This window comes from Procambarus clarkii, chromosome 51 (genome assembly GCF_040958095.1).
Source record: "Procambarus clarkii isolate CNS0578487 chromosome 51, FALCON_Pclarkii_2.0, whole genome shotgun sequence".
NCBI classification, from domain to species: Eukaryota; Metazoa; Arthropoda; class Malacostraca; order Decapoda; family Cambaridae; genus Procambarus; species Procambarus clarkii.
The window spans coordinates 12,520,571-12,592,659 of NC_091200.1; the positions used below are offsets into that span (position 1 = coordinate 12,520,571).

Genomic DNA, 72,089 nt, shown 5'->3' on the forward strand with positions numbered 1-72,089 from the left:
CTAATAAGGTTAGCAGACTTCTAGATGTTACCACTGCTTGGCTTAGGCTCGGCTACAATTACCTCTGGCAGTTTGCAACATCTGTTGATATAGAATTTGACTAAATGTAAACTCTGTCAGCAGAACTACTCGCATACTTTGCGTTATTAAATAATGGTATATAAAAAAATAGCGGAATTCAGAGATAACACCATCAATGGTGACCAAGAAATGTGAGGGTACTTCATTCATAATGATGTGCTGCCAGGGATCTTAGGCAGGTATACAAAATTTGCTTATTGTAAGTACAGCCTGCACATGACTGTAAAACTGCCGCCCAGTTGGGTGGGTGTGGAGCAAGACTAGTAACTGTGTGACTCACCATAGATGTAAAGTGCCTTGTATAGTGACTGTTGTGAAACCCTTGTTGAATCAATTGTGATATAAAAAGATTATTGATATGTATATGTATTTGTGTAAATGATTGTATATATATGTACATGTGTATGTAACATTAACAATTGTGTAACTAGCTTCCAAAGATTGCCACTTGCGTACCTAAACGAACTATGGGGATCAGTTCCTCAACCCATGAAGGCACTACGGGCTCACCATAGCCCGTGCTACTTGGAACTTTGTTCCAGGTAGCGAATCTTTAACAACAACAACAAATCCTCCACCCATTATGTGCTAACCAAACTTAATCTAACCTAACCTAACCTAACCTAACCTAACCTAACTTTATGACATAAATTCAGCCCATGAAAACCACCAAAGCATTTCACTGAATACAAATTCTAATTATTCTTCAAATAATATTTAACGACGTAAATATGTTTACTTACATTGACAGCTTGAACCATCTAAATTGCTGAATACTATAGGATGGTTCATTATACGCAGCTATGAACAAAGCGTTGGTTATTTCCACCGCGAATTCCCCTGGGGGTCAGGTCACCATGCGGCTCAGCTTCCCATTCTCTTTTGTCGATAAACCACTCTGGATAATTCTTACAACAGCCTAGTTTGTTACACCAGTTAAAAAAAATTGTCAAGAGGAAAGTTTGTTTACTGAACGTAATGACCTTTGAATAGTTATACAGCGTCAAGAATTTTTTGTAGAGGCAAATAATAGTGTAGAAAAGACCAGATTATCAGCCTACTCATGCCACGGACCTGGGTGTAGGCCTCATGCCACGGACCTGGGTGTAGACCACATGCCACGGACCTGGGTGTAGGCCTCATGCCACGGACCTGGGTGTAGGCCTCATGCCACGGACCTGGGTGTAGACCACATGCCACGGACCTGGGTGTAGACCACATGCCACGGACCTGGGTGTAGGCCTCATGCCACGGACCTGGGTGTAGGCCTCATGCCACGGACCTGGGTGTAGACCACATGCCACGGACCTGGGTGTAGGCCTCATGCCACGGACCTGGGTGTAGGCCTCATGCCACGGACCTGGGTGTAGGCCTCATGCCACGGACCTGGGTGTAGGCCTCATGCCACGGACCTGGGTGTAGACCACATGCCACGGACCTGGGTGTAGGCCTCATGCCACGGACCTGGGTGTAGACCACATGCCACGGACCTGGGTGTAGGCCTCATGCCACGGACCTGGGTGTAGGCCTCATGCCACGGACCTGGGTGTAGACCACATGCCACGGACCTGGGTGTAGACCTCATGCCACTGACCTGGGTGTAGGCCTCATGCCACGGACCTGGGTGTAGACCACATGCCACGGACCTGGGTGTAGGCCTTATGCCACGGACCTGGGTGTAGGCCTCATGCCACGGACCTGGGTGTAGGCCTCATGCCACGGACCTGGGTGTAGGCCTCATGCCACGGACCTGGGTGTAGGCCTCATGCCACGGACCTGGGTGTAGGCCTCATGCCACGGACCTGGGTGTAGGCCTCATGCCACGGACCTGGGTGTAGGCCTCATGCCACGGACCTGGGTGTAGGCCTCATGCCACGGACCTGGGTGTAGGCCTCATGCCACGGACCTGGGTGTAGGCCTCATGCCACGGACCTGGGTGTAGACCTCATGCCACGGACCTGGGTGTAGACCTCATGCCACGGACCTGGGTGTAGGCCTCATGCCACGGACCTGGGTGTAGACCTCATGCCACGGACCTGGGTGTAGGCCTCATGCCACGGACCTGGGTGTAGACCACATGCCACGGACCTGGGTGTAGGCCTCATGCCACGGACCTGGGTGTAGGCCTCATGCCACGGACCTGGGTGTAGGCCTCATGCCACGGACCTGGGTGTAGGCCATACCATACAGCATACATACATACATACATACCATACCAGCTGCCACATGAAGCACAGTATACTCATGACATGTGCCACATGAAGCACAGTATACTCATGACATGTGCCACATACATGAAGCACAGTATACTCATGACATGTGCCACATGAAGCACAGTATACTCATGACATGTGCCACATGAAGCACAGTATACTCATGACATGTGCCACATACATGAAGCACCAACAGAAATATGCGGGTCATCGCAATTCTCCGACCTTCATCTCCGTCCCCGTTGTGATACAACTCTCGCCTTCCCCCCCCCCCCCCTTGTACCTGCAGCCGCCAACGGCTCTTGCAGCCACCAACGGCTCTTGCAGCCCCCAATGGCTCTTGTAGCCGCCAACGGCTCTTGCAGCCCCCAATGGCTCTTGCAGCCCCCAACGGCTCTTGTAGCCGCCAACGGCTCTTGTAGCCACCAACGGCTCTTGCAGCCCCCAATGGATCTTGCAGCCCCCAATGGCTCTTGCAGCCCCCAATGGCTCTTGTAGCCGCCAACGGCTCTTGCAGCCCCCAATGGCTCTTGCAGCCCCCAACGGCTCTTGTAGCCGCCAACGGCTCTTGTAGCCACCAACGGCTCTTGCAGCCCCCAATGGCTCTTGCAGCCCCCAACGGCTCTTGTAGTCGCCAACGGCTCTTGCAGCCACCAACGGCTCTTGCAGCCACCATCGGCTCTTGCAGCCCCCAACGGCTCTTGCAGCCCCCAACGGCTCTTGCCGCCGCCAACGGCTCTTATAGCCACCATCGGCTTCAAGAAGAAGGAATATCAATAGCGAAGGATCCCCCTGGGTGGAATCTGTGCCCTGGTGAGCGAGCCTCATAGTAACGAACGAGGCTTCAAGGGATGTCGTAAGGTCGACAGTAACAGGACTTGGGGTATATATGTTCAATGTAATCACCTTGTTGTGCTTGTGCGGGTTGAGCTTCGGCTCTTTGGTCCCGACTCCCATATACACCAAGAAGAAGCGTACTCTTGTTGGTGTGTGTATCCTAAGCCCTGGAGACCTTATGGATTTGTAATCCTGGTTTGAATGCGTAAAAATATGCCTACATTTAAATTCTCATTTCTTATATTATTATTTAAGCTCAAAGTGAATTACAATAATTTGTCCAGAAAATCAATATTTTTTTACAGTTTTGTAGGAATATCTGTTTTAATAAATAAACAGATTTTACGGCACGCAATTTTTTTTACAGGTACGCAATAAATAAACAGGTTTTCTGTTTATTTAATGCGTCACCTGTGCTTGTTTTATAAATAGGTGGTGACGTCATACAAACAAGTATTACCAGAGTTGAACCTGACAACTTTTCCAACACAAGAGCATCATAAAAAACAGGAACGGTACCGTGAGCAACGGTACCAAAATATAAGGACAACCGGCAAATAATATCGAGTATCTATGGTATCTTCATAATTACCAAGAGTAACCGACGCATTCGTATATGTATGAATATGTGTATTGTGACGATAATCTCCTTCAAGAGATTGTGCCTGCTCTTCCCTCCACAATTACGTCGTTGAAATTATATAAAACTACTATGGAAGAAATGTCCAACAACGACAACAACACCAGCAAGGTTTGCCAGAGCGCAAAACGTATGCAGCCAGACACCTGTTCGGACTCAAACCGCCAAACTACCTGTTGATCGCTACCGGCTCCGCTGATTGGTCGCCGGTCTGGCTGCAACTGCACTCGCCCCCACCATACTACTTGATGTCTGGGGTCGCCACGACCTCAGACCTCAGAATATTCTGTGCTTTCGTGGTTACCACTCCTCCCGGCTAGACGTTAGCGTGTACTGAGAGAGGTGGTAGCTTTAAGCCAATATTCCAGCACCTTCCCTTTATTTTGTGTTGCACTTCTTGTTATTTTATCTTAACGTAACTTTTCATTGTGTCATTTAATTATTCTTACTATTTTGATTGATTGATTTTATTATAAGAATTTGTTTGTCCATTTTTTCATGTTTTGATTTATTTAACGTAATTAAAATTTCATTGTTAAAATTTACTTGTGTTTTGTGTGTCTTCTCCTTACCTTACCACAGACGAAGTTCCAGTTTTCTATTTTTTTTTATAACTATGTGACGAGGCCATACCCCTAGCCTTAAACAGCCGAACACCAACGCGTTACCGTCACAAGTTATATGGGGGCCTGTCCTAGGAGCTTCACTCAGGTACTGGTGCCAAGTGGTAATTTATGGTAAGCGTATTTAACTTTGTTAACGTAGCTTTACTATTTTTCATATTCAATTTCATTTTTTATAAGGTGCGGTGTATTGTGCATTACGAGAGTAACATATGGTGAAGGTGAGACAACTTTGGATTACGTGGTGACTGTAGGCCGCAGTCATACTCTTAATTGGTCATCTCTCCCTCCGTGTTATTACTCGTGTTTACCATCTATGTCCCTTGAATATTTCTCATTCTGACAGATCATCATATTGGTACCCTGGTACTGTGGTCTGCCCCGGGTCAAGAGTACCCAATCTTCTGCAATCTGACTGTAGGAGGACAAAGAGGGCCATAGTTCCTCTAGCTCGAACTTTAGTTGCTGAATTGGGACCTCAGCAGCAGTTCTCGTCACCAGTTGACACCTCGCACCCCTACACGTCAGTCAGAGATGATGATACATACAACGGTAGGGAATTAGCTTATTTTTTCAGAGCACAAAAGTTCGCTAATTCTGTAAGTATCATATTAAATTCAGTAGGAAAAACTTGCTTTATGTCCTATAGAGACTTGGCAAGGTATGCCTACATCCTTGGACTACCAATTTTACTTTTGAAGCATTTAACTGTTTCATTTGTTTTCGAAACTCTGTTTCATTTGTTAGTAGGATTTTCTTGCCCTTATCCTCTTACATGAGTACCGGGTACAAGATTTCCTGCGCCCTTTATTTAATTTAATCATTTAACATCTTTTACTTAACTTTAATTGTTAAAGATCACACAGGATAGGTACCAGTTGCCACGTTGTCCTGTTTCTGACATTCACTATTGAATATTCGTGTACCTTTATTTGCTAATTTCACCATGTTTCGTCTCCAAGCTTTCCGTACAAATCCAGCAGGTGAAATAGGGACTTTAAGTCATGCCAAGAAGACTGAATTACAAACTCTTGCACATGAGTATCAACTAGAAGTTCCCTACCAAGCCAACAAAAATGACCTACACAACCTGTTGCTGGATTACTATTTAGAGCAAGGTAAGATAGACTCTGAAACTCATGAAACTTACTATATTGCAGAGAAAACTGATTTGGCAACGCTGAAACTCAAACTAGAGCTGGCCAAGATTGAACGTGAGCAGCAAAGAGAAGCAGCTGCCATACGTAGGGAAGAACAAGAACGAGAAATCACCCTCAGAGAACGTGAAACTGCTTTGAGGAGAGACGAACAAGAACGCGAGGCTGCTTTGAAGAGAGAAGAACACGAACGTGAGGTCGCATTACTCCGTGAACGTGAACGAGTACAGCTTGAAACACTCCAGGAGCGGGAACGCGTACAGCTTGAAACCAAACAACGCGAGTTGGAAATACAACGCGAACATGACAAGCAACAAGCAACTCTGGCTCTAGAGTGTCGTCAACGCGAAATCGCCCTGGAAACTTCACACTTCACTCAACGCCAGCAAGCTACTGCCAATCTTCCCGTCAGTTTTAATATATCACATGCAAGTAAGTTAATGCCATCCTTTGTAGAAGCAGAAGTTGATGTGTTCTTTACCACCTTTGAAACCCTTGCTAATCAACTCGGTTGGCCTGTCGACCAATGGGCCACACTTCTCAGAGTCCATCTTACAGGTAGAGCTGCAGTCACACTCAGTACTTTGGCGTCTGAGAATGACTACCACACTCTGAAACAAGCAGTGTTGGACGCCTACCTCCTCTCTACTGAAAGTTATAGAAGGAAATTCCGTGACCACCTGAAGGCAAGTACCACTACCTTCCTCGAGTTTGCTAACACGAAACGGAGGTATTTCATGAAATGGCTGGAAGCAGCACATGTCTCTACTTTTACAGAACTCGTCAACCTGATGCTAGTTGAAGAATTCTTGAGACGTGTGCCGCCTCCTGTCCGCCTCTACTTAGCAGATAAAGAAGAAACCGACTACCTGAAGTGTGCTAAGTCGGCTGACACTTACAGCCTCATCCACCGGCTGACACCCGAACCATCCTCCGGTAAGAAGTCGTGGTACAGTTACGAGAAGGTGAGCCCCGATCAAGCTGGTTCACAACTGTACTGCAAGTATTGTAGACTCTATGGACATACCATAGACAAGTGTGGTAAGTCTCAATACAAGGGAACCACTGACCAACAAAGACCCAAACCAACTCCTCCTAAGTCCGGTAAGCCTGTGATGAATGTTGGTGTTGATGTTAATGATCTTTCTCTTTTCAGTAACCACCTGTATACTGGAACTGTCTCTGCCAACGGTTCAAATCCGGAGGGACGTTTCAAATTGAAGATCTTGAGGGACACAGCGGCTCTACAATCGATCATCTTGAAGTCGGCTGTGCCCAACATCGTCTACACCGGAGAAACCGTCTTCATCACTGACCTCACTGCTACCACTCCATACCCTCTCGCCAGAGTCCACCTGGATTGTCCCTACGTGAACGGGGAAGTCCAAGTCGCCGTCAGGGAAAAGCCTTTTCCCATGCCTGGAGTGCAACTTCTCCTAGGCAACGACTTGGCAGAAGACCTGCAACCGACCAACCTGATCGTCATGGACAAACCCCAGGTGTGTAACTCTGTGCCAATAAACCCTATTCTAGAGTATGTTCCAGCAGAGGTTCAAGAGAGTGATGAAGTTTCTCCTCCGGTTCTCGTGACCACCCGTGCACAAGCCGCACGTCCACAGCCAGCTGATTCTACTGCTACCGCTGTCCCTCAAGACCCTCAGAAACTACCCCCGCATCTGACCAAGTTGGAGTTCCGTAAGTTGCAGAGGGAAGATCTTACTTTAACACCATTGTTTTTCCAGGCTGAGACTCAACCCGACAGTATTCCTGGGTTCTTCCTAGAGAACGACTTGCTCTACCGCAGATATAGACCCAGTAAACTGAAGGAGGAGGACGATTGGGCCAACATCGAACAACTTGTGATTCCCACCAGCCTGCGGCCCACTATTCTACACCTGGCCCACGGAGCATTCTCCCACTACGGCTTCAACAAGACTTACCATGGGATTCGTCAAGACTATTACTGGCCAGGTATGGTAAATAACGTCAAACAGTACGTAAAACAGTGTCATACATGTCAGATGGCAGGCAAACCGAACGTCTCCATTCCCAGAGCACCACTGATTCCCATACAGGTGCCTGCGGAACCTTTCCACAGACTCATAATAGACTGTGTTGGTCCTTTACCTCGGACCAGTTCAGGTAACGCCTACATCCTAACCATCCTGTGTCCTACCACCAGATTTCCCATAGCAGTTCCAGTGAAGAACATCACGGCTGCTACGGTTATAAAACATCTATTGAAGATCTTCACTCAATACGGATTTCCCAGGGAGATTCAAAGTGACTGTGGTACCAACTTCACCAGTGATCTCTTCAAAAGGACACTGGAGGAGTTCAACATCAAACAGGTATTGTCCAGCCCCTATCATCCTGCTTCACAGGGTTCTCTTGAACGTAGTCATCAGACCATCAAAGCACTCTTGAAAAAGTTTTGTAGTGAAACCTCGAAGGATTGGGATAAGCAGATTGACCTTATAATGTGTATTTTCAGAAGTCTCCCCAATGAGTCCCTAGGAGTATCTCCTTATGAGATGCTCTACGGCCGTAAGTGCCGTACTCCCCTTAAGGCTTTCAAAGACTCTCTCAGAGATGCCACCTTCAGTGAGCATCAGAATGTGCCCCAGTTTCTTCAAAACCTTCAACACATTCTAGAGAGAGTCCACCGCTTTGCCCATGATAATCTATTGAAAGCCCAGGTGAGAATGAAGACTCATTACGACCAGACCAGCAAAGTAAGAAAATTCAAGCCGGGAGACTTCGTCCTTGCCTATTTCCCTATCCCAGGTTCACCTTTACAAAACAGGTTTTCAGGACCCTACTGCGTCAAAGAGTGCAGCAATAATAACAACTACGTAATAGAGACTCCAGATAGGCGGTGGAAGACCCAGCTGTGCCACGTCAACCTCCTGAAGCAATATAATGGTACTCCTCCCACTGTCCTGACTAACTATTCTACTTTCACAGAACCCTACATCCACAGTGAGACCTTCCCGGCTTCTCCTCCCGAAAGCACTGACAAGGAGTCAGCGCTTTCTAATTCCGAAATCCTTAATGATCTTCCCAAATACTTTCAGGATAATCATAGTGCACCTCTCGTCAAGATCTTCAGAGAACATCAAGAGTTGTTCCGAGATGATCCCCAAGAGTGTAATGTTACCCAGCACGACATCCAACTGCTCCCCGACACCCGGCCGATTCGTCAACCCTTCTACCGAATCAGCCCGAGCAAGAAGGAAGTCATGCGTGCTGAGGTGCAATACCTCTTGGATCATGGACTGGCTACACCTTGTGAGTCCCCCTGGGCCTCACCTTGTATCTTGGTGCCCAAACCCCAAGGTAAGGTGCGGTTGTGCACTGACTATCGTAAACTGAACTCTGTCACTGTCAAGGATGCTTACCCCTTGCCAAGGATAGATGACATCCTTGATGCCATTGGTAGTGCCCAGTACTTGTCCCAAGTGGACTTGCTTAAGGGGTACTATCAAGTGTGTCTAACGGAGCGCGCTAAAGAGATCTCTGCCTTCATCACTCCTTTTGGACTTTTCAGATATGAACGCCTTCCTTTCGGACTATGTAATGCCCCGGCCACCTTTCAAAGAGCTGTCAACCGTGTCATCCAGGGCTTGGATAACACATACGCCTACCTGGACGATATCGTCGTAGCCTCCAACTCCTGGAGTGAACATCTGCTCCAGCTGCGACGTCTGTTCTCCAAGCTCCTGACAGCCGGCCTCACCATCAACCTGGGCAAGTCCACTTTCGCGAAAGGTAAAGTGCGTTATCTGGGTCATGTTATTGGGAGTGGCAGCATAGCTCCGTTAGACTCGCACACTCAAGCCATCCAACAGTATCCACAGCCTACCACCAGGAAGCAGCTCCTGCGCTTCCTTGGTCTTGCCTCTTACTACCGTAGGTTTGTGAGGAATTTCAGTACAGTCGCCACACCTCTAATTCTATTAACCAGTCCCAAGCAACGGTATAATTGGACCATACAGCAAACCGTTGCTTTCGAACAACTCAAATTCCTCCTCTGTTCTAACCCCATTCTCGCCTCTCCAGATATCACCAAGCCTTTCGTCCTTCATGTCGACGCCAGTGGTACCGGCGTTGGTGGTGTCCTGATGCAACAACGAGGCGAGGAGGTTCTACCTGTCAGCTACTACAGCTACAAACTGAAACCACACCAGAGGAACTACAGCACTATTGAAAAGGAGCTACTATCCATCGTCCTGAACCTCCAACACTTCGCTCCGTACCTACAAGGCGCCAGGTCTACCACCATCTTCTCAGACCACAACCCTCTCCGCTTCCTACATCAAGCCCAATTCACCAACCAGCGTCTTCTACGGTGGGCTCTGTATTTACAAGACTTCAACCTGGAGATCCGCTATATCAAGGGTTCTGACAACACCATAGCCGATGCCCTCTCCAGAGTTTATGAAGTAGAAGCGACTCCATCCATTACTCCACCACATAACGACGTACTTCTTCCAGAACCGCAGGCTTCGGGGGAGAGTTGTGACGATAATCTCCTTCAAGAGATTGAGCCTGCTCTTCCCTCCACAATTACGTCGTTGAAATTATATAAAACTACTATGGAAGAAATGTCCAACAACGACAACAACACCAGCAAGGTTTGCCAGAGCGCAAAACGTATGCAGCCAGACACCTGTTCGGACTCAAACCGCCAAACTACCTGTTGATCGCTACCGGCTCCGCTGATTGGTCGCCGGTCTGGCTGCAACTGCACTCGCCCCCCCCATACTACTTGATGTCTGGGGTCGCCACGACCTCAGACCTCAGAATATTCTGTGCTTTCGTGGTTACCACTCCTCCCGGCTAGACGTTAGCGTGTACTGAGAGAGGTGGTAGCTTTAAGCCAATATTCCAGCACCTTCCCTTTATTTTGTGTTGCACTTCTTGTTATTTTATCTTAACGTAACTTTTCATTGTGTCATTTAATTATTCTTACTATTTTGATTGATTGATTTTATTATAAGAATTTGTTTGTCCATTTTTTCATGTTTTGATTTATTTAACGTAATTAAAATTTCATTGTTAAAATTTACTTGTGTTTTGTGTCTTCTCCTTACCTTACCACAGACGAAGTTCCAGTTTTCTATTTTTTTTTATAACTATGTGACGAGGCCATACCCCTAGCCTTAAACAGCCGAACACCAACGCGTTACCGTCACAGTATTAAAAACTGTGTAAAATAGCTTCACAAGATTATTATTTACTTAGCTAAATCAACTATGTGATTCAGTTCCTGAACCATTATGTTGTGCCTCTTTAAACCTTTCCAGCGCCGCCCACGGGATGCGTAGGAGGTCCAGCACCGCCCACGGGATGCGTAGGAGGTCCAGCACCGCCCACGGGATGGGTAGGAGGTCCACCACTGCCCACGGGATGGGTAGGAGGTCCAGCACCGCCCACGGGATGGGTATGGGGTCCTCCACCGCCCACGGGATGGGTATTGGGTCCACCACCGCCCTGAGGATGGGTATTGGGTCCACCACCGCCCACGGGATGGGTATTGGGTCCACCACTGCCCACGGGATGGGTAGGAGGTCCAGCACCGCCCACAGGATGGGTATGGGGTCCTCCACCGCCCACGGGATGGGTATTGGGTCCACCACCGCCCTGAGGATGGGTATTGGGTCCACCACCGCCCACGGGATGGGTATTGGGTCCACCACCGCCCACGGGATGGGTATTGGGTCCACCACCGCCCACGGGATGGGTATTGGGTCCACCACCGCCCACGGGATGGGTATTGGGTCCACCACCGCCCACGGGATGGGTATTGGGTCCACCACCGCCCACGGGATGGGTATTGGGTCCACCACCGCCCACGGGATGAGTATGGGGTCCACCACCGCCCACGGGATGGGTATTGGGTCCACCACCGCCCACGAGATGGGTATTGGGTCCACCACCGCCCACGGGATGGGTATTGGGTCCACCACCGCCCACGGGATGGGTATTGGGTGCACCACCGCCCACGGGATGGGTATTGGGTCCACCACCGCCCACGGGATGGGTATTGGGTCCACCACCGCCCACGGGATGGGTATTGGGTCCACCACCGCCCACGGGATGGGTATTGGGTCCACCACCGCCCACGGGATGGGTATTGGGTCCACCACCGCCCACGGGATGAGTATGGGGTCCACCACCGCCCACGGGATGGGTATTGGGTCCACCACCGCCCACGGGATGGGTATTGGGTCCACCACCGCCCACGGGATGAGTATGGGGTCCACCACCGCCCTCAGGATGGGTAAGGAATACATAATAATGACTAAGCTAACACACTTATACTGGGCGAGTGAAAACTCTCCTTCCTAAAATATTGTAGAGACCCCTTGAGTGCGACCATCCCATGACATCCCCCTTGAGATCCCCCTTGAGTGCCAGCATCTCATGGAGAAATGAACCTAAAGTGACAGCATCCAGAAGTCTCTCATTCCCCTGAGAGGAGTGAACCCCTTGTGAACCCATCGTCCGAGGGTGAGAGGGTAATGCCAGCGGGTTGAGTCATGGCTAAATAATGCTGCTCCTGGAGCCCAAGAGCATCATCTTGTAATGATTCATCTGGTGTTCACGCTCGCTGCAACAACTCTGCAACTTGCAAGAGATGTCATGTCGATGGAGAGCGTCTAAATTGTATTGGTAATTGTCTTTGTGCTTGTCTGAGCTCACAGGTGTGTGTGTGTGTGTACTCACCTAGTTGTGCTTGCGGGGGTTGAGCTTTGGCTCTTTGGTTCCGCCTCTCAACCGTCAATCAACTGGTGTACAGATTCCTAAGCCTACTGGGCTCTGTCATATCTACATTTGAAACTGTGTATGGAGTCAGCCTCCACCACATCACTGCCTAATGCATTCCACCTGTTAACTACTCTGACACTGAAAAAGTTCTTTCTAACGTCCCTGTGGCTCATGTGGGTACTCAGTTTCCACCTGTGTCCCCGTGTTGTGTGTGTGTGTGCATACGCCGCCATCCATCTTCACTTTCTTCCTTCGCTTATTACTCCTCCTTCCCTTTGCATCCACATAATTTATCGGATTTTGTTTTTCTTCTTCGTTCTCTTTGTATTTGTTTATCACTCGTACTTCCTCTTATTATCCGTCTACACTCTTTCCTCTTCCACTCTTCCGTCCGTCCGTCCCAATAACGGTTTCCCTCGTTTATCCTTCTTCCTACTCGTTATCTTCTCTCTTCTTCCGTTTTACTTTCCATTCTCCCTCTCCTCTCTTCTAACCTCCCCCCCTTCCTTCCCATCACCCCCTACCCCCTCCCCCTCCCATCACTGCCGGTTCTACCCCCACAACCACCCATTATAGCACTGAGGGACACCTTGCCATGCCCAGACTCTGCCTATATAATACTCGAGAGTGCTGACGCCATAAACCATGAGGAACTCTATCAAAACTGCGAGTCAGCTGACTGCAGGCTGAGCCTCATGTCCACACCTGTCAGAAATCCTTCTCAAACGACCCATTTAGGGTAACAGGGGGTTAGCCAAGACTGTGTTGTTCATCAGGTGTGGGAGGCAGTGGGTGAGACCCACTGAGGCGCCGCAGACCAGAGTACTCTGCCAGTGTTGAGGACACGGAGCTTCAGGGAAGGGGACACCCCGTTTATGCCGGGCATGCGCAGGGACACCTACTGTGCCTGACTCACCGTAACTGGCTCACCGTACCTGACTAACACCCCTCCTCCTCCCCCACTATTCCTGACACCACGTGCTTCCCTCACAATGCTGCACACGCCGGACCGCTCGTGTCATAATACTGGTGATGGCCGCCACGTCCTTGGTGGTAGTGATTCAGGGAGGAGACCAGAGGCTCCGGTGACTGGTCATCCGGATCCTTTGGTCTCAAGAACATCCACTTGACTTGGTCGGGTTAGAGCCTCGCATCTTGCAAATCGGCGTTCGAATCCCGAAGATCCAAGTGGTTGGGGACAGTTTCTAGACTCCATTCCTCGCCTCCCTGCATCTCCGATCTTGTCCTCATATTCCTGCCGGGTGGTCCGTGGACACACTGGCTTGGCTCTCTCATCATAATTACTTAACCTGACCTTCCTGGTGTTGCTTGCGTGATGGGGAACATGGGCTTAGTCCGTCACGTGACGCGGGCAGGAATCAGCTACCGTGTAGCAAGGACTCGTTTGTCTACAGGATTCAGATGCGATATAACACAGCAGACATACTGTTTTTCTACTATGATACTCAGGAAGCATAGAATTAGTATCATAGGACTCGGCTGCCACAAGACTCAGCTGGCTGCTGCTGTCAATCACTCATTTTGTCACTGCGTCCCTCAGCGCGTCACAGCTGCTGACGGCAGCCAACTACAGCTGGCTGCTGCACGGTGTCGCAGATGGTCAAGTGACCTCACCAGCTTCAGCCTCAATACATCGTGACCCCAAAAAATCCAATTAACGGTGAAGAATTTCAATATGTGAGTGTAACTGCCAATAGTCGTATCCTCTGTTACTGACACAGGTGAAATTGATCACACGTTTGGTTTAGGTATTCTTAAATTAAAAAAATTATTTCCATTTCATATTTTTAGCAAGTTAATTGAAGTATTGACTTGAAGTCAATATTCACGCGGGAATATTGTATGTGTTATTAATCTTTCACATGACAGGTAAGACATTTTCACAGAAATCTTTAAAAGAGAAAGTGTGTTTGTTTGTCCAAGGTTGGAGGCCAAGTGCTTAGGGTTAGCCTCACCAAACTTTGCAGGGTGACGTGTGGGTGTGACGGGATGGTTATAAGAGGGCCGGGTTCAACTCTAATGCATCAAGTCAGTGGAAATGAAATGTTTGAGGCCGAGTCCATAGACGTTTATCAATTGTTTATATATAACAATTGATAACACTCTTCCTTCGAGACCAAGCAGAAAAGTGATAATTATTAAATACAACAATTATTATTATAATAATATAATTAATTAATAATTATCACTCTTCCTTCTCTTGGGGCTCGTGCGGCCCCAGGCTCTGCTTCAGGAGGTCGTTCTTGCCCTTGATGGGGCGGTTCTTCTCCGGCCCCGACTATGGCGGTCTCCGGGTGTGGAGTCCCTGTACCTTCTTTCACCAACTTCGAGATCAACTCCGGAGCTCACAGTTCCTGCGACGGCGCTGGAACCAATCGTATTGCTGTTTGCCTTTCCATTGGAGACTTTCGGGGCCGCGGGGAGAGGGGGGGACCTACTGCTTGGGTAACAGCTTCGCCTCCGCATCAACCTACCCTGACTTTGCGCCCTGGTGAGGCCACTCCAGACCGACAATTAGAGCGCAATACATAGTCTCCTGAGACTGATGGATGCTTACTGTTCCAGGGACTTGCTCTGCTTACCACATCATTCGTCATCTCTGGTGCATGAGTCGCCCCTTGAAAACCTCGTTGTCTTTCAAAATGAAACTTTATCTCTTGATATTTGATTACTAATAACTCATGCTGATAATTGATCTCACTGTTCCAGGTAGATTGTCACAGGTAGTGACAATCTACCATGCTGATGGTAGATTATGTATGGGGAAGGGGGCGCTGATGGTAGTGTGTTCTAGAGAATGTTTAGCCATTAATTTGGCGAATGTGTTGAGTTCGCGATGCAAGAGCCGACAAGAAGAGCGTGGGAACTCCTGATTGCATCCGCGAATTAATTGTGAATAATGACCAGAGTAACACAGCCTTCGAGGAAGTCATCAGCGAGACTCAGAGTCGCCGCTACACTGAACGATCACCTCCACATGAAGCCACTGTAGTATCGTGTACAAATTAATTTACCTAGCTGAGCCTCCCAGAAGAACAACGATTTAGTATGAAACTGAAAATCATTAAAATATTATATTTATTATATCTGCTATTAAGCTTCTTCTAGAGGATATCACGCTATCCAGCGCTCCCAAGATATAATATATGATTTTACAACAACAACAAGCTGTAATTACAACTTTAAAACGAAGTAATTACAAACTTTACCTGTTGCATCGCATAATTAATTTGTGTGTGTAATTACCTAAAGTGTAATTAAGTGTAGTTACAGGATGAGAGCTATCCTCGTGGTGTCCCGTCTTCCCAGTGCTCTTTGCTGTAACGCTGAAACTACTGACGTTCTTGGCCTCCGACGCCTCAACTCTTCCAACGGTCTTCATCTCTCATAAAAAAAGATTACTTTTGTATAGTTTTTTGATCACCTTTGTTTAGATGCAGATTTAAAAAAAAAATACAGTTTGTCAATTGAATCGATTTGTCACTGTTGAAGATATACTTTTATCCATCTGCCAGTGTTAAAATGTAAGTAATTCAGTGTGTGTGTGTGTGTGTGTGTGTGTGTGTGTGTGTGTGTGTGTGTGTGTGTGTGTGTGTGTGTGTGTGTGTGTGTGTGTGTGTGTACTCACCTAGTTGTACTCACCTAGTTGTGTCTGCAGGATCGAGCATTGACTCTTGGATCCCGCGTGTGTGCGCGTGTGTGTGAGTGTAAGTACACTCACCTTGTGGGTGTGGGTGAGTCAGGTGTGGGTGACTCAGGTGTGGGTGACTCAGGTGTAGGTGCCTGATTCACCTACATCAGACGCAGGTTACCTTAATGAATGCACTTGTGCGGTGCGTCGCGGCCCCCTTGAGTCGCACACTTCTCCCAAACGGGTGCTTCCTGGAAGTCTAGAAAAGGCAGTTTCCTTGTGGCTTTATTTCTCTCGTCTCCTGACAGTCACGGTTGAGGCTACGCTCTCCGGTGAGGGGTCAAGACTTCCAGGAATGACCAGCAGGTGTCTCGTGCGGGGGTTGTGATCTGTCTGCGTTGTACTCGTATTGGTGACCTCTCTCATCATGATGATGATGACGATGAGTGGTGTTTTTAGTCCATTATTTTGAGTTATCTTAGAGTCATTGTTGGAAGACTCGAGAGCAAGTTGAGTTGCCTCTCACAGAGGCAGTGTTAATGTAATATACTATTTTATTTGCCCCAAACGCCGCTATGCGTGCTAGTGGCTTTACGAGAATGTAAAATCAACTTAATTTCTGTTCTCTGTTAACCCTGAATGTACCTTCTTGTATATAAATTAATAAATATTTTCAGTTGTGCTGATGATCTAGATCTACTTCTACTGACAACAAGATGTCAAGGAAAACTTTATAGAAATACGTGAAAGATATTGTGCAGAATAAAACCCATCGTCCATTTTTTTAAGATATATACAAGAGTTGTTACATTCTTGTACAGCCACTAGTACGCGTAGCGTTTCGGGCAAGTCCTTAATCCTATGGTCCCTGGAATACGATCCCCTGCCGCGAAGAATCGTTGTTACAACCAAGTACACATTTTACTGTTGAGTTAAACAGAGGCTACAGTTAAGGATTAAGGATTAATTCTGGCACATGTTCTATAGTTCCCTTTAACTCACAAGATTCGTGTTATATTGATCTTAAACTAAAGTTACTAGGTAGAAAATTTCCGGTAAAGTATTCTGAAAATCATCTGGAGTGTAATATTTCCTCAAAGGTCCCACTTGTGCTCTAATGGTAAACTATACTTTTATTAATCCAAGGTATATCACCTTTCAAATTCTAAGTTGTTACTTTATGTAAAAAATGTAAAAAAGTTGGATTTAGCTTCCTGTACACCCGTTTAGTCCAATCATTATTGTAATGATTTGAGCAAGTTGTCTACGAACGTAGTTTCTGAGTCTGAATTTGACAATCATAATAGTTTTTTTTTAAATCACGAATAAATATAGTTTCTAAATCTAAATCTAGATGTTGAGTAAAGAGTATATAATTATGATTATTCCATGGTATTATCTTAGGTATATAATTTACTGTCAACTTGTGTAAACTAACCCAGGTGTAAATGTACGAGCGGTTACGAAGAAAACATTTGAATTTGAATCTGAGTTCGTTGGTGGTAACGGCTTCTCCGAGGGAGCCATTATGGCGCCACGTGTCGGAGTTTCCCAGCCATGATGTGCCTGCCGCCGCCGCCGCCACACTCATCACGGGGGCAGACAAGCTGGGATCTACTGGCACAAGGTGAACAGCTCACCTGCTTATCAAACAAGCCACGCGGGCCTGTGTGCGCGCGTGCCATTCTAATGGCGCGTCCAGGAATTGAGGAAGATCTACTGGAAAGCGCCTCTACATACTCCAGACTCTGATGCTATTCTTTTACTCGTGCTCTTCTGTGAGGTGTTCAGTTCTTGTCTTGAAGTTGGGACTTGTGCTTTAATCATTCACTTGTTTTCCAATACAGTCGCAGTGTTGAGTAGTCGAGTATTAAGCGGTTATTATATTTGCTCACCTTCGTGGCTAGAGCCTGCTTGTGACTTCTTGTTCAGCTTCTCTTTACATTAAGCACTGTAACTTTCCTTAGCTTGTCTATGCGTCTCAGTATTTCACACACCATGGTCGGATTTTTTTAGGGTTCCATGCAAGTGCTGCATATTCGAGTACTGGCATACATAGGCTGAGAGTGGCGTTCTTGGCAGAATCCATGTTAACATTCCTCGTATTATTTTTTATTTGTAATCTCCGACGGGTTTAGCTGTCTTACGCTACACGTATAACGGTTCTTCTGGCGTATGTCTCCTTCACTTAGTCTCACAACCTTACACTTGTTGCTGTTGAACTCTAACAGCCATTTGGCTGACCACTGATGGAGTCTGTTTAAGTCTTCGTACATCACTTAATGTTCTCTAACTTGCAGGCGATGAGTCACAATAACGTGGCTGAAGTATGTTGACCAGACCACACACTAGAAGTTGAAGGGACGACGACGTTTCGGTCCGTCCTGGATTCTCAAGTCGATTCTTGAGAATGGTCCAGGACGGACCTAAACGTCGTCGTCCCTTCAACTTCTAGTGTGTGGTCTGGTCAACGTTCTCTAACTTTCTCTATTCCACTCATACCCTTAGTACCATTGGGAGTGACGGAAGGTATTACTTTCCTTAGTGGGTCGTTGACACGATGTGTGTGTGTGTGTGTGTGTGTGTGTGTGTGTGTGTGTGTGTGTGTGTGTGTGTGTGTGTGTGTGTGTGTGTGTGTGTGTGTGTGTGTGCGGAAAGTTGAAGCATAATGTACAATAAAAATGAATGAATGGAAAACCCGAGTGCGTGCACTGGTACACCATCACTGACACACACACACGGTGGCGAGGTGGGGGGGGGGGGGGGCAGGTGGCTAGGTGTGGAAGGGAGGAGGTGGGACAGAAACACAACAATGACATTATTATGCGAATTTTGTACAATGTCAGTAGTGACTGATGTCACTGGCTGCCTACTGAGAGATGCCTGTGAATATGATGTACAGTGACGTCACTGGCTCACAGAATTGATTATTGGCCAGCAGTCCACCACGTGACGGCCACATGACATCCCTCATAACACTACTCTACGTAAGTACTGGTGTATTCGAAGCTATACAGATATCTGTATCGCTTCGGTGTAGTGTATATCTATCTACAGTGTAGATAGATATACACAAACTCACCCTTTACAAGACAACAGTGACACCAGAACAAGCTGTTAGGTATTGACGAATCTGACGCCCATAAATCATACTATTCTTCTCCCGCTGGATGAGTAGGCGATTTGGCAGGAGTAAGGACCTCATCACATCAGACAAAGAATCAACAATGCACTTGGTAAGGTTACTCAAGGGGAAGGTGCAGTTGCTAACGTGACCTGGCTGGCGTTGTCCTCAAGGCTACCGGCTCATGCGTTGTTGGTGAGGTCATGTAATTATGAGGGGGATAAAACTAGGTCTGTATGCCTATACAACCCCATCCTCCTAAACTGAAAGTACTTATAGTAACTATTTGGTAGATAGTACCAATATGTGGTGATGGACCACCAGAAAGTACCAATAAGTAGTGATGGACCACCAGAAAGTACCAATATGTAGTGATGGACTACCAGAAAGTTCCAATATGTAGTGATGGACCCCCAGAAAGTACCAATATGTAGTGATGGACCACCAGAAAGTACCAATATGTAGTGATGGACCACCAGAAAGTACCAATATGTAGTGATGGACCACCAGAAAGTACCAATATATTGTGATGGACCACCAGAAAGTACCAATATATTGTGATGGACCACCAGAAAGTACCAATATATTGTGATGGACCACCAGAAAGTACCAATATATTGTGATGGACCACCAGAAAGTACCAATATATTGTGATGGACCACCATCACTACATATCCCTTCTCCTTAATTATTAAGGATGTCGCCGACAGTCTAGTGTACTCAGTATTTGTGTGTTGATGGTAATTCCTCAGACTTCCTCCTGGAACAAGTCAACAATCTAATCACCACTAAATGTTTCTAAATGGAAAACAGTTTTCATCGAACTCCCGTCCAGCTTGGAGCTGGACTGGAGTCCAGCGGCGTTTGATAATTTCGGAAATTTCGGTAATTTCGGAAATAAAGGCTCCAGCATCGAACCGGCGTTCTGGAAAGGTTAGTATATTCCCCCTCATAATTACATCTTACCTTGCAGGCTAAAATCTTTCTTGAGGCGGTCATCATTCCCCAGCCGTTCAGAGGAAGGCGAGTATGACGTCCTGCTGAAGTCAACATTAGAAACAACGAGAAAATCCACCAGGGTTTTGAGGTGGCGCGAACCTTAAACCTCGGCATTGCCAGCGTATTAGAAGCAATGTTCACAAGGACAATGAACCGCTCGTCCCATCAACCACGGTGTCCACAGAACCTCCCAGGTCGCTCTTCCAGCCTTCGTGTCCTTCTCTTCAGAGTTCGATAACCTGATTAATGTTATCGGAACAGCTAGGTCATTGAGCGAAGGTACAGGCGATCTCGGCTTCACAATAATCGCTGTCACAGTATGATACACCCGCACCTCAACACATAGCAAATGTAATGTAATGAAGATAGGTGTAGGAAGCAGGAGACCAGATACAAGGTACCATTTGGTTAGATGAAATACTTCAAGAGTCAGAGAGAGAGAAAGACCTGGGGGTTGATATCACGCCAGACCTGTCCCCTGAAGCTCATATCAGGAGGATAACATCAGCAGCATATGCCAGGTTGGCTAACATAAGAACGGCCTTTAGAAACTTGTGTAAGGAATCTTTCAGAACATAATATACCACATATGTCAGACCAATCCTGGAGTATGCGGCTCCAGCATGGAGTCCATATCTAGTCAAGCATAAGACATATATTATTAAATATGACCGAAAAAGTAAGATTAATAATTCTAACACGAATTTTCTCAATCTTTCGTACATTATGCTTCACTGTTGGAGGTAAATCAAAAATCACTTCTCCAAAATTCATTTTTATTTCTAGTCTGACGCGACACGGGCGCGTTTCGTAAAACTTATTACATTTTCAAAGACTTCACAAATACACAACTGATTAGTTCTAATCAGTTGTGTATTTGTGAAGTCTTTGAAAATGTAATAAGTTTTACGAAACGCGCCCGTGTCGCGTCAGACTAGAAATAAAAATGAATTTTGGAGAAGTGATTTTTTATTTACCTCCAACAGTGAAGCATAATGTACGAAAGATTGAGAAAATTCGTGTTAGAATTATTAATCTTACTTTTTCGGTCATATTTAATAATATATGTCTACAGGAAAGACTGCTACCAAAATATACTAATGTTCAAGCATAAGACTAAACTGGAAAAGGTTCAAAGGTTTGCCACCAGACTAGTACCCGAGCTGAGAGGTATGAGCTACGAGGAGAGACTACGGGAATTAAACCTCACTTCATTGGAAGACAAAAGAGTTAGGGGGGGACATGATCACCACATTCAAGATTCTCAAGGGAATCGACAGGGTTGATAAAGACAGGCTGTTTAACACAAGGGGCACACGCACAAGGGGACACAGGTAGAAACTGAGTGCCCAAATGAGCCACAGAGATATTAGAAAGAACTTTTTTACTGTCAGAGTGGTTGACAAATGGAATGCATTAGGAAGCGATGTGGTGGAGGCTGACTCCATACACAGTTTCAAGTGTAGATATGATAGAGCCCAATAGGCTCAGGAACCTGTACACCTGTTGATTGACGGTTGAGAGGCGGGACCAAAGAGCCAGAGCTCAACCCCCCCGCAAGCACAACTAGGTGAGAACTAGGTGAGTACATACCAGCCTCCATCAAAGGCCAACAAATAACTGGAACAGCCGTCTCTTGGAGAGTGCCTACAAGAGGCACACGTCTCTACCCGCAGTAGTTCCCTGCCTCGTTGCCACAATTCACACTAAATAGAATAGTAACTATGTCATTGCAGAAGCTGGCAGAACGGTTAGCATGGTCTGGACTTCGGGGTCCCCAAGTGGCGGCAAGCAGGACACATTGACGGCCCCGACAGTACCAAGAAAAGATTTCCAACAGCCTAGTTGCCAGCAGAACCTCGTTTGTAATTTCCTGTACTTCTGCTGTTACTTTTGGTCGCCCAGACATGATTTCGTTACATCCCTGGAAGACTGACAGGCAGCTGGAATGAGACTACAGGTGTGTATCCACTTTGACTGATGCCTACACCCACAGAGAAGTCCTATATGCATACTGAACTAGTCCATCAGGACAACTTTATCCCACTTGTAAAAGGAACCTTTGTTCATTTAGAAAAATCACTAACAGCTTCACAAGGAATTGGGTTGAAAGCTAAGTGACGCAACAAGAGACCCAAGGGTTACCTGTTTCTTCCGTTTCCAAAACTTCAAAACGACAATCCAGAAGAATAAATCCTCCCAGTACTTGGAGCTCCCGCTCGGCGCCCGAGGCCCTCAAGGCGATCAACAGCTCAAGAAGCCACTATTCAAACACACATATGACTCAACAGTCACCCTCCAACGCTAATTATTCTCTACTTCGAGGCCAGGTACCCCTGGCCTCGAAGGTAACTTTGTCAGGTACCCCTGGCCTCGAAGGTAACTTGTTCAAGTACCTCTGGCCTCGAAGGTAACTTGGCCAGGTACCCCAAGTTATTCTACCAGCGGTGGAGAAGCGGTATTCTAGCTTTCAAGATATCAAGTTCTATCCTGTACTGTGGCGCGGCTGTGGTGGCAGGGAGCGAGGCATCAGTATGGGCGAGAGGGACATGGTGTGTTAGGCAAGGCCACACCAGCCAGCCCTACGCCAGACACACCAGCTCACAAAGCTTGCGGAAGAATTTAATTGAAACTTACAGGTGGCGAAACTGGTTTCTAACCGTTTCGTACCAGGTGACGAGGGAGGAGGACGGGAAAGGAATAACATATATAATAAAATATGAGCGAATAAGAGAAATTGGTGATAAAAATACACACAGACAATGAATGGCGACACAATAGCTATAGGGCAAAACAGAGAACAGAAGGAAAAAAAGAAATAAAATAGCGGAACTTGAAGACAAAAGAGGAAATACTAACCAAAGATTATTCCGACAATTTGTCTGCGCAAATATTCGGACAAACGTTCACAAGCGACCAATCAGAACCCGACAAACGTTCACAAGCGACCCATCAGAACCCGACAAACGTTCACAAGCGACCAAACAGAACCCGACAAACGTTCACAAGCGACCCATCAGAACCCGACAAACGTTCACAAGCGACCCATCAGAACCCGACAAACGTTCACAAGCGACCCATCAGAACCCGACAAACGTTCACAAGCGACCAAACAGAACCCGACAAACGTTCACAAGCGACCCATCAGAACCCGACAAACGTTCACAAGCGACCAATCAGAACCCGACAAACGTTCACAAGCGACCAATCAGAACACGACAAACTTTCACAAGCGACCAATCAGAACCCGACAAACGTTCACAAGCGACCAATCAGAACACGACAAACTTTCACAAGCGACCAATCAGAACCCGACAAACGTTCACAAGCGACCAATCAGAACCCGACAAACGTTCACAAGCGACCAATCACAACCCGACAAACTTTCACAAGCGACCAATCAGAACCCGACAAACGTTCACAAGCGACCAATCAGAACCCAACAAACGTTCACAAGCGACCAATCACAACCCGACAAACGTATATATCAGAGCGGCTGTGTTTACATTTAATAAACAGTTTACGAATTCAGAACCTTCACAACCTAAGATTATTATTGTTATAAACTTCATATTTTATAATATGAATATATTATATTTATAAACTTCGGACCGTTTAATACATGTAAACAAGGCAGTCATAATTAAGAAAAGATGAACAGGTTTCGTAAGCCGATGCGTTAATGCTTGATCAATCTTGGTCTGGGTGCTAAGATTTCTGTGGAGTGTCTCTGTTGCCCCGTGTTGAAGATCTCACCCCTCATGTGGCCTATATCAGCCTCCCTGGTGTAGTGTAGTGTAGTGTACTGTAGTGTACTGTAGTGTACTGTAGTGTAGCCTCCCTGGTGTAGTGTAGTGTAGTGTAGTGTACTGTAGTGTACTGTAGTGTACTGTAGTGTAGCCTCCCTGGTGTAGTGTAGTGTAGTGTAGCCTCCCTGGTGTAGTGTAGTGTAGCCTCCCTGGTGTAGTGTAGTGTAGTGTAGTGTAGTGTAGTGTAGCCTCCCTGGTGTAGTGTAGTGTAGTGTAGTGTAGCCTCCCTGGTGTAGTGTAGTGTAGTGTAGTGTAGTGTAGCCTCCCTGGTGTAGTGTAGTGTAGTGTAGCCTCCCTGGTGTAGTGTAGTGTAGCCTCCCTGGTGTAGTGTAGTGTAGTGTAGTGTAGTGTACTGTAGTGTACTGTAGTGTAGCCTCCCTGGTGTAGTGTAGTGTAGCCTCCCTGGTGTAGTGTAGTGTAGCCTCCCTGGTGTAGTGTAGTGTAGTGTAGTGTACTGTAGTGTACTGTAGTGTAGCCTCCCTGGTGTAGTGTAGTGTAGTGTAGTGTAGTGTAGTGTAGTGTAGTGTAGCCTCCCTGGTGTAGTGTAGTGTAGTGTAGCCTCCCTGGTGTAGTGTAGTGTAGTGTAGTGTAGTGTAGTGTAGCCTCCCTGGTGTAGTGTAGTGTAGTGTAGTGTAGTGTAGTGTAGCCTCCCTGGTGTAGTGTAGTGTAGCCTCCCTGGTGTAGTGTAGTGTAGTGTAGTGTAGTGTAGTGTAGCCTCCCTGGTGTAGTGTAGTGTAGTGTAGTGTAGTGTAGCCTCCCTGGTGTAGTGTAGTGTAGTGTAGTGTACAGTAGTGTAGTGTAGCCTCCCTGGCAATCGTGTCTCCCTCGTCATGTACCTTCTCTCTGCTCCAGGAGGTCAGTGCCAACTCTGAACCTTTCCACATAACTGATTCATAGCAGTTCCCAGACTATAGCCTTGGAGCAAACTTCTCAACTTTCTCTGGTGTTGTCCCTGTCGGGGCTGTGTGTCTGGTCTATCCTCCCTTATCCTGGTCGCTGTCCCTGTCGGGGCTGTGTCTGGTCGCCCTCTTCCTTATCCTGGCCGCTGTCCCTGTCGGGGCTGAGTGTCTGGTCGCCCTCTCCCTTATCCTGGTCGCTGTCCCTGTCGGGGCTGTGTGTCTGGTCGCCCTCTTCCTTATCCTGGCCGCTGTCCCTGTCGGGGCTGAGTGTCTGGTCTCTTCTCCCTTATCCTGGTCGCTGTCCCTGTCGGGGCTGTGTGTCTGGTCGCCCTCTTCGTCTTCAGTATCACAAATGCACTTTCCAGACCATTGCTGTGTCTGGTCAAGGCTCGGCTGCTGTGCCTCAGTCTTCCACAGCCAGTACTACAGAGTACGTCCTCGGCACACAACAGAGGGGTCCCGGGTTCGATCCCCCCGGGCGGGATCGAGACTGATGGGCACATTTTCTTTGTTCTTTGACTGATGCTTCTGTTCACCCAGCAGAAAATAGGTATCTGGGAGTTAGGAAACTGTGTTGTGTGTCCTGGGGAAGGGCAGAGGGTGGCCTAGGCCCTAAGGGGGACCTCGATAAGCCTTGCGGGCTTCCTGTCCCCGAATATGGGAACTATAAGGGTAAACGTTTGAGTCTACCTTGGGGGGGGGGGGTTGATGGTCTCGTCTGGTAAACTGTTGGTAGTTGGTACCCTTCAAGGGGGGGAAGGGGGGTATACAGTTAGTCTTGTCAACATTTAAAGGTTTATTATGTATGCCGCTTACAGTTAGAGATAGAGGACGGTAGGGCGGATATCAATAGCAAGACACCAAGCCGTCATCACTTTACAGCATTTGGCAGGAATATGAGGACAGGAGCTGGGATATGAAGGTGCAGTGTAGGAACTGTGCCCAACCACTTGCACCAATAGACCCTCCAGCGCCCACAGGAAGGGGTACGAAGTCTATAATAAACGAATTAAAGTAGCTATGATTGGTTTTCATAAAAACCCAGAAAGACAAGTTTTTCATTTTCCTTTTTTTACCTTAGTGGGTGTAGGATTACTAAGGATAAGATGGAAGAGGAGAACCAGAGACGCATAACGCAGTTTCCCCTTCCTTACTTTTCCCTCTCATCCTTTCCTTTCCTATTCCATCGTCTCCCCTCTCATCCTCCGCCCACATTCCCATTCCACCCATCTCCTTCTCTTTCGTGGTGGATGGGATGGAAGCCAAAGAGCTCGTAACTCCCCACCCGCTTCCTTCCCAACGAACCCCATCCCTTCCTTCCCATCCCAACACCCCCCCCTCCCTCATCCTCTCCCTGGAGACGCCCCCCTCCCCCCCCCCCTTCCTCCCACCCAGGCTATAATCGTTAAGCACGTATCAACCTCCCCTTTTCACCTCCTAACAAGTTCCAGACAGAACCGCCCCCACCCCCACCCACCCACCCCTTACCTTTCCATCACCCCACACCCCCTAGCCCACCCCTAGCCCACCCCCTAGCCCCACCCCCTAGCCCCCCCCCTAGCCTACGTCTTTTCTTCCAAGATTCCAGAGGTTTTCTTTATACAGCTGGATGGCACCTGCCGGCCACCTCCTCTCCTTCATCGGCTGCTGTGTGAATTACTCCTTCAGGTACATTACTCCAAGTTCATTAATCCTTCGTCAACATACTTACAATCGTACGAACACGCACAAATAATAGCAGAAGGCCTTTTGGCCCATAAGAGCCCGCTTCTATTCATATCCACCCAAACTCATTCATGTAATGGCTAACCTACGCTTGAAACACTCCAGCGACCTCGCCTGCCCCCCATCCCCCTTCCCGCGCGTTCATTATGTCACCCGGTAATTATGGGGGTCAGTAAACCTTCTAACCTTTTTCGAAACCGGCATTTCATCCGGTCTTTCCGCGTCTCTAAACCTACGCGAGGAACGTGGTAATATTCGCCGCGCAGAGAAGGGTTCCCAGATGTTTTGTAAATATTCCCGAAGGCATAATTTTTGAGAGCCAGGTCACACTGCTCACAGACGAGTAAGGCCACACTGCTCACAGACGACTAAGGCCACACTGCTCACTGACGAGCCAGGTCACACTGCTCACTGACGAGTCAGGCCACACTGCTCACAGACGAGTCAGGCCACACTGCTCACAGACGAGTCAGGCCACACTGCTCACTGACGAGTCAGGTCACACTGCTCACAGACGAGTAAGGCCACACTGCTCACAGACGAGTCAGGCCACACTGCTCACAGACGAGTCAGGTCACACTGCTCACAGACGAGTAAGGCCACACTGCTCACAGACGAGTCAGGCCACACTGCTCACTGACGAGTCAGGCCACACTGCTCACTGACGAGTAAGGCCACACTGCTCACAGACGAGTCAGGCCACACTGCTCACAGACGAGTCAGGCCACACTGCTCACAGACGAGTCAGGTCACACTGCTCACAGACGAGTCAGGCCACACTGCTCACTGACGAGTCAGGCCACACTGCTGACTGACGAGTCAGGGCACACTGCTCACTGACGAGTCAGGCCACACTGCTCACAGACGAGTCACAGCAGTCCGTGTCTCAGTGTCTGCGAGTAGTCTGTGCATAATTCACAGTGAACACACACACGACAATGTGGATATTTCAGTGCCCAGAACAACATTGTCATGAGTCACAGAGAGGTATGTTGGGTATACTTTTATAGGGGCAACAGAGTCTCCCTGTTGGTTCCACTGTATCCAGAGCAAGAGTGCAACAGTACTCTTTTTGCCTACACTGTGTCTGGAGAAACAGGAAGCTCTGTTAACTATAATGTGTTCTGAACAACAGGGAGGTCTGTTAGTTACATTGTGTCCGGATCAACAGGGAGGTCTGTTAGCTACATTGTGTCCGGATCAACAGGGAGGTCTGTTAGCTACATTGTGTCCGGATCAACAGGGAGGTCTGTTAGCTACATTGTGTCCGGATCAACAGGGAGGTCTGTTAGCTACATTGTGTCCGGATCAACAGGGAGGTCTGTTAGCTACATTGTGTCCGGAACAACAGGGAGGTCTGTTAGCTACATTGTATCCGGATCAACAGGGAGGTCTGTTAGCTACATTGTGCCCGGATCAACAGGGAGGTCTGTTAGCTACATTATGTCCGGATCAACAGGGAGGTCTGTTAGCTACATTATGTCCGGATCAACAGGGAGGTCTGTTAGCTACATTGTGTCCGGATCAACAGGTAGGTCTCTTAGGCACCCCATCCGGAGTAAGAGGGCGGTCCTCCAGCAGCAACAGCTCTGGCCCTGAAGACAGCTGAAGGCGTGAGCTGCCAACACCCCCGTCGGCCTCTTCAATAACATTACATGAGTGACCTTAAGATGTGTTTGATAACTAGCTCTTCGAAGCCGGCACTCCGAAGCCAATCACTGATGTTCAACGCCAGTCACAAGCCAATCATCGATGTTCACTTCTAGTCATATACTCAGCGCCGATGTTTATAGCTGCTGTATAGAACAACCTGTATAGAATGTATAGAACTGCTGTATAGAACTATCAACCGTTAACACTGACTAAACAGATCGGACACGTCCCAACACTGACCAAAAGCAGCACCAGTGTTGGGAGTGCGTGCGCGTCATTAATTCAGATTACGGCTAGTAATTGGACGGGTGGCCACGCGTACACCGCCTGGCACTTGACTGGCCAATCTCCAGCGCCACATCACCGACTGGCCATTCTCCAGTGCCATATCACCGACTGGCCAATCTCCATCGCTACATCACCGACTGGCCAATCATCAGCGCCACATCACCGACTGGCCAATCTCCAGCGCTACATCACCGACTGGCCAATCTCCAGCGCTACATCACCGACTGGCCAATCTCAAGCGCCCCATCAGTGACTGGCCAGTCATCAGCGCCCCATCAGTGACTAGTCATTTACCAGCGTCGCATCACTACCAACAGCCAGTTACAGACACCTCCAACACCAACAGCCAGTTACAGACACCTCCAACACCAACAGCCAGTTACAGACACCTCCAACACCAACAGCCAGTTACAGACACCTCCAACACCAACAGCCAGTTACAGACACCTCCAACACCAACAGCCAGTTACAGACACCTCCAACACCAACAGCCAGTTACAGACACCTCCAACACCAACAGCCAGTTACAGACACCTCCAACACCAACAGCCAGTTACAGACACCTCCAACACCAACAGCCAGTTACAGACACCTCCAACACCAACAGCCAGTTACAGACACCTCCAACACCCACAGCCAGTTACAGGCACCTCCAACACCCACAGCCAGTTACAGGCACCTCCAACACCCACAGCCAGTTACAGGTACCTCCAACACCCACAACCAGTTACAGGCACCTTCAACACCCACAGCCAGTTACAGGCACCTCCAACACCCACAGCCAGTTACAGACACCTCCAACACCCAAAGCCAGTTACAGGCACCTCCAACACCCACAGCCAGTTACAGGCACCTCCAACACCCACAGCCAGTTACAGGCACCTCCAACACCCACAGCCAGTTACAGGCACCTCCAACACCTACAACCAGTTACAGACACCTCCAACACCAACAGCCAGTTACAGACACCTCCAACACCCACAGCCAGTTACAGGCACCTCCAACACCCACAGCCAGTTACAGACACCTCCAACACCCAAAGCCAGTTACAGGCACCTCCAACACCCACAGCCAGTTACAGGCACCTCCAACACCCACAGCCAGTTACAGGCACCTCCAACACCCACAGCCAGTTACAGGCACCTCCAACACCTACAACCAGTTACAGACACCTCCAACACCAACAGCCAGTTACAGACACCTCCAACACCCACAGCCAGTTACAGACACCTCCAACACCCACAGCCAGTTACAGGCACCTCCAACACCCACAGCCAGTTACAGGCACCTCCAACACCCACAGCCAGTTACAGGCACCTCCAACACCCACAGCCAGTTACAGGCACCTCCAACACCCACAACCAGTTACAGACACCTCCAACACCCACAGCCAGTTACAGGCACCTCCAACACCCACAGCCAGTTACAGGCACCTCCAACACCCACAGCCAGTTACAGGCACCTCCAACACCCACAACCAGTTACAGACACCTCCAACACCAACAGCCAGTTACAGACACCTCCAACACCCACAGCCAGTTACAGGCACCTCCAACAGCCAGTTACAGGCACCTCCAACAGCCAGTTACAGGCACCTCCAACAGCCAGTTACAGGCACCTCCAACAGCCAGTTACAGGCACCTCCAACAGCCAGTTACAGGCACCTCCAACAGCCTGTTACAGGCACCTCCAACAGCCAGTTACAGGCACCTCCAACAGCCAGTTACAGGCACCTCCAACACCCACAGCCAGTTACAGACACCTCCAACACCAACAGCCACTTACAGACACCTCCAACACCCACAGCCAGTTACAGACACCTCCAACACCCACAGCCAGTTACAGGCACCTCCAACACCCACAGCCAGTTACAGGCACCTCCAACACCCACAGCCAGTTACAGGTACCTCCAACACCCACAACCAGTTACAGGCACCTTCAACACCCACAGCCAGTTACAGGCACCTCCAACACCCACAGCCAGTTACAGACACCTCCAACACCCAAAGCCAGTTACAGGCACCTCCAACACCCACAGCCAGTTACAGGCACCTCCAACACCCACAGCCAGTTACAGGCACCTCCAACACCCACAGCCAGTTACAGGCACCTCCAACACCTACAACCAGTTACAGACACCTCCAACACCAACAGCCAGTTACAGACACCTCCAACACCCACAGCCAGTTACAGGCACCTCCAACACCCACAGCCAGTTACAGACACCTCCAACACCCAAAGCCAGTTACAGGCACCTCCAACACCCACAGCCAGTTACAGGCACCTCCAACACCCACAGCCAGTTACAGGCACCTCCAACACCCACAGCCAGTTACAGGCACCTCCAACACCTACAACCAGTTACAGACACCTCCAACACCAACAGCCAGTTACAGACACCTCCAACACCCACAGCCAGTTACAGACACCTCCAACACCCACAGCCAGTTACAGGCACCTCCAACACCCACAGCCAGTTACAGGCACCTCCAACACCCACAGCCAGTTACAGGCACCTCCAACACCCACAGCCAGTTACAGGCACCTCCAACACCCACAACCAGTTACAGACACCTCCAACACCCACAGCCAGTTACAGGCACCTCCAACACCCACAGCCAGTTACAGGCACCTCCAACACCCACAGCCAGTTACAGGCACCTCCAACACCCACAACCAGTTACAGACACCTCCAACACCAACAGCCAGTTACAGACACCTCCAACACCCACAGCCAGTTACAGGCACCTCCAACAGCCAGTTACAGGCACCTCCAACAGCCAGTTACAGGCACCTCCAACAGCCAGTTACAGGCACCTCCAACAGCCAGTTACAGGCACCTCCAACAGCCAGTTACAGGCACCTCCAACAGCCTGTTACAGGCACCTCCAACAGCCAGTTACAGGCACCTTTAACAGCCAGTTACAGGCACCTCCAACAGCCAGTTACAGGCATCTCCAACACCAACCAAGAATCAACAAACCAACTTTCACAACCAAACCAGTTCAAATCGAATCAGCACAGATAACCCAATCACCGACACCTTCCCAGACCAACGCAGCAGCTTTCCCCTCTACTCCGGCTGTCAGCCAGCGACGCCGTCAGCCGACTGACTGTTCACCAACGTCTGGAAAGATGCTGACCGACTGAACTTCTCGCGGCAAAAAGCTGTGCAGTTCCGGCCTGAGCAGGTAGGTGGGCCGAGGGTATATAAGGCGGCCACGGGGACAGGCGCCGTCACTTGCGCTACAGACACCGCCAAGAGGACTTCTCCCACAGTGTCCCTCTCTCTTGTCTCCCTCCTGGCTTGTCCACCCTCCAAGAGGTCTATCTGGCGGCCAGTAAAGCTAAAGGAGACGAACTTCTTATATGAAAATCGCTTAAAAGTGTTTTAAAACTTAATAAAAACGTGAGTATTTCCCAGGGAAAGTTCCTGTAGTATCTTTATTAAGCACAGATCTAACAAGAAAATGGAAGTTGTAAATGAAGTTTACAAAGACACCCCCCCCAGGCGGGGTGTGAGGACCCGGAAGCTACCATAGCCGGCCGCTGGGGACTCAAGGCTATAGTGGCGCGGGGGGCTACCCTGACACGTCTCATCTATCCCTCCCCCCTAGCCCAACACTGCCAGCCTTCCGTCCCACCCTTACTTGGCTCTATTGAGACCCGAGGCCGACCCTCCCCCACCTCACACGCCCCCTCACCTTGGAGTCACGTGGCTCCCTCACACGCCTCCCTCTCCTCTCTTCCTCCACGCCTCCTCCTCCGCTGGAGGTCAGCGGACAGGGGCGCTGACACGGCTATAGTGTAGTATCACCTGGGCCAGTGAGCGGACAAGCAGCACGCAGTGCCATCCCCGGCGGCCAAGTGGCCCTCACTGCCCTCCCTGGCCAAGTGACCCTCAGAGCCCTCCCTGGCCAAGTGGCCCTCAGAGCCCTCCCTGGCCAAGTGGCCCTCAGAGCCCGCCCTGGCCAAGTGGCCCTCACTGCCCTCCCTGGCCGAGTGGCCCTCAGAGCCCGCCCTGGCCAAGTGGCCCTCAGAGCCCGCCCTGGCCAAGTGGCCCTCAGAGCCCTCCCTGGCCAAGTGACCCTCAGAGCCGTCCCTGGCCAAGTGACCCTCAGAGCCGTTCCTGGCCGAGTGGCCCTCAGAGCCCTCCCTGGCCAAGTGACCCTCAGAGCCCTCCCTGGCCAAGTGACCCTCAGAGCCCTCCCTGGCCAAGTGGCCCTCAGAGCCCTCCCTGGCCAAGTGACCCTCAGAGCCCTCCCTGGCCAAGTGGCCCTCAGAGCCCTCCCTGGCCAAGTGGCCCTCAGAGCCCTCCCTGGCCAAGTGACCCTCAGAGCCCTCCTTGGCCAAGTGGCCCTCAGAGCCCTCCCTGGCCAAGTGGCCCTCAGAGCCCGCCCTGGCCAAGTGGCCCTCAGAGCCCTCCCTGGCCAAGTGGCCCTCAGAGCCCTCCCTGGCCAAGTGGCCCTCAGAGCCCTCCCTGGCCAAGTGGCCCTCAGAGCCCGCCCTGGCCAAGTGGCCCTCAGAGCCCGCCCTGGCCAAGTGGCCCTCAGAGCCCTCCCTGGCCAAGTGACCCTCAGAGCCCGCCCTGGCCAAGTGGCCCTCAGAGCCCTCCCTGGCCAAGTGGCCCTCAGAGCCCTCCCTGGCCAAGTGGCCCTCAGAGCCCTCCCTGGCCAAGTGGCCCTCAGAGCCCGCCCTGGCCAAGTGGCCCTCAGAGCCCTCCCTGGCCAAGTGGCCCTCAGAGCCCGCCCTGGCCAAGTGGCCCTCAGAGCCCTCCCTGGCCAAGTGACCCTCAGAGCCCTCCCTGGCCAAGTGGCCCTCAGAGCCCTCCCTGGCCAAGTGACCCTCAGAGCCCTCCCTGGCCAAGTGGCCCTCAGAGCCCTCCCTGGCCAAGTGGCCCTCAGAGCCCTCCCTGGCCAAGTAACTGGCAAACATCCCTCATACAGTATATAAAAGCCTCACGATAAATATTATGAAAAAGAGGAATTGTTTCTTGATTTGTTGCGCTTCATATAACGGCGCGAATATTTGTTGTGGAGCGTGAGGAAGTGATGACCACACCGACCCGGCCGGGGCAAGGTTAGCACTGTAATATGTTGAGAAAAGTAATGATTGGTTAAGTTCAGATTGGCATCTTGTGTCGCGGTGGAGGTGTCGACTTCCTGGGCACACTCAACTGTGCGTATTATCCTTACCCATGCGCACACACACACACGCATACACACACACACACACACACACACGCACACAAACACACACACACACACACACACACACACACACACACACACACACACACACACACACACACACACACACACACACACACACACACACGCACACAAACAGGTTACTTGTGTCTAGCAACAGGTGAAGTGTTGAGCAACAGGTGAAGTGTCGAGCAACATGTGAAGTATCGAGCAACAGGAGAAGTGTCGAGCAACATGTGAAGTATCGAGCAATAGGAGAAGTGTGTCGAGCAACATGTGAAGTGTCGAGCAATAGGAGAAGTGTGTCGAGCAACATGTGAAGTGTCGAGCAACAGGAGACGTATCGAGCAACAGGAGAAGTGTCGAGCAACAGGTGAAGTGTCGAGCAACAGGAGAAGTGTCGAGCAACAGGAGATGTGTGGCGAGCAACAGGAGAAGTGTTGAGCAACAGGAGAAGTATCGAGCAACAGGAGAAGTGTCGAGCAACAGGTGAAGTGTCGAGCAACAGGTGAAGTGTCGAGCAACAGGTGAAGTGTCGAGCAACAGGAGAAGTGTCGAGCAACAGGAGAAGTGTCGAGCAACAGGAGAAGTGTCGCGCAACAGGTGAAGTGTCGAGCAACAGGAGAAGTGTCGAGCAACAGGAGAAGTGTCGAGCAACAGGAGAAGTGTCGAGTAACAGGAGAAGTATCGAGCAACTGGAGAAGTGTCGAGCAACAGGTGAAGTGTCGAGCAACAGGTGAAGTGTCGAGCAACAGGTGAAGTGTCGAGCAACAGGAGAAGTATCGAGCAACTGGAGAAGTGTCGAGCAACAGGAGAAGTGTCGAGCAACAGGAGAAGTATCGAGCAACAGGAGAAGTATCGAGCAACTGGAGAAGTGTCGAGCAACAGGTGAAGTGTCGAGCAACAGGAGAAGTGTCGAGCAACAGGAGAAGTGTCGAGCAACAGGAGAAGTGTTGAGCAACAGGAGAAGTGTTGAGCAACAGGAGAAGTATCGAGCAACAGGAGAAGTATCGAGCAACAGGAGAAGTGTCGAGCAACAGGTGATGTGTGGCGAGCAACAGAAGTGTCGAGCAACATGTGAAGTGTCGAGCAACAGGAGAAGTGTCGAGCAACGGGAGAAGTGTCGAGCAACGGGAGAAGTGTCGAGCAACGGGAGAAGTGTGTCGAGCAACAGGAAAAGTGTCGAGCAACAGGAAAAGTGTCGAGCAACAGGTGAAGTGTGTCGAGTAACAGGAGAAGTGTCGAGCAACAGAAGTGTCGAGCAACAGAAGTGTCGAGCAACAGGAGAAGTGTCGAGCAACAGGTGAAGTGTTGAGCAACAGGTGAAGTGTCGAACAACATGTGAAGTGTGTCGAGCAACAGGTGAAGTGTCGAGCAACAGGAGAAGTGTCGAGCAACAGGAGAAGTGTCGAGCAACAGGTGAAGTGTGTCGAGTAACAGGAGAAGTGTCGAGCAACAGGAGAAGTGTCGAGCAACAGGAGAAGTGTTGAGCAACAGGAGAAGTGTTGAGCAACAGGAGAAGTGTCGAGCAACAGGAGAAGTGTCGCGCAACAGGTGAAGTGTGTCGAGTAACAGGTGAAGTGTCGAGCAACAGGTGAAGTGTCGAGCAACAGGAGAAGTGTCGAGCAACAGGTGAAGTGTCGAGCAACAGGTGGTGTGTGTCGAACAACAGAAGTGTCGAGCAACAGGTGAAGTGTCGAGCAACAGGTGAAGTGTCGAGAAGCAGAAGTGTCGAGCAACAGGTGGTGTGCGTCGAGCAACAGGTGGTGTGACTCCCCAATACTCTCCCACGCTCGCCAATACTCTCCCACGCTCCCCAATACTCTCCCACGCTCCCCAATACTCTTCCACGCTCCCCAATACTCACCCACGCTCCCCAATACTCTCCCACGCTCCCCAATACTCTCCCACGCTCCCCAATACTCTCCCACGCTCCCCAATACTCTCCCACGCTCCCCAATACTCTCCCACGCTCCCCAATACTCTCCCACGCTCCCCAATACTCTCCCACGCTCCCCAATACTCTCCCACGCTCCCCAATACTCACTCACGCTCCCCAATACTCTCCCACGCTCCCCAATACTCTCCCACGCTCCCCAATACTCTCCCACGCTCCCCAATACTCTCCCACGCTCCCCAATACTCTCCCACGCTCCCCAATACTCTCCCACGCTCCCCAATACTCTCCCACGCTCCCCAATACTCTCCCACGCTCCCCAATACTCTCCCACGCTTACCAATACTCTCCCACGCTCCCCAATACTCACCCACGCTCCCCAATACTCTCCCACGCTCCCCAATACTCTCCCACGCTCCCCAATACTCTCCCACGCTCCCCAATACTCTCCCACGCTCCCCAATACTCTCCCACGCTCCCCAATACTCTCCCACGCTCCCCAATACTCACCCACGCTCCCCAACACTCTCCCACGCTCCCCAATACTCTCCCACGCTCCCCAATACTCTCCCACGCTCCCCAATACTCTCCCACGCTCCCCAATACTCACCCACGCTCGCCAATACTCACCCACGCTCCCCAATACTCTCCCACGCTCCTCAATACTCTCCCATGCTCCCCAATACTCTCCCACGCTCCCCAATACTCTCCCACGCTTCCCAATACTCTCCCACGCTCCCCAATACTCTCCCACGCTCGCCAATACTCACCACCCCTCAGCTGGTGAACCAACAGTGACACGGGCCATATAATTAAGAGTTGGGCTGCCACACACACACACGGTGTAGTGAAGGCTCTTGTTGACCCCTCACAAAGGCCCAGCGGTCGTGTCTACTTGTCTATCAGCACTTATCTATCAGTGACTCTACGGTGAGGCGAGGTCTAGAGCGCCTTCTTAGCCACGTAACCTCAGTACTAGCCATGACTAACACCTCTTGTGTTATGATATAAGTATTCTGATGTTCAAATTCTTTGGCGGATCTACCGTTGAAGTTGTCTGGTGCCGCCACCTGAAGGTACAGAAGGGTGCATAAGACAGCGGTACACTTGGAGGTACAAAGGGGCTACATATTAAGTGAAGCCATTAACTCGCAAAGCGTCTTGGGCAATATGTTCACACACTTGCTTAGTCAAAATTTTAAATTACACGACAGATGTAATTATTTATGCTCAGCCTACATCAGTTAAAATTGAAATGTGTGAGTGTAGCTGAGAGGGGCCCATGTTGATGGGGGGAGGGGCTAGTTGATGGGGGGGAGGGGCTAGTTGATGGGGGGAGGGTGCTTGAGGTGGGGGAAGGGTGAGCAGAGATCAGCTAAAGAATGAAGAATGTAAAGAACCTTGACCTGAAAACTTCAGTCTTATCTTGCCTCTTCTCACACCCCCTGGCTCACCCTAACTGGCCATTGTATCACCTTTCTCATAGTATTTTGTCCCACACACACACACACGCACGCACGCACGCACGCACGCACACACACACACACACACGCACGCACGCACGCACGCACGCACGCACGCACACACACACACACACACACATCCTTGTGTGTGTGTGTGCCCCTCAGCACCCCAGCTGAGGGGTGCTGGGCACGGGAGCGTGGGAGAGTATACCACATATGTCAGGCCAATCCTGGAGTATGCAGCCCCAGCATGGAGTCCATATCTAGTCAAGGATAAGACTAAACTGGAAAAGGTTCAAAGGTTTGCCACCAGACTAGTACCCGAGCTGAGAGGTATGAGCTACGAGGAGAGACTACGGGAATTAAACCTCACTTCGCTGGAAGACAGAAGAGTTAGGGGGGACATGATCACCACATTCAAGATTCTGAAGGGAATTGATAGGGTAGATAAAGACAGTCTATTTAACACAAGGGGAACACGCACAAGGGGACACAGGTGGAAACTGAGTGCCCAAATGAGCCACAGAGATATTAGAAAGAACTTTTTTAGTGTCAGAGTGGTTGACAAATGGAATGCATTAGGAAGTGATGTGGTGGAGGCTGACTCCATACACAGTTTCAAGTGTAGATATGATAGAGCCCAGTAGGCTCAGGAACCTGTACACCTGTTGATTGACGGTTGAGAGGCGGGACCAAAGAGACAGAGCTTAACCCCCGCAAACACAACTAGGTGAGTACACACACACACACACACACACACACACACACACATTAGGGCGCTGGTGGCTGAGTGGACAGCACGATATAGCAGGATACGTAATCCTGTGGCCCGGGGTTCAATTCCCGGTGGCGACGAGAAACAATGAGCAGAGTTTTTTTCACCCTCATGCCTCTGTTACCTAGCGGTAAATAGGTACCTGGGAGTTAGACAGCTGTTACGGGCTACTTCCTGGGTGTGTGTGTGTGTGTTTGTGTTAGAGGGGAAATATATAGCAGACATATTAGATGAAAAATAAATTGGTTAGAAAGGCGGGGTCCAAGAGCTAATAGCTCGATTCTGCAGACACAAATAGTAAATACACACCCTGCTGCACCCTCGCTAACTACACCGTCACCCTACGTTGAAATAACCCACATCCACAATCACCCTACACCGCCCCATGGAGGGGGTGAAGGGGGGGAGGGGGAGGGGTGTTTTCTACCCCCCCCCCATCACCCTATTATCCCCCCTCACCCACCCAACACCACACCCTATATCACACACCATCACCCCAGCTCCTACACCCCATCACCTTGGGCACTACCCCACAGGTGGTCACTGGTTACCTCTCACACACCTTCCTCACACCGAATAGTTAATTAGCAGGTGAGAACTGGCTAAGGACAGGTGAGGGGCCGGCGGGCGTGTGTGGGCGGGCGTGTGTGGGCTGACGTGTGAGGGCCGACGTGTGAGGGCTGACGTGTGTGGGCTGACGTGTGTGGGCTGACGTGTGAGGGCTGACGTGTGAGGGCTGACGTGTGTGGGCTGACGTGTGAGGGCTGACGTGTGTGGGCTGACGTGTGAGGGCTGACGTGTGAGGGCTGACGTGTGAGGGCTGACGTGTGAGGGCTGACGTGTGAGGGCTGACGTGTGAGGGCTGACGTGTGTGGGCTGACGTGTGAGGGCTGACGTGTGAGGGCTGACGTGTGAGGGCTGACGTGTGAGGGCTGACGTGTGAGGGCTGACGTGTGTGGGCTGACGTGTGAGGGCTGACGTGTGAGGGCTGACGTGTGTGGGCTGACGTGTGTGGGCTGACGTGTGAGGGCTGACGTGTGAGGGCTGACGTGTGAGGGCTGACGTGTGAGGGCTGACGTGTGTGGGCTGACGTGTGAGGGCTGACGTGTGAGGGCTGACGTGTGAGGGCTGACGTGTGAGGGCTGACGTGTGAGGGCTGACGTGTGTGGGCTGACGTGTGAGAGCTGACGTGTGTGGGCTGACGTGTGTGGGCTGACGTGTGTGGGCTGACGTGTGAGGGCTGACGTGTGTTGGCTGACGTGTGAGGGCTGACGTGTGTGGGCTGACGTGTGAGGGCTGACGTGTGAGGGCTGACGTGTGAGGGCCGACGTGTGTGGGCTGACGTGTGAGGGCCGACGTGTGTGGGCTGACGTGTGTGGGCTGACGTGTGTGGGCTGACGTGTGAGGGCTGACGTGTGAGGGCTGACGTGTGAGGGCTGACGTGTGAGGGCTGACGTAGTGAATCAGATCAACGGAGATGGGCGTGGTATCAGGTGTGTGAGGTAAACTCAACGTGTAAACACCGACAGTTTACTTTTCTTCTGGGGTTATATCCAGACCCAACGTCACCTTACTGGCTGGCCGGCAAGTTATTGTAGTGAATTTAATAATAAGCCTTTCAGGGATTGGTAGGTCTTAAGCCCAACACCAAACCACGTCGCGCAAAGGAGGGAGGAGTGTTGGGGGGGGGGGGATTGGGGGCGGTCAAGCACAATCCACATCTCAGGCGAATATAACAGTCTCCTTGACGGCCTGATACTGGCTGACACCACCAGCCGGCCCGGCCTGGCGCGGGCACCTCACTCACACACACACACACACACACAAACACACACACACACACACACACACGCGCGCGCGCGCGCGTGCACAGGCAAACGTTGCATCACTACGCTTGCATAGGCGCTCGCGCGCGCTCACACACACGTGCACAAACAAACCAACACATATATTCATATATACACGTATGGGCCTTACACATGTTCACATAGAGACCTACACATACAATACAACACTTACATACGCAGACATTCGCGCGAGCACACACACACACACACACATACACACACACACACACACACACACACACACACAAATAGGTGAGTACATACACACAAATAATACAACAACGTATACAATTACAGTATATATTAAAACTGGACACTGTAATAACGAAGGCGATGAATAGCTTACATAAGCACGACAGCAAGTCCAAAGTCCCCTAAAAACAAAACTTTGGACTTACCCAGTAACAGGACTAGTACCACGATATCCAAGTATAACATATACACATACCTAGTATACATATACTGGCCTGTCTAGAAGGGTATGAAGTGACAGGACATATAATGTTGATCCTGCAAGGTTGACCCTTGCACAGAGCAGCTCCTTGCAACTGGTAAGCAGCTCGACCTCATCAATAAAGACCAATTGCTCATTACTCCACCCGCCAAATTAGTTTATTGATAATAATTAAAAAAAAACACTTTACACACGACTCGCAACTGATGATGTTCGAACTTTTCTTGAAAAGTGCTTCGTTCGTGTCTCGTGTTCGACTTGCACCTCTGTACGAGTTCGATGTTCGTTGTCTCACCCACCCACCTGTCCACTGGCTAGGCTCGTTGAAGCGGCAGCGCACACCTTCAAGAGACACATTCGCAAATTTTAACGTATTGTGTATTAAAATAAGTTTTTCTAATATATTTATAAATTATCGTATATCTACGTATGATTAGGAATAGGTAAAGTGGTTAAGGTCTAGCGTGGGCTGAAGACAAGTAAACTATTTGGGTCGACTGATAGTCGCAGGGTGTACACATATGGTGTATACTGTATGTGTGTGTGTTTGTGTGTGATGTGTGACAGGTGTACTTGTGTATATGTTGTATGTCTGGTATATTTTGGTATCTGCTACATGTGTCCCGTGTTCTTATTTATATGTTTCATGTGTCCTGTATAGTTATGTACATGTTGTGTATATTGTATTTATCTGTAATACATGTCTGGTGTATAAATGTATTATATATGACTTACGTACATATCGACATGTATGTATCTATAGCAGATGTCTTGAGGGCATATGATGAGCCCGTTATTGAAGATATATTGCAAGCTTTGATGACAATGTTGGCAGTGATTGCCGTCCTCCCGTGATTGTTGAAGGTGTCGGGGTGGGCCTCCTGCTGCTTTGATCACTCTACTTTGATTTGATATGGCGGCGTTTATTGTCTTGTGGTCGAGAGTGGAGAGTTACGCAGCCCACATCAGAAGGACGTCATGAGTGGCAAATGTTGGCCAACATGGGAATTGTCTTGGGAAACTTGTGTAAGGAATCATTTAGAACCTCTTATACCACCTGTCAGACCAGTCCTGGAGTATGCAGCTCTAGCGTGGAGTCCGTATCTAGTCAAGCACAACACTAAATTGGAGAAGGTTGAAAGATTTGCCACCAGACTAGTACCTGAGCTGAGGGGTATGAGCTACGGGGAAAGACTACAGCAACTAGACCTCACGTTGCTGGAAGATATAAGAGACATGCCTTCACGCTGGAAGGCATGTTTACTACATACAATATTCTCAGGGCAATTGATAGGGTAGATAACGAGAGATTATTTAACACGGGTGATACGCGAACAAGGGGACACAGTTGGAAACTGAGTACCCAAAAGCCACAGGGATGTTAAAAAGAACTTTTTCAGTGTCAGAGTAGTTAACAGGTGGAATGCATTAGGCAGTAATGTGAAACTCCATATAGTTTCAAATGTAGATATGATAAAGCCTAATAGGCTCAGGAATCTGTAAACCAGTTGACTGACGGTTAAGAGGCGGGACCAAAGAGCCCAAGCTCATCCCCCGTCAGCACAATGTACACACAATTAGTGAGAACATTACGGGCTTTGGGCCAGGGCCACAGTGCTCTCTTAAGCTAAACAATATTCAGTGGTATAATGATCTACTTGTGACGTAAGAGTGACGATATTTGGCTACGATTGTTGCAAATAGTAAATTGTGAATCTATTTGGATGACAGTATGGAAGTTTTTGGACAGTATTCGTCAGGAAACTGTTATTATCCAAAGAATGCCAAAATATTGCATATAATCTTACTCTATCTTCTTTCTAGATGCATCTTTATGGAGCGGTGTGCGTGGTGGGTGTGGTGGTGCTGGCGCTGGGGGCGGGAGGCGCCCCGGCCATCCAGTCCAGCAACATGGCGGCCTTCTCCAGGAGCCTCTTCGGCGGGAACGGCCTGGGCTTGAGGAGCCCCAACCTCTGCACCCACAATGTGAGCACCTTCACCCACCTGGCCCTCTGGTCATGGTTTACCTGCTTCTGTGCCAGTCCATTCACTTGGATTGGTCTAGAGCAACGGCCTTGTTTCTAATATGATCGGCGTTCGATCCCCCCCCCCCCATGGTCAAAATGATTGGGCATAGTTCCTTTACTCAGTCTTGATTTTCCTTCCTGGTGTTGTGTAGTCAGTGTGGCTTTGCATTTTCTCCTCATAGTTACCTTTTGCTTTTGTGTCTATGTACTTCTATAGCTGTACTCACGTAGGGTTGTACGCGAGTACAACTATGTACTCATATAGCCGTACTATCAGGCTTGTACTTCAGGGTTTTTCTTGTTATTCATTAATGCAGTGACTCTACCTGCATCAAATATATCTCTTTGAAGCTTTCTATAAAGGTTTCTTTAATGGCATCTCGTTTTAACCCGTTCCATACATTTGCAGCTCTTGTACTAAGGAAAAAATATATATTCTTGCAGTTTCTTCGACTCATTTGTGTCTACAATTTCTGTTGATATCTCCATATTCCCATTTGCCATTTTGAAAATCGTATCTTTGACGATTCCTCTTTGTATCTTGTATGTTAATATCATGTCCTACTTTATTCTTGTATATAGATAATTTATTGGTATTTTTTTCATACTAACCAATTTGCAAGAATTAGTTGAAATGGCAGCAATGTTTATTGAGGAAGCTTCTGCTGTTTTGTTTAAGATCTATGATGAGATGTGATCAGGACCAACAGCTTCACCAGTACTGGCTACTTTAGATGCTTCCAAATTTCTGGTTAACTATCAGTTATTTCAGCCTCATTGTCAGGCTAGACATTGTCCCTGCGAAGTTCAGGGTTTAATCTGAATTTGCCCGAGGGAATTTCTTGGCCTCGACGAGGCCAAAGTTCCCCTCCATTATTTCTGAGGATTTTGTCGAGCTGAATTTTAAACTGAAGTAATGCCTTAGTATTTATGGCTTCACTGCGTTGGCAATTCCATGGGTTTGTTACCCTGTGGGTCTAGAAGCCTATCCTGTGTTTTGTCCTTAGGGTGAAGACCTCCTGGAAACTTTCTTTTAGTACTATCGTTACCTCTTTATAATTTTCCCTGAATCTTTGCTATACTAGTTAGATTACCTGGTCATATATCGACACCTTTCTCCTGGTGTGGCTGTATTGATTGGTGGTTTGTCTTGGTTGTTTTGTAGTTCATATATTGTCTCTTCACATCCCTCGCTATTCCTGAACGTGCGTTCCTTATTCTCTTGTAGACGCCGGGATTCGTTGCTCTTCTGTTCTCTCTGTGTTTATTCTACTCTATTTTGCCTCACATCTTGGCCTCCAGGCGGCCCCTCTGGTGGCTGTGGTGTCCTGTGGCTGCGGGTGAAGGCAAGAGTCCTCCTTCAGCTGTGTTTGCATAGATGGAGCTCCAGCTCCTGTGTCCCGTCTCTCAACCATTAACCATCGAGAGTGATGCATCACTGACTATGGATCTATACTCCCTTCCATTGCGCCTATCCTCTCACGTTCTAACCTCGAACTTATGATACAATGGTTCTTTTGTGTCTGTGACTCTGGAAGGTCTCTCTCTCTCTCTCTCTCTCTCTCTCTCTCTCTCTCTCTCTCTCTCTCTCTCTCTCTCTCTCTCTCTCAGTTTATATGACATTTCCAGTCTCCTTTCGCCACTTTCTCTCTTGCCCGGATAACATTGCTTTCGTCAGGGTTGAACTCGAGCAGCACCTGTCCGAATCTCCTTTCAGTTTCTCATTATGTTCGTGCAACTTTCTAAAGTTTTCATTTTCAATTCTTTTCATAAGTTGTGCATTATCTGCAAATATCAACATAAAAAATATGGAAGGAGAGCAATATATTTCAAGGTAGCAATCCTTCAGTTTAAGCTGTAGATTTTCTCAATATATGTCACACCTCTCTAATTGTAATGACATATATCTCACAATATATAATTATCCAAATATATTTCTCACAATAAATGACCACTCCAGATTTAATACAGTTTATATATATATATATATATATATATATATATATATATATATATATATATATATATATATATATATATATATATATATATATATATATATATTATTAAATATGACCGAAAAAGTAAGATTAATAATTCTAACACGAATTTTCTCAATCTTTCGTACATTTCTTTTCACTGTTGGAGGTAAATCAAAAATCAATTCTCCAAAATTCATTTTTATTTCTAGTCTGACGCGACACGAGCGCGTTTCGTAAAACTTATTACATTTTCAAAGACTTTAGTTTACAAATACACAACTGAATAGAACTTACGCATCTCCGATTTTATATCTACATTTGAGTGAGGTGGATGGGGTGAGGTGGCATTAATAGGGTATTAATTTCATCAACACAAGACAGAACAAGAGGTGGCATTAATAGGGTATTAATTTCATCAACACAAGACAGAACACGAAACAATGGGTATTGAATAGAAGTGTTTGTAGAAAGCCTATTGGTCCATATTTCTTGATGCTTCTATATTGGAGCGGAGTCTTGAGGTGGGTAGAATATAGTTGTGCATTAATTGGCTGTTGATTGCTGGTGTTGACTTCTTGATGTGTAGTGCCTCGCAAACGTCAAGCCGCCTGCTATCGCTGTATCTATCGATGATTTCTGTGTTGTTTACTAGGATTTCTCTGGCGATGGTTTGGTTGTGGGAAGAGATTATATGTTCCTTAATGGAGCCCTGTTGCTTATGCATAGTTAAACGCCTAGAAAGAGATGTTGTTGTCTTGCCTATATACTGGGTTTTTTGGAGCTTACAGTCCCCAAGAGGGCATTTGAAGACATAGACGACGTTAGTCTCTTTTAAAGCGTTCTGTTTTGTGTCTGGAGAGTTTCTCATGAGTAGGCTGGCCGTTTTTCTGGTTTTATAGTAAATCGTCAGTTGTATCCTCTGATTTTTGCTGTAGGGATAAAGTTCTATTCAGTTGTGTATTTGTAAACTAAAGTCTTTGAAAATGAAATAAGTTTTAAGAAACGCGCTCGTGTCGCGTCAGACTAGAAATAAAAATGAATTTTGGAGAATTGATTTTTGATTTACCTCCAACAGTGAAAAGAAATGTACGAAAGATTGAGAAAATTCGTGTTAGAATTATTAATCTTACTTTTTCGGTCATATTTAATAATATATGTCTACAGGAAAGACTGCTACCAAAATATACTAATATATATATATATATATATATATATATATATATATATATATATATATATATATATATATATATATATATATATATATATATATATATATAACTTTTGCTATCTTAGAAGTAACTAACCAGTTAATCCGATTAGAAGATATTTAAATAACATTTTCAACACATTTTTTAACCTAATTAAGCCAAATAGTTTATCAATGCAGTCATAATCTCAGATAATATTTAATCCGTGTGTTTGGTGTCTACCACAGGACCACCAGAGGTACATGTGCGAGATGTGCTCAAAGGAGACCAAGTCCTCTCAAGTGTACGCTCTGTGTTGCATGGGCGCCGACGACGCTCAAACCTGGTGTCAGAGTTTCCTCGTCTACGGTATCAACGGTGTCTGAGGCTGCCCCGTTCGAGTCTTCCTCCGTTCTTCCATGCAATAGGACACCCATCTCTTCCTGAAGACTCCTCACACTCTTTCCTGCCGTAGGATGCCTCCTGGAGATCTGCACACAAACCTCAACATTCCTTTGCCAGTCAAGCAACTGCGGTGCTCCTGAAACACAACACACGACAATAAACTGTCGACGATATTCAATCTGGAACTTTGAGATGGAGCTTAAGTGGTGTATATACGTCAGTAATAACTTTTATGGGGTTACAAAGTGTTATGTCGACGACTTCAACCGAAGCGTCAGTCACAAAATATGGAATCCTTAGCGGACAAACGTCATCAGATATTTGAACTCACTTTTGAAGCCTAAACCGGACTCCCATACTACTATAATGGCACCAGAATCCTGAAATGGAGCCTCCATTTCACTACCAAACTAATTCCCCAAACCCCTCAACCTGAGTTCCATAACCCGTGAAGAATTCACGCGAACCGTCTGGCTGGGTTTCGAACCAATATTGAACCGTCTGGCTGGGTTTCCAATCAGAGTCGAACCGTTTAGCTAGGTTTCGAACCAGGGTCGAACCGTCTGGCTGGGTTTCGAACCTGGATCGAAGCGTCTGGTTGGGTTCTCGAACCAAAGACATTGCGAATAGGTTTATCTCGAATCAGTGTCGATGCGTAAGGCTTTGTCTCTGTCTAGCTGGGTTTCGAACAAGTGTCGAAATAGATGAGGCAGCGACTGTGATCAGTGTTGCCATCTGAGGCTTCCCGATGGAACACTGCCTTATCAACAGAGGAAGAACACTAAGAAATACGACTTTTTGAAGCCACTCTTTTCAGTGATACAGTTAAAAACAAAAATTATATATATGCTGCTGCGGAAGGTAGATTTAAACAATTAATTAAGGATACATTATAATAATGGTAAAGAGGAAGAATATTATGAGCCCTAAAGCAGCTAAGAAAATACTTAAACATGGCATAAGCTATAGAGTGTTTAAATGTTGAGAGAGAGAGAGTATTTACCTGGCACTGTTTTCAATCCGGATTCAATGAATGAAAAATATCATTGAAAACTGTTCATCAGTAGGCTACCATGATGAAAGATTCTGGCAGTGGGAACGTGGTAACGAAAAACTTGTTAAGGTCTAACTACGGCATAGTCCAGCCCTGGAGTGTTTCAAGACCCAGTCATGGGAGTGTGTACGCGTTCGTGTGTACTGTGTGGGAGTGTGTACGTGTTCCTGTGTACTGTGTGGGACTCTATACACGTTCTTATGTACTCTGTGGGGTGTATACACGTTCATGTATTTTGTGGGGGTGTAAACACTTTCATATGTACTGTGTAGGAGAGTATACACGTTCACATGTACTGTGGACGTGTATACACGTCTATGTGTACTAAAGTGAATACACACTCACGAGTATACTCAGACATTAAGAATAGCCTATACTTACTCAACTAGAGATTGTGGTAGTTCAATTCTCATGTCTGGAGAATTAACTATTCAAAATTAGTAGGTTCAATGAATCAAAACAGATTTATATACTATTAAAATATGACACAGCTATTTTAATGATGACACAAGGAATAATAGGCACCAGGCTATATTGTCTACAGCAATGATGAATGTCCTTTGTGTGGATGAGGTCAGCACCAGTCAAACCATCACATAATCCAACAATGACGATATATCATGACATTTAAGATGTACATATATTATTATTTAAATTGCTGGACCTCAATTTTTCCGTAATAATTGTCATGAGGATTGGCCAGGCTTCCTTCCTGACCGTAGCCTCATCGCCAAGCCTGTTCCCTCCGCTGTTTATTTTACGTTCAAGTTCAAGAATGTTTATTGAGACAAGGAAAAAAAATACATCTGCTCTGTTGCTAGCTGGACTACTAGCGGAGACTCGTTTCTTGTCATATCTCTTGATTTCAATTATACTTTTTCGCCTGGTACTCCCAATCCTCAAAGGCCATATTTTGTTAGGTGGAATGTAATATTGGTAGTGCTTCCTTGCCTGGACATGCGAGGTTCGGGATATATATGTGATTAATTACATTCCGTCAAAGCTTGCTCTGTGTTAATGTTTACACAACAATGGGAGGCTGGGGGAAGGGGGGGAAGGATTTAGAGGGGAGGGGGTGGAGGTCTTGACTTGTTGGGTGGTTGTCACAGGCTCTGAGGTCCCTTCAGATGACCAATAAATGTGGCTCAAAAGTAATTAACAATAATCAAAGCAATGATTACTTCATCCTGATATATTTCGATTATCGAAATTAATATTTTTCAAAGTCAAGATATTCACTACGGCTGTCACGAGGTGCTACGTTTGGCCGTAGTCACTGATAGGTAAGTAAGATAGGCAAGTTCTATATCGAACATTTGTTTAGAGATTCAAAGACAGACTAATCAGGCTTCAAGGAAGGACTCCTCGGTGGAGGGTCAAGGTCATGTGAGGTCAGGGGGTCATGACCCCAGTGGCTGGCATAGTTCCCATCTGACCTGACACCTCCGAGACCCGCTCCTCCACCACCCACTCCGCCCTGGTGTCATTAGGGGGGGTCACCACTGATCATCTGAGGTCGCCTCACTTTGGCTAATGATTAGGTTGTCTTTATTCTATGATTATTGATGTACAAATTACTTAACTTTATTTTTGCTAATTTTCCTATAAACTATTTATTTGTGTTTGTATTTATTGCGAGAGGTGGCCGGTGTGCGCATGCGTCGCGTTGTGTCATGATTACAAACTGAAGCAGAATTTGTATCAGAGCATTTATTAATAAAAGATTACGTCGATCTTAATTGTGTCTTACAATTCCTAACACCACGCAATAAAGGAGGGAAGAAGGTGTGTTAAAGGGAGACCCAGTCATACTAAGTGACAGGGGGGAGCTCAAGGGAGCTTAAACGTTCTTTAAGAGCCCCAACATGTACATCATCTGGTCCTGGGGACGTGAGCTTTATCTATATGTTTATGACATTGTTATGTGGAGTGTAGTAGCAAGAGTAAAGTCTCTCTCTGTTGGCGAGATTCGCCAAGCAGACAAGGAGACCTGATCACAGAGAACTCAGGAAGTTATACTTCAGATATGCTTCACTGGAGACCATTAACTTTTGCGAGTAATGGTATCGGGAGTTAGTATATTTATTTTGCACCCCCCATGCCTATCCAGTGGGTACTACTGGAAAAGGTTACAGAGGCACATAATAGGATCAGTAACTGAATCAGTAACTTGTACCCGAGGGTAGTGTACCCCAGAGTAGTGTACCCGAGGGTAGTGTACCCCAGAGTAGTGTACCCGAGGGTAGTGCACCCCAGAGTAGTGCACCCCAGAGTAGTGCACCCCAGAGTAGTGCACCCCAGGGTAGTGCACCCCAGGGTAGTGCACCCCAGAGTAGTGCACCCCAGAGTAGTGCACCCCAGAGTAGTGCACCCAGAGTAGTGCACCCCAGGGTAGTGCACCCCAGAGTAGTGCACCCCAGGGTAGTGTACCCCAGAGTAGTGCACCCCAGAGTAGTGCACCCCAGAGTAGTGAACCCCAGGGTAGTGCACCCCAGAGTAGTGCACCCCAGAGTAGTGCACCCCAGGGTAGTGCACCCCAGGGTAGTGCACCCCAGAGTAGTGCACCCCAGGGTAGTGCACCCCAGAGTAGTGCACCCCAGAGTAGTGCACCCCAGAGTAGTGCACCCCAGGGTAGTGCACCCCAGAGTAGTGCACCCCAGAGAAGTGCACCCCAGAGTAGTGCACCCCAGAGTAGTGCACCCCAGGGTAGTGTACCCGAGGGTAGTGCACCCCAGAGGTAATATACCCCAAGGTAATGCTTCTGTTCAACATGTACTGGAAAACATGCTCACATTAACCTCGAGAGATGTGCTTCGGCAGATGACAGCTCACTGAGTTTATTAACAAGAGACAAACAATAACCACAATAAACAAACCCTTAAAACTTTTTTGTCTTGGAGACGACATTTATGGAGTTACCGCAGCAAGAGAAACTCCTAAGAAGGACATCTCACAATGGTCCAAATATACTTATTGGGACGTATAGGTGCGTATACTCAGCTTCTCGCTGTATACTTCGAGAGGTGAACCCAACTTATCGGTGCACATACACTGAGAGTTTACTATAGTCGTGAACAGTGTTGAGGGCTAAAGTCTACTTGCTGGTTGGTCAATAAGGTCTTGCGGTGGTCTTAATAATCCTCCCGCGGTTGAATGGCCTTTAAGCCCAACACCAAACCAAGGGCCTGGGTATTGACAAGGGAAGACAGTCACGTTCTGTACGTATCATAAAGGAGAATATATCGACGGTTAAGGGGGCAGAAGAAATGTGTCCCCAAATAAAATGAATTTAGTGGATATAACGATAACCGAGTTATATTCTTTGGGAGTGCCGGGATGTTTTGGATTATAAATGTATCCAATGTACCTTCTTGTATATAATTAAATAAATAATAAATAAATCTAAGAATTTTAAGTCAACTATAATAAACGTAGACTGATCCTAGAATTTTGACTGTGTTGAATTCAGGATTAAATTGAATTAGTCTGGAAAGAAGAGCAGCAGAATTCAATTATTTTATAATCAAAACGCTTAACAAAAAATATCGGAGTTGCATCAACAGGATCGTCAGTGAAAAATTTTAATACTAAAAAAATAAAGACGTAAGTGATAGATAGCCCTAGTCTATAATTCATTTCGTTTTCTTTAAAGAAGACCTGCCCTTGAGCAATCAAAGAAAATAACTTCTTCATCTCGTCCAGCCTTCTTAATGAGCTGAAGCCAATTGTTGCTCCAGCTTATACTGTATATAACACAAAAATCTGTTACAACAGAGGAGTCAGTGCTGCAGGTGTAGGGTATAACAGGGTATAACAACAGAATATTCCGTAGTTGCAGGCAATAGTCAGCTACATGGTAGTAGAACCATTGTTACAACTAGTAAGGCCATAGTAACAAGCGGTAGAGCCATGGTTACAGGCGACAGGCCCATGGTTACAGGTTGTAGGGCAATAGTTATAAATCAATTCAAGTAAATATTTAGATTCTCTGACAATAAAGAAAACTCGGAGGTTGAGTGAGAGGGTGACTTTAGGAAGCAGAAAATGCTTCAAACCATTATTATACACCAGTGTATAATAATCTTTTTCAATCAAATATATTAACTGAAAATTCATAGAAAATGTTCAAATGTTCATTTTTTGTGGAGTAGGGGGGGGAGGGGCTTGTGATATGTTCAAGTATGACATCGTCTACAATGTCTCCCTATAGCCATGGTCGAGGCTGTCTGCGTGGTCACCCATCCAGTTACTGCAATGGCCAGTGTGGCCAAACTACGCCGCTACAGGACTCACCTTTCACGGTCACAATTTTATACAAAATATTTGTTTTAAGAACAATTCTAAAGATAGAAAAATATAGTAAAAGAAAATTGTAATAAAGTACCAAATTCGCCCTTGAACTTTTAAGAAATGCATTATGTAATGGAAGATAATCTGCATATCTGCTTTTGGAAATCAAAGTCTCCGCAAGTAATTGGCTTGGGGGCAAAATAGTGTGGAACAGGCTTTGGCCCCAACAGCTTTTGCCGGACTGACACTTTAATTAAGTCCCGTTGTCGGGGGCAGGAAGCCTGTGTATATAAATACTTCAGGCTTGTACCGAGGTCACCCTCAAGGTCCAACTACTGACCCTTCCCTCAGAGAGCAATCCCGCAACAGTTGCCTGACTGATGAAGGTTAAGCCACCCAAGAGGTGGCACGGGCATGAATAGCCCGTAGGAACAGTAGCCTAACTCCCGCGTACTTATCTACTGCTGGATGAGCAGAACCATCAGGTAAAAAGAAGAAAGTGTCAACGTTCTCTGTCCCGCCTCCGGGGGGGGAGGGGGGTCGAACCCGCCTCCTCGATTACATGCCAAAAACGTAGACTACCGCGCCACGAGCTGCTAGACGCGTGCGCCAGCCACCAAGAGTGGGCGGTGAAGCAGTACTGCAGGTGACACCGAGCTACGGTAATACAGGTAGAGGAAGGGGCGTGGGCGGTGACCTACCTCAGCCTGCGTGCTGAGCAGTACAGCAAGAACAGCTGGTGTTGCTGTAGTTAGGCGATAACTGTTGACCTGAACAATGCCGCTGAGGGCCAGAGAAGCAACTGTGTACACTCTGGGTAAAGTCAACTTGAACGAGAGGGCACTAAACCCTCCTACCTTCTCTCTGCTTACAACTCCCCCTCCCCCCACCCCTCCCCCTACCCCTCACCCCACTCTTCCTGGGGAGACTCAGGGCGTGAAATGCTCTAGAAAACATCACCAGGTATTTCCCCATTATTAAAAACCGCACCTTTTCTCTTCCTGACCTCTTTTTCCACGCTCATGTGCCTCTTCAAGCGGGAGACGTGTCCGTGTCGCTGAAGCACTCACTCACTCAAGGGTCGTGTCTTACTCCTACTCCAAGTCTTCAATGCCGCTCTGGAAGAATCCTCCCTCACTTAATTACTCAGAATATATGGAAAATGTGGGAAAAATATATTTTCAAAATAAATTATGTGATTTTTGTTATTTTTTTACCAGGATGACACCCTGAACACCAAGTCCTGAGACAGAAGCTCTCGAGCGCCTGATGGAGCCCAAGGCGATATGGGGTTTTATTTCTACACAAATGAGAAAGATATAGTGTTGAATGTAACCTCACACACATCATACAGTACTGTAGTATGCACTACAGTTTGTGATGATGTCATTCAACTTCGCCAAACATCACCGCTACGGAGTGGTAGAGGCTGGGAGCCAGCTGGAGGCCCTGTCGACCAGCGATGTTTTACCCGGCACCTTGGTGATGTTCCACTCGGTCCTACTTAGCGTCCTGCTGGAAACTGCACTACTGACCTGATCTCCACCCATCCAAGAATAAGAAAGCGTTCATGACAAACTGCAGTACGTCAACGAGAATATATTTTTCCTTCTCTGATACCACTGAAAAATATTCGAAAATATCCGATGAATTCTGAAGGGGAATATCTGCCGTTACAAGTGGGAGCATCTGAGAGATCACAGACACTCGCCAGCATCATCTTATTACATCTGTCTGCCCGGAGATGAGTCAATGATCGGAACGTCGACTTGGAGACGTCGCTGGGCTCAGCGTCCCCGAGGAACACGTAAGTGTGGAGTGTATTCACTATTTGTGTCTGTCTGCAGGGTCTTAGCTCTTAGAACCCGCCTCTCTAACCGTCGGGTGTCTGATGTACCGACTTCCGACCTGTTTTCCTCTCTCTCATATCTATTACGTCTATTTCTAACAGACACACTCACACATAAACATCTCTAGGAAGCAGACCGTAGCAGCTGTCTATAACTCCTACGTACGTGTTTACTGAACAGGTGCATCAAATAAAATAACTTTGTCCATTTGTTTCTGCGTCGGCCGGGAATCGAACACGGGCCCTTAGGACTATGACCCCCAAGCCCTGTTTGCTCGGCCGTGAAGACGTGGTGGATGTGTATGACGCGTGAACCCCCCAAACCTCAACCCCACGCCACCCCCCCCCCATCTCTTTCTATCATGGTCACCCTTCCCACCTTCTTCAAGACCTGTGATAACCTTTCACATCAAACCAGGATCTCTCTCTATAATGTGAGAAGTTGTGGGGTGTGTGAGGGGTGTTGTGAGGGGGTGTTGTGAGGGGGTGGAGTGTGTGTGAGGGTGTTGTGAGTGTGGTGGCAGGTTGTGAGGTAGGAAAATGAGGAAGACGTCATGTTAAGGTGATGCAGGTGAGGGAGTTGACGCAGGATATGAACGTCAGAGATAAGATTGCCTGCATCTTGGGACCAGTTGATGTTTCAACACCTTTGGCTCCCTAGAGGAAGAGAAGGGTGGTGGAGGAGAGGGACGCTGGGTGGTGGAAGAGAGGGACGCTGAGTGGTGGAAGAGAGGGACGCTGGGTGGTGGAAGAGAGGAACGCTGGGTGGTGGAAGAGAGGGGCGCTGGGTGGTGGAAGAGAGGGACGCTGGGTGGTGGAAGAGAGGGACGCTGGGTGGTGGAAGAGAGGGACGCTGGGTGGTGGAAGAGAGGGACGCTGGGTGGTGGAAGAGAGGGACGCTGGGTGGTGGAAGAGAGGGACGCTGGGTGGTGGAAGAGAGGAACGCTGGGTGGTGGAAGAGAGGAACGCTGGGTGGTGGAAGAGAGGGACGCTGGGTGGTGGAAGAGAGGGACGCTGGGTGGTGGAAGAGAGGGACGCTGGGTGGTGGAAGAGAGGAACGCTGGGTGGTGGAAGAGAGGAACGCTGGGTGGTGGAAGAGAGGGACGCTGGGTGGTGGAAGAGAGGGACGCTGGGTGGTGGAAGAGAGGGACGCTGGGTGGTGGAAGAGAGGGACGCTGGGTGGTGGAAGAGAGGGACGCTGGGTGGTGGAAGAGAGGGACGCTGGGTGGTGGAAGAGAGGGACGCTGGGTGGTGGAAGAGAGGGACGCTGGGTGGTGGAAGAGAGGGACGCTGGGTGGTGGAAGAGAGGGACGCTGGGTGGTGGAAGAGAGGGACGCTGGGTGGTGGAAGAGAGGAACGCTGGGTGGTGGAAGAGAGGGGCGCTGGGTGGTGGAAGAGAGGGGCGCTGGTTTGTGCTCTTAGTAAGCTTAAGCAACAAATGTTAGTCTCATACATTGGCCGGCACTAAAGTGGACTCTTCCTCGACATTTACCGATCAACGGGATGCATCTCTTAATTTATGCTATAATGGGAACTATGAATTATCTTGTGAATAAAAATACTTTTATATAGCACATTATATGTAAATTCTCACTGGTATTCTGTTTCAAAATGGACTATTTTGAGATGTGAAATGATAAGGGAAATATAAAAATTTCAATGAAGTTCGTAATATCTAATAAAATATGATATTAATGAAAAATGGTACTAATAAAATATGATATTAATGAAAAATGGTACTAATAAAATATGGTATTAATGAAAAATGGTACTAAAACATTGTATTAATTAATCATATCTAATTGGTTATTTCGTCTGCATCGTGCCATCTTTTGCAGATCACAAAAACGTTAGTATGAAAATTACTTCTGTAGAAGATATGGAAAAACTGCAGGCTGATATTAATAAAGTTTTCGATTCGGCAGCACAAAGTAACATGATGTTTAAGAGTGATAATTCCCGGGAACACAAGAATGGTAAACATGAAGACTTAAACAAAATACAGGTTACAAGACACACTCAAGAACTGGGAGTAGTGAGGATGGGTGAGGGGGTGCATAATAAATTAATAAAAATATGAATAATGATGTCTGATGACCTAACGTTTAGGGAGCATAACCAAGCAAATATTGCGTCAGCCAGAAAAATGACAGGATGGATTACGAGAACTTTCAAATCCAGGGATCCCATCACAGTGGTGGTACTCTTCAAATCACTTGTGTTGTCCCGTCTCGAGTACTGCTCAGTACTCACTTTTCCCTTCACAGCGGGAAAGATTTCTGAAACAGATTGAGAACAGAGAACATATACGGCATACATAGACACGATAATGCACCTAAATTATTGGGATCGTCTCTAAGCTCTCAAAATGTACTCGCTAGAAAGGAGACAAGATACCAAATTATGCATATTTGGAAGATACTAGAGGGCTAGGTCCTTAATTTGCACAATAAAATAACAACCTACTAGAGTGAACGATACGGAAAGAAATGCAAAATAGAAACAGTGAAGAGTAGAGGTGCCATAGGCACAATCAGAGAACACTGTTTGAACATCAGGGGTCCACGGTTGTTCAATATTCTCCTCAGCATGTATAAAAAATATTGTTGGAACAAAATTGAAAGTCTTCAAGAAAAAGTTGGATGGTTTCCTCCAAGGAGTGCCGGACCAACCGGGCTGTGGTGGGTATGTGGGCCTGCGGGCCGCTCCAAGCAACAGCCTGGTGGACCAAACTCTCACAAGTTAACCGAGTAGAGTAGAACAACTTCCAGAACCCTATGCAGGTACATTCCAGGCAAATCAAGAAAGCTTTTATCACAACCTCCAGAACAATAATATCTATAGCATGAGTTGTTAACATTGACACGACTATGGATTACTCAATCTGTAGGACTGAGAGAAGGTTCGGTACCGTGTCTACCTACTTAGACCATCGGGGATCGAACGGAGGCCTGCCAGAAGCGAAGCCACGGGTATACCGACCAGTCCGATAACGAAACATAATTTATTTATTTCATCACACTTACAAGCAAGCGTTACAAGCGCGATGATATTGCGTTGCTGGCTGCGACATGTGTAAAATAGTGAAGGTGCGGACAGCGTTCCATAGGACGGGTGTATGTGTGTGGGTGTGTGGCGTGGGAGGTGTAGCGAGTCTGACTGTTGCTGGGTGGTGCCCCCCTCCTCCCCCCCCCCCGGGTGTGTGTGTGTATGTGTGTGTGGGGGAGGGGGGGGGAGGTCACTCCACCCCCAGCACCAGTGACGTCACGTGACCCACATCAGCCATACTCTGGCTACAAGGGAAGCAGCCCCCCCTGGCTTATGGCTCACTCTTGGCCCGGCTGTCATACTCCACACTTAACATACTTAATGACACCTTTGCCTCAAAATTTATGGACAGAAAAATGTTTGGTGAGTGACCGTTGAGTCCTCGTTAACATGTGAGCGATGGCGTGATATGTGACTTTTATTATTTGTGATGACTATTATTTGGGATGATGATTAGAGTGGGTTGTTGGTCCGACCACAGGAGAGAGAGTGAGGAGGGGAAAGGTTTGTGTCTCGAGGTGTGATTTACTTAAGCTCTGGAAGATTGTAAAAGTTCGATCATTCTGTTTATAGTGACGGCGAGCGAGTGGGATGAGTTCCAACATTATTGGGAGCACACATTTCGATACTAACGAGTTACCCAATGTAATCAAGACATGTGTAATGGATTTCAACCAACAAAACTCTTTCTTGTTGGTTGAAATCCCAACTAAGCTGAGCCGACAGTATTAGCTGTCATCGTGTTTCTTACTTTTTTATCATATCAAACAAGTCACAGCAATGTTGCAACAATCTTAAAGAGAGAGCAGCGGGTGGATGAGAGAGTGTGTGTGGAGGACACTCACACTGTGGGTGTTCGTGGACCCTTTTATCACCCAATATAACTTGCTTAGTGTCATATTTGAAGGGTCCTACACTCCTTTGTTTCAGTTTTACTTCGTACATATATACGCATAGAATAATTTTGGATCTTTCTTTATGTTTTGGGCAAGTTTTCTTTCGTAGTTTATTTTGGTTAATCTGATTTCCTGGGAGGCCTAATTTAATGACCTTTTATGTATCCCATAATCCATGATGTTCATCGTGGATTGATACCGTCTCCAGTGAAATTGAAATTGAAACTGAAAAAGTTTATTGAGGTAAAATACACACAAAAGGATGAGGTAGCTCAAGCTATTTTCACCCCGTTCAGTACCGTCTCCAGAGGTTCCGTTAAGTTATTAACGCTCTTTTTACTACTTGTATCACACATCTTGTTCCCTTTCTTTTCTTTCTTCTTTATGGCACATGTTTTTGAACGAGTTCAATAATGACCTTTTGAAATGTGTCCCATGATGTTTCCATACCGTGACCACCTATCACCTCCCACCAGGAGGTGTTTGACAATTCCTCTCTCATTCCCTGAAATTTTCCTCGATGGTAATCTTGAAGGTCATCATCCTGGACCGTTATCAGAGTTTCTGTAATTGTATTCCATCTTAGAATATTGTCATCACACGATGGGGGTGAGCTTTTCCCCCTACCTAGGGAGCCGGTCGGCCGAGCGGGGAGCCGGTCGGCCGAGCGGACAGCACACTGGACTTGTGATCCTGTGGTCCTGGGTTCGATCCCAGGCGCTGGCGAGAAACAATGGGCAGAGTTTCTTTCACCCTATGCCCCTGTTACCTAGCAGTAAAATAGGTACCTGGGTGTTAGTCAGTTGTCATGGGCTGCTTCCTGGGGGTGGAGGCCTGGTCGAGGACCGGGCCGCGGGGACACTAAAAGCCCCGAAATCATCTCAAGATAACCTCAAGATTACCTGAATATGACTGATCATGGCTTCTTGTGATGTTAGCACAAGGTCCAGACTGGTGCTACCTGGGCTTGGCTCTAGCACATGTTGTGTGAGACACGAGTCATGCTCCAGGTCTGGAAACTGATCTCCATCTGCTTGTGATGTAAGATTGACTCAATCTGTTGTCTTGGGGTTAAAATCGCCCATTATAAGAGTTCATTATAAAATTAACCTCTGACTGTGATTTTACTCTTAACAGGTGATGCAGTAGAGACGATATTTTCTCCATAATATTTCCTTAAGACGTAAGCGAGTATATTTTCTCCTTAACACCGCAGTAACGATATTTTCCGCATAAGAATTCCTTAACACCATAGCGAGGAATTGGGACTGCAAAAATACGCCCTTAAAAGGAGGACTACACTTATGAACGTCTAAACTTGGGTCCAAGAACTAAAGTTTGACATAGGTAATTACTTCACACTCCTAATTTAGTTATTCTCTGAAAATGGAGCTCATCAAGATTGTAACTTGCTTAGCTAAATGAATTGTGGGGTTCAGTCCCTGAGCCCATTATGTGCCTCTGTAACCCTTTCCACTACCACCCACAAGATGGGTATGGGGTGTATAATAAATGAACTAAACTAAAAAAAACTCTGAAAATGGACTCCCTCCGATTGTAATTTCACCTTAAAAAAGGGTACTGCATAGCGTCAACTTTTTGCGGTCTATACATCTACATATACGGCTCTTCGAAGGAAAGTATTATGAATTATACACTTTTTAAGTGTCCAAAAGACACTTAAAAAGGTGTAGTAGTTTAAGTAGTTCAGATTCAGATTCAGATTCAGATTCAGATGTTTATTCAGGTAAGGTATATACATACAAGTGATGTTACATTAATGGATTGATATATAGATAGATCTAGTACATACAATGCCTAAAGCCACTATTACGAACGATAGTTTCTTGGCATCTTCGTCCAGGGTCGTATTCATAAACATTACTCACTGTGCAAATTACGAGGAAAGTTACCAATTTTTCTTACTTGACAGTCTCTTGGAAATCTGAGTCGGAAGCTTTATTCCTAAGATATTCACACAAACCGTTCATAAACAACGACGCGACGTATCTTGAAGTTATCTTGAGAAGATTTCGGGGCTTTAGTGTCCCCGCGGCCCCCAGGAAGCAGCCCGTGACAGCTGACTAACACCCAGGTACCTATTTTACTGCTAGGTGGGCAGGTGCATAGGGTGAAAGAAACTGCCCATTGTTTCTCACCGGCGCCCGGGATCGAACCCGGGACCACAGGATCAAAAGTACAGCGTGCTGTCCGCTCGGCCGACCGGCTCCCCACGTAGAGGAGGATGGCTAGCTTGACCATTGGGTCTGGCTAGTAACTGGTTGGGTGACGGCGCGGAGGGCCCCGTCCTTGGCTTCAACTTTCACGAGAAGTCCAATATCTTCCCCTGACTCCAACAAAGATATACCAGAGCGTCATAGACCAGCCTCGTCAGCAGGCATAAAGGCAGTTTGATTTCTAACAACAGTTCTTTCATTCTTTATCGTTTTATGTAACTTCCAATGATATTTACAGATCGTACAACTGTTCTCATTGTCTTGTAAACATACACACGCCCACGTGCAAAATGTATCTCATCAGGACAAATAGGGGGACCCCGAGTGAAAGTAGCCATAACGCCTATATAATAGTTACCCCTAAAATCTTATAGGTTTTCTTTTGTTTACATATGTTTCGTTTTCTTCTACATTCTAACACACACTTAAGCAATGTTATAAACATCGTACGTGCTCATCATACATACAACATTGATATTTTTTCATTATTATAATTATTACTTTAAAATATACAGAAGAACACGGTAATAGTGGTTGAATAGTTGTTACATAAAATGCATATTTAATAAAACCAATAGTCGGTAAAGGGCAGTATGGGGACAGGAAGCCTGAACACTCGGCTCATCGAGGTCCTCATGGAGTGTCCACATGGTCACCCATCCAGTGCGGAACTTACCGTGACTGACCGAGTGAGCCGGACATATTCATCAGTCCGCCCCACCATCCATAACACGTGGACAACAGTACTTGATTTGATTTTACTCAACACTCTTGCATGGCCGCCAGGGTCATGCTCTGATCATTTTGTTTTTAAAGGATATTCTTGCTGAAGTGACTCTTACGAGTCCACCTGTGACTCTTACGAGTCCGCTTGTGACTCTACGAGCCCGCCTGTGACTCTACGAGCCCGCCTGTGACTCTTACGAACCCGCCTGTGACTCTTACGAGCCCGCCTGTGAATCTTACGAGCCCGCCTGTGACTCTTACGAGCCCGCCTGTGACTCTTACGAGTTCGCCTGTGACTCTACGAGCCCGCCTGTGACTCTTACGAGCCCGCCTGTGACCCTTACGAGCCCGCCTGTGACTCTTACGAGCCCGCCTGTGACTCTACGAGCCCGCCTGTGACTCTTACGAGCCCGCCTGTGACTCTACGAGCCCGCCTGTGACTCTTACGAGTCCGTCTGTGACTCTTACGAGCCCGCCTGTGACTCTTACGAGCCCGCCTGTGACTCTTACGAGCCCGCCTGTGACTCTTACGAGCCCGCCTGTGACTCTTACGAGCCCCCCTGTGACTCTTACGAGCCCGCCTGTGACTCTTACGAGTCCGCCTGTGACTCTTACGAGTCCGCCTGTGACTCTACGAGCCCGCCTGTGACTCTACGAACCCGCCTGTGACTCTTACGAGCCCGCCTGTGACTCTACGAACCCGCCTGTGACTCTTACGAGCCCGCCTGTGACTCTTACGAGCCCGCCTGTGACTCTACGAGCCCGCCTGTGACTCTACGAGCCCGCCTGTGACTCTACGAGCCCGCCTGTGACTCTACGAGCCCGCCTGTGACTCTACGAGCCCGCCTGTGACTCTACGAGCCCGCCTGTGACTCTTACGAGCCCGCCTGTGACTCTAACGAGCCCGCCTGTGACTCTACGAGCCCGCCTGTGACTCTACGAGCCCGCCTGTGACTCTTACGAGTCCGCCTGTGACTACGAGCCCGCCTGTGACACCACCTGGGTGTTGTGGCAGGGATGGATGTGGGTGTCAGAGGCTTCAGGTGTTGTGATAAGGGAGGTCACGTCGATAACTTTCCCCTGAGGGCGTTCATCATCAAGTTATCAACATTACTTATTCACAATTTTGGGTTCATTATTCTTTGTTTACTGGGTTAACTTTTGTATTAATAATAGGTATATAGTTCGGCGAGACCCATTTTGGGGGGTCTCTGAGTAGGTCATTCAAGGTCCTGGTCTTGAGGCATGATTGATTGATAAAGATTAAGCCACCCAAGAGGTGGCACGGGCATGAATAGCCCGTAAGTGGTACAATTTTTTTTCTCAGTATTCTGAGGTTGCATTTAACCATCAAGCTGTTATCGCGGGGGAGGATACTGCTTCACAGTCTTTATGAGGGTGTCCAGCTGCTGGACACCTTTGTTGACCAGGAGAGTGGCTGTGTTGATGGCTTCAGGGTGGCCACTGTCTTGAGGCAGTCAGTCGTATGTATATATATGCGGCAGTCAGGGATGTATATGTGTCTTGGGCAAGTCAGGTCAGGGGTGTACATGTGCCTTGTGGAGTCTTGTGACATTGCACTGAAGCATCATGATTGATTGATAAAGATTAAGCCACCCAAGAGGTGGCACGGGCATGAATAGCCCGTAAGAAACATCATTGTTCAGGGGGGGGGGGGAATATATACTTAACCAGCTCTTCCAGGAACTATCTTCTCCACCCTGTGGTCGGGGATGGGGGTTGAGCAGTGGGTGGGGAGGGATAGGGGTAAGAGGCTAGATGGTGGAGGGATGGGGTTGAGGGGGGGTAGGCTAGGAGGGACGAGAGTAGAATACCACAGGTGCCGCTCTGGGATTGGAACACCTGATCAGCAAACTAATATGTAAGTTTTAGTGGCAGGTTCAGCTGGTCGTGGTCGTTGAAGCAGCGCCCGTCAAGAAACGACTAAAGTGCCAATACATAGCGATGGACCTCCAAAAATATTGACTTTCTTGTTATTGAATTTGGACAACCCGGAAACTTTATAACGCAGCATAGATATTAGACATAGCCTCGCCTCATCTAACCCAATTTCTAGCAATATCTAGGCATGATACACGCTATCTTAGGCCTAATATATTGTACATATCCCTAAGCCTAGTATAGCCCATATTTAAGTTTGGTTTTAGCTTCATTCTAGTTTTATAAGATTAATTGTACAAAAAAGTTGTTTATTGGTGGTCTATCACTACATATTGGTACTTTGGACCAAATAGTTATTATAAGTACTATCATCTCAAGATGATGGATTAGAATGTACGAGATCGGATTCGACCTTGTGATCCTCCTTCACCTCCGACCGTACACTTATGGCTCAAGCAAGCCGCCATATTGAACGCAAAGGTGCGAGCGCGGGGAATGAATGGCCAACAGAAGCTTGAGGCGACCTCTTGCCTTTACTTTTGCATCGCTCACTTGGACTAGGCTTCGGGTAGGACGGAAGGTGGTGACCAGAGAACCTCGTCCACATAACGCCGTCAGTTCAACACAAACCATAAACTCAACCTCAAGTTAGAATGCAGCAAGACGAAGTGTTGCAAGAATTTAACTTTGTGAACTGAACTTTGTGAGCTGAGCAGTGAGAAAAGGCTGAGGAAGCAAGACTTCACTACGCTGGAAAATTGATCAGACAGAGGCGACATTGTCACAACATACAAGATTCTTAAATAATAAAATACACAAAAAATAATTGTTTAGCTGAAACAGAGTCGCGGGGCGACGTAGGTGGAAGCCATCTATCCTCTACTGCAAGGATAGATTTCACAAAAAGATTAGAGCGTTAGGAAAGTTCAATTATAACACAATAAGTATATCAAACTTAATAAGCGGGGCAATAAAGAAATAATTGAAAAAATAATTAAATAAAGAAATTAAAGAACAAAAGTTGCTTTAGTTTTGAAGTCAGCTACAGAAAAAAAGAAGCGCTACCCACTCATCTAAATAAATTACTGGAAAAGATCAAGGCAAAGGGGGGAACCTTTGACAAGCCGCCGGCTTCCTGTCCTCGTCGAGGTCACTAGTGTTAGTGGCTGTCAGGTAAATTTAATCCTACTTTTTTTCTCCAGCTTTATACGCTTGCTCCTATGTAATCCCTCTCCCCTATGTAATCCCTTCTTCACTCTCCTACTGTCCATCCATCTTATATTTTGCTTTCACTCTCCATACCCCTAACAATTTGGGCACCCCCTCCCCCCACCGGCGTGCCCAGGCGCCACCCTGGCAGAGAGGCGCCCCAGCCAGCAGACACGGCGGACCGCTAGTGTCTGCTTCACTGTGATCGCGTCGGGTGGTGGCGGTTCTCTGCTTAGTCTATGTGATCTATGACGCTCGCTTTCACTCCGTCTATTGACATCTCCTGGGATTTGTGGCCCCTGTGGTCACGCAAGTACCCTGGTTTGACCGTGACAATGTCAGTCAGGTGGGGACACTAAACATGCTCTCAACACGTAAGAATCTTTTGAGTTACTGTTTCTGTATATGTGAATGTATGGTAGCTAAATAAATTACACCACCATGTTTCGTTCACAGTGATTGCTCTTGCTATCATATTTCAAACTAAAAATCAAATCAAACTCCCGATTTCTAATTGGAGTATTTCTATCAAGTTACTGATGCCAGGTTTGGTGGGTAATTAGCGACACATGTATCACTAAGACATGGAGGAGAGTCTTGACCTTGTCAGCCTGCCTTGTTGCCCCACCACTGGACAACACGGCAAATAATGAACTTTTTCTTATGAATTAATATATATAATCATCTTTCAACTGCTCCCTTTTTGTCTAGGTATGTATGTGTTCCCAAGGTGAGATATCCTGGCATGCTAGCGAGCTGCTAGTGTTACACATGCTAAAGGGAGACACTTCCAGTTGAGGATATTATAAAAAGTAACGCTGGAGGCGGCGGCGCAGGTGGTGGGAGGTGGGGCAGCCTCGTGCACCACCTTCCCTAACAACTAACTGCCCGAGGAACGCATTAAGTGGTCAGACAGAGGGTATTCTGATCGTCATGTAACATTTAATGGAGCATATTAATCACTGTCAGATTTTACTGACATGTGAATAGCGTGGCACAGTGGCTGATGTGCCTCTTACACGGCTGTACATCATTGGGTCTGGTTAGTAATTGGATGGTTGATCGCGCAGACAGCCTCCTTATTGACAGGGAAGGGGGGATGGGAGGGGTTCGATAAGCCCAAAAGGATTTTTGTCCCCGAACAATGAGACTCGTATCATTATCTAAGGCAGAAGAGGACTTCCAATGGAGAGAACTCAAGCTACAAAAAACAAGAAGCGAATTCATATATATTCTACCCACACACTACGGCTCTACCGCTGTGGGGAAGGCTACGGGTGTTGGTGGGGTGAGGGTGGTGGAGTTTGAACTAGCTCCTGGGTGCTGTCTTCACAACGGGGTGTTGCTCCCATGATACTTCAATCACATGAAAAGGGGAGCGGGGTCAGACCACCATGGCTGCACACCTGCCACGGGGACAGGCTGCGCGGTACTGACCTCCACCAGTACCGTGCTAGGTGTGTGTTAGCTTAGTCACGCCCCGGGGGGCAGCGAGGGTGCGCCAGTACGATAAATATGTGCTCTCCTAGTATGTGTTCTCCCTATGTGTTCAAGGGAGGGTACAAAGACAATCTCGTGCAAGGGGGAGGGATGGAGGAAACGTGCAGTGTTGCTTATTTACGTTCATGAAAGGGGGGGGGGAGGGAGGAAGAGTTGAGTCCATCCCTATGTCGGCTATTAGGTTGATACAGGGAGGATAGAGGAGCATAGTATTTTGAGATTATTAGATTAGATCATGGTTATTAAAATGGAGTGACGTTCGTTTTGAAAACCCTTGCAAGTAGTGTCTCCCCCTCCCTCCCCCCCCCAACACTCATGTACTTAATTCTTGCCATGTTTACTCAGGTGATTTTGACGTTAAATATTTGCTGGTGTTCCTATTAAGGTTCTGTGTCATTTATGCATCTGGAATCATGTTTGTATCTACTATTTTACTTGTAAATATTGTTCTTATATAAATAAAGAGAAACATAGTAGTGTCCCCAGTGCTGTCCTGGGACCATTGTTATTTACTATATATAAACAAACAATTTTAAAATTAGGATTGAACAGCAACCGCAACAGTAAGCATCTATTGACAAGTGGTTAGGGCGACGGTCTTGGAATTTTCAGGCTCGAGTTCGAATCTCATACATGTACCAGTCTCGGTAGGTTGAGTCGTGAATAGCTGTGTTAATTGGCTTGAGTCATAGACTTTTGTATCTGTAGGCTTTTGACATAGGCTTGTGTCAGTAGGTTTGTGCCCTAGGCTTTTGTCAGTAGGCATGTACCACAGGTACGCTCTTGCCAGAGGCTTTTTTTCAGCAAGCATTGTGTCAGTAGGCTTGTCAGTAGGCTTCAATATGGCAGTACACTAAACAGTAACAAGCCTAAACACTGCTTATCAGTATGTCGTGACCGGGGAAAACTAGAATGAATCAGTCTTACATTTATTTTAATTTGTATAGATTTAGGCCCATTACATATTTATTGCATTATGAACATGTAAGGAAGATCACCTCCTGACGACAGCCGCACTTGGCTACACGCTACAGCTTCTAAATTTATTCCTCAGTAAATATGAAGTTATATGAGGAATTAGACGAAGTCTATCATCTGGCAGAATTCATTTTGGATTGTGGGCTGTTGGCTCTAGGCACTTTACACCTGTTCATAAACAGTGTGAGCAGTGGGCCGTCTTCCCTTGGTATTGTTGTACACAGAGATGGTCTCAGCGAAGTAATTTTGGACAATACTAAGTTTGAATGGAGGGTATAGCGTGCTATCCTTGCCCGGAGAGTGCAATTTCCAATCGTTGGCTGGAGATTATACGATGCTATCGTTGCCTGGGGAAATAACTTGCTATCGTCTTTCTACTAACGATGAAAAGAAACAAGGGAAAACAACTATCGGCGGTCAATAACACGAAGTCAAATAACAACACAGTTAACAAGTAATCATTTCATAAAAGATAGCGCTGAAACCGTGTTCCTGGTATCACGGTCACGGTTACTGACTCAACTACTCAGGTTAGGCCTCTTCAGCTGCCAATCTGAGTTTAAGCATATATGTCATACCGTTCAATAAGGTACATTTCGTTTCAGTATCTAATTTAATTCAGCGACTGTTGCCGGTTCTGTAGCTGGTAGGCTCTGAGACCCTGGACGACTGGGATAAATGTGCACTTAAGTTCCTAAAGGAGGTGAGTTAGGAACTCATTAGGCAAACTAGAGACTCAAGAGCGGCCAATTTCCTGTTCCATCGCCTCAGTGTCGCGATCCAAAGAGGAAATGCGTGCTGTATCTTGGGCACGCATCCCACGCCCGAAGAACTGGTTGAGGTCTTCAAACAGTGATTGTTATATGTGTGTGTGTGTGTGTGTGTGTGTGTGTGTGTGTGTGTGTGTGTGTGTGTGTGTGTGTGTGTGTGTGTGTGTGTGTGTGTGTGTTTTATGTAACACAATGTAATCAAATTAATAACACACACACACACACAAAATATTAAAGTGTTCAGTGAGAATAGAAGGATGCATCCATCTGAAGATGTATTATTAAATACGAAAGTACTTAAGGAAATTCCTGTCAATCTTTCCTTCGTGGTTTGACTAATTATATATATATATATATATATATATATATATATATATATATATATATACATATATATATATATATATATATATAATTAGAAGGGGGAATATATATATATATATATATATATATATATATATATATATATATATATATATATATATATATATATATATATATATATAATTAGAAGGGGGAATTATATATATATATATATATATATATATATATATATATATATATATATATATATATATATATATATATATATATATATATATATATATGTCGTACCTAGTAGCCAGAACGCACTTCTCAGCCTACTATGCAAGGCCCGATTTGCTTAATAAGCCAAGTTTTCATGAATTAATGTTTTTTCGACTACCTAACCTAACCTAACCTACCTTTTTCGGCTACGTAACCGAACCTAACCTATAAAGATAGGTTAGGTTAGGTTAGGTAGGGTTGGTTAGGTTCGGTCATATATCTACGTTAATTTTAACTCCAATATAAAAAAAATTGACCTCATACATAATGAAATGGGTAGCTTTATAATTTCATAAGAAAAAAATTAGAGAAAATATATTAATTCAGGAAAACTTGGCTTATTAGGCAAATCGGGCCTTGCATAGTAGGCTGAGAAGTGCGTTCTGGCTACTAGGTACGACATATATATATATATATATATATATATATATATATATATATATATATATATATAAGAAGGGGGACCCATATCCTCGGAGGAAACCACACATAACGCATTGGAGGGAATGTAGGTCCCCTCCAATACAGTTTCTGTGTGCTTTTCTCCTACCACCCCCTTCATATATATATATATATATATATATATATATATATATATATATATATATATATATATATATATATATATATACATATATATATATATATATATATATATATATATATATAATTGAAAACTCACACCCCAAAAGTGACTCGAACCCATACTCCCACAACTGGTATGTACAGGGACGCCTTAATCCGCTTGACCATCACGACCGGACATAAGGAAGTGATAGCCGAGGCTATATGAACCACTTCCCCGCCGGCACTCGGATGGTAATCTTGGGCATAGCATTTTATCAAATCACCTCATTCTTTGGGGCACACGTGAGGAACACAAATGCAAACAAGCCTGAATGGTCCCCAGGACTATATACAACTGAAAACTCACACCCCAGAAGTGACTCGAACCCATACTCCCACAACTGGTATGTACAGGGACGCCTTAATCCGCTTGACCATCACGACCGGACATAAGGAAGTGATAGCCGAGGCTATATGAACCACTTCCCCGCCGGCACTCGGATGGTAATCTTGGGCATAGCATTTTATCAAATCACCTCATTCTTTGGGGCACACGTGAGGAACACAAATGCAAACAAGCCTGAATGGTCCCCAGGACTATATACAACTGAAAACTCACACCCCAGAAGTGACTCGAACCCATACTCCCACAACTGGTATGTACAGGGACGCCTTAATCCGCTTGACCATCACGACCGGACATAAGGAAGTGATAGCCGAGGCTATATGAACCACTTCCCCGCCGGCACTCGGATGGTAATCTTGGGCATAGCATTTTATCAAATCACCTCATTCTTTGGGGCACACGTGAGGAACACAAATGCAAACAAGCCTGAATGGTCCCCAGGACTATATACAACTGAAAACTCACACCCCAGAAGTGACTCGAACCCATACTCCCACAACTGGTATGTACAGGGACGCCTTAATCCGCTTGACCATCACGACCGGACATAAGGAAGTGATAGCCGAGGCTATATGAACCACTTCCCCGCCGGCACTCGGATGGTAATCTTGGGCATAGCATTTTATCAAATCACCTCATTCTTTGGGGCACACGTGAGGAACACAAATGCAAACAAGCCTGAATGGTCCCCAGGACTATATACAACTGAAAACTCACACCCCAGAAGTGACTCGAACCCATACTCCCACAACTGGTATGTACAGGGACGCCTTAATCCGCTTGACCATCACGACCGGACATAAGGAAGTGATAGCCGAGGCTATATGAACCACTTCCCCGCCGGCACTCGGATGGTAATCTTGGGCATAGCATTTTATCAAATCACCTCATTCTTTGGGGCACACGTGAGGAACACAAATGCAAACAAGCCTGAATGGTCCCCAGGACTATATACAACTGAAAACTCACACCCCAGAAGTGACTCGAACCCATACTCCCACAACTGGTATGTACAGGGACGCCTTAATCCGCTTGACCATCACGACCGGACATAAGGAAGTGATAGCCGAGGCTATATGAACCACTTCCCCGCCGGCACTCGGATGGTAATCTTGGGCATAGCATTTTATCAAATCACCTCATTCTTTGGGGCACACGTGAGGAACACAAATGCAAACAAGCCTGAATGGTCCCCAGGACTATATACAACTGAAAACTCACACCCCAGAAGTGACTCGAACCCATACTCCCACAACTGGTATGTACAGGGACGCCTTAATCCGCTTGACCATCACGACCGGACATAAGGAAGTGATAGCCGAGGCTATATGAACCACTTCCCCGCCGGCACTCGGATGGTAATCTTGGGCATAGCATTTTATCAAATCACCTCATTCTTTGGGGCACACGTGAGGAACACAAATGCAAACAAGCCTGAATGGTCCCCAGGACTATATACAACTGAAAACTCACACCCCAGAAGTGACTCGAACCCATACTCCCACAACTGGTATGTACAGGGACGCCTTAATCCGCTTGACCATCACGACCGGACATAAGGAAGTGATAGCCGAGGCTATATGAACCACTTCCCCGCCGGCACTCGGATGGTAATCTTGGGCATAGCATTTTATCAAATCACCTCATTCTTTGGGGCACACGTGAGGAACACAAATGCAAACAAGCCTGAATGGTCCCCAGGACTATATACAACTGAAAACTCACACCCCAGAAGTGACTCGAACCCATACTCCCACAACTGGTATGTACAGGGACGCCTTAATCCGCTTGACCATCACGACCGGACATAAGGAAGTGATAGCCGAGGCTATATGAACCACTTCCCCGCCGGCACTCGGATGGTAATCTTGGGCATAGCATTTTATCAAATCACCTCATTCTTTGGGGCACACGTGAGGAACACAAATGCAAACAAGCCTGAATGGTCCCCAGGACTATATACAACTGAAAACTCACACCCCAGAAGTGACTCGAACCCATACTCCCACAACTGGTATGTACAGGGACGCCTTAATCCGCTTGACCATCACGACCGGACATAAGGAAGTGATAGCCGAGGCTATATGAACCACTTCCCCGCCGGCACTCGGATGGTAATCTTGGGCATAGCATTTTATCAAATCACCTCATTCTTTGGGGCACACGTGAGGAACACAAATGCAAACAAGCCTGAATGGTCCCCAGGACTATATACAACTGAAAACTCACACCCCAGAAGTGACTCGAACCCATACTCCCACAACTGGTATGTACAGGGACGCCTTAATCCGCTTGACCATCACGACCGGACATAAGGAAGTGATAGCCGAGGCTATATGAACCACTTCCCCGCCGGCACTCGGATGGTAATCTTGGGCATAGCATTTTATCAAATCACCTCATTCTTTGGGGCACACGTGAGGAACACAAATGCAAACAAGCCTGAATGGTCCCCAGGACTATATACAACTGAAAACTCACACCCCAGAAGTGACTCGAACCCATACTCCCACAACTGGTATGTACAGGGACGCCTTAATCCGCTTGACCATCACGACCGGACATAAGGAAGTGATAGCCGAGGCTATATGAACCACTTCCCCGCCGGCACTCGGATGGTAATCTTGGGCATAGCATTTTATCAAATCACCTCATTCTTTGGGGCACACGTGAGGAACACAAATGCAAACAAGCCTGAATGGTCCCCAGGACTATATACAACTGAAAACTCACACCCCAGAAGTGACTCGAACCCATACTCCCACAACTGGTATGTACAGGGACGCCTTAATCCGCTTGACCATCACGACCGGACATAAGGAAGTGATAGCCGAGGCTATATGAACCACTTCCCCGCCGGCACTCGGATGGTAATCTTGGGCATAGCATTTTATCAAATCACCTCATTCTTTGGGGCACACGTGAGGAACACAAATGCAAACAAGCCTGAATGGTCCCCAGGACTATATACAACTGAAAACTCACACCCCAGAAGTGACTCGAACCCATACTCCCACAACTGGTATGTACAGGGACGCCTTAATCCGCTTGACCATCACGACCGGACATAAGGAAGTGATAGCCGAGGCTATATGAACCACTTCCCCGCCGGCACTCGGATGGTAATCTTGGGCATAGCATTTTATCAAATCACCTCATTCTTTGGGGCACACGTGAGGAACACAAATGCAAACAAGCCTGAATGGTCCCCAGGACTATATACAACTGAAAACTCACACCCCAGAAGTGACTCGAACCCATACTCCCACAACTGGTATGTACAGGGACGCCTTAATCCGCTTGACCATCACGACCGGACATAAGGAAGTGATAGCCGAGGCTATATGAACCACTTCCCCGCCGGCACTCGGATGGTAATCTTGGGCATAGCATTTTATCAAATCACCTCATTCTTTGGGGCACACGTGAGGAACACAAATGCAAACAAGCCTGAATGGTCCCCAGGACTATATACAACTGAAAACTCACACCCCAGAAGTGACTCGAACCCATACTCCCACAACTGGTATGTACAGGGACGCCTTAATCCGCTTGACCATCACGACCGGACATAAGGAAGTGATAGCCGAGGCTATATGAACCACTTCCCCGCCGGCACTCGGATGGTAATCTTGGGCATAGCATTTTATCAAATCACCTCATTCTTTGGGGCACACGTGAGGAACACAAATGCAAACAAGCCTGAATGGTCCCCAGGACTATATACAACTGAAAACTCACACCCCAGAAGTGACTCGAACCCATACTCCCACAACTGGTATGTACAGGGACGCCTTAATCCGCTTGACCATCACGACCGGACATAAGGAAGTGATAGCCGAGGCTATATGAACCACTTCCCCGCCGGCACTCGGATGGTAATCTTGGGCATAGCATTTTATCAAATCACCTCATTCTTTGGGGCACACGTGAGGAACACAAATGCAAACAAGCCTGAATGGTCCCCAGGACTATATACAACTGAAAACTCACACCCCAGAAGTGACTCGAACCCATACTCCCACAACTGGTATGTACAGGGACGCCTTAATCCGCTTGACCATCACGACCGGACATAAGGAAGTGATAGCCGAGGCTATATGAACCACTTCCCCGCCGGCACTCGGATGGTAATCTTGGGCATAGCATTTTATCAAATCACCTCATTCTTTGGGGCACACGTGAGGAACACAAATGCAAACAAGCCTGAATGGTCCCCAGGACTATATACAACTGAAAACTCACACCCCAGAAGTGACTCGAACCCATACTCCCACAACTGGTATGTACAGGGACGCCTTAATCCGCTTGACCATCACGACCGGACATAAGGAAGTGATAGCCG

At 47.4% G+C, this 72,089-nt stretch overlaps 2 protein-coding genes across 2 annotated transcripts; one reads left to right on the top strand and one right to left on the bottom strand.

The window, feature by feature from the left end:
* Window positions 1-21,856: 21,856 nt before the first annotated feature.
* LOC123774532 (uncharacterized) lies at window positions 21,857-31,389 on the top strand. The gene is made up of 3 exons (XM_069303786.1): window positions 21,857-21,961; window positions 23,014-23,580; window positions 28,540-31,389. The coding sequence occupies exons 1-3, from the start codon at window positions 21,857-21,859 to the stop codon at window positions 31,387-31,389; spliced, it is 3,522 nt and encodes a 1,173-aa protein (XP_069159887.1).
* An 898-nt stretch (window positions 31,390-32,287) lies between these two features.
* LOC123774533 (collagen alpha chain-like) lies at window positions 32,288-33,409 on the bottom strand. The gene has a single exon (XM_045768869.2). It carries the CDS (start codon window positions 33,407-33,409, stop codon window positions 32,288-32,290), a length of 1,122 nt encoding a protein of 373 aa, XP_045624825.2.
* Between the last annotated feature and the right edge of the window lie 38,680 nt (window positions 33,410-72,089).

What these genes read in the sequence shown, in the direction of transcription:
- LOC123774532 (XM_069303786.1), top strand. Translation starts at nt 21,857, where the DNA reads ATGGTCTGGACTTCGGGGTCCCCAAGTGGCGGCAAGCAGGACACATTG. An exon ending in CTAGTTGCCAGCAGAACCTC is followed by an intron (nt 21,962 to 23,013) that starts GTTTGTAATTTC and finishes AACGTTCACAAG; the next exon opens with CGACCAATCAGAACCCGACA. An exon ending in CCAATCACAACCCGACAAAC is followed by an intron (nt 23,581 to 28,539) that starts GTATATATCAGA and finishes GCCAATCTCCAG; the next exon opens with CGCCACATCACCGACTGGCC.
- LOC123774533 (XM_045768869.2), bottom strand. Translation starts at nt 33,409, where the DNA reads ATGTTTGCCAGTTACTTGGCCAGGGAGGGCTCTGAGGGCCACTTGGCC.